Below are 72089 nucleotides of genomic sequence, written 5' to 3' on the forward strand. Positions count from 1 at the left end.
CCCCAATCTCAAGGAAAACAATTCTCCTAATAACCCCTCAACACATACGTACCCTAATCCACAACACTTAGGCAGTGAAGAAAACCTTCCTGGAACCGATAAAAAATCAAAGATATTGAAGGAGACGGAATTTGAAAATTTAAATGGGGAGTTTTTAATTGGTGATATTGAAATGGAATTATCCCCAAATATTTTTGAGGATTCTTCGGGCCACATCAAAATGAGTCTTCGAACCTGGAAACGGTTGTTGAGAAATTCAAATCCCACCTCACCTTCTGTTGATAATGAGAATCCTTTGTTCCAACCCCACATCAAATGGACCAATTTGAACTCTTCCTCAGTTGAATCTCCGATACACAGGAAAACTAGCAATAGAAAGCATCCAAGATTTTTCTAGGGATATTCTCCTCCCATGTCATCCTACATGAAAATACTAAGCCTCAACTGTCGTGGGCTTGGGATCTTAAAGGCAATACAAGAACTCTGCTTGATAAGCGAAGAAGATCTCAAATTTCTCTTTCTCTTTGAAACTAAGCTAGACGAGGATGGTTTTAGGAGATTAAAGAGGAAACTTGATTTTCAGCTTGGCTTTGAAGTACCTAGAGTTGGATTGGGAGGTGGTTTAGCCCTATTATGGCGTGATAATGTGGATATTGATGTTCAAACATCTTCTCCACACCACATTGATGCTCTGATAAACTAGAATAGTGTCGTTTGGCGCTTTACTGGGTTTAATGGACATCCTGAAACCTCAAGGAGAGGGGAGTCTTGGGATTTATTGTGTCAGTTACACGCATCATACTCTCTTCCATGGTTCTTAATTGGAGATTTCAATGAAATTTTTCATAGTGATGAATATTGGGGAAGTGGTTCTTGACCATCCAATCATATAGCAGAATTTACTAGAGTAGTAGATGATTGTTCTTTTCTCGATTTGGGCTTTAGGGGCTTGAAATTCACTTGTTGCAATAGAAGATTTGAGGGGAATTTGGTTTATGCAAGACTAGACCGTGGATTACATAATTTGGAATGGTTACAAGTATTTCCTCAAGCAAAGTTGTCACATGTCTCATTTGGTTTCTTTGACCACATGGCACTGTTGGTGAAACTCCAAACAAATGCAAGAAGCCCTCCCATCAAAAAACACAAAATGTTTAGGTTTGAAGAATTTTGGATGTGTGATCCAAATTGTGAAGATATTATTAGATCTAGCTAGGATTCTTTGCAATGGGATACTCCCATGTTCCGGGTAACACAGAAGATTAAGGCAGTAAGGGTGGCTCTTCTTCAATGGGGGGTGGTAATGTAGGGAGACTCATACATTCTATAAACATAAAGCGGGGTTTACTCACCAGTTTGGAGATGGAGTGTCATTCAGATCCTTCAAATCAGCAACTATCTAATGCAAGAAATTCCATCAAATTGAAACTCAATGAACTAGTGGCCCAGGAAAACACTTATTGGCACCAGCGCTAAAAAAATTCATGGATGAAAGATGGAGACCGTAATTCAAAATTCTTTCATGTAGTGGCTTCCCAAAGGAGGAGGAGTAATGAGATTCTAAAGCTTTAAGATTTCTTTGGTATATGGCATTCTCAACAATCTGATCTAGAGAGGGTTGCAAATGATTATTTCTAGTCAATGTTCACCAGTGCTTCTACCAGTTCTTTCCAATATGTAATTAATCACGTTCGTGAAATTGTTACCTCAAATATGAACGACACTTTATTGGTTGAGTTCACTCATGATGAGGTAAAGAGATCTCTATTCCAAATGCATCCAACAAAAGCACCGGGACCTGACGGTATGAATCTTTTATTTTTCTAAAAATATTGGTATATTGTAAGTACTGATGTTTCTAATGCAGTTCTTGATTGTATAAACTCTGGCAACATCTTGCAAAGCATTAACTTCTCTCATATCACTCTGATCCCAAAAAGAAAGAATCTGGAGATTATGTTTCATTTCCGGCCAATCATCCTTTGCAATGTCATTTTCAAGATTGTTTCCAAAGTCCTAGCTAATAGGCTTAATCAGATTCTAGGGAGCATTATATCTGAATGTCAAAGTGCTTTTGTAGTAAATAGAGCGATCACTGACAATATTCTTATCTCCTTCGAGACTCTACATTATATGAAATCCAAACGTTAAGGGAACATTGCACATATGGCACTAAAGCTTGACATGAGCAAAGCTTATGACCGGGTTGAATGGGATTATCTGAAGGCTTTGATGTTGAAGATGGGGTTTCATCCAAAATGGGTTGATCTGATCATGGCAAGGGTCTTAACTGTATCTTACACGGTGTTGGTAAATGGAGCACCTTTAGGTTTTATCAAACCCTCTAGAGGCATTTGCCATTTTTCCTCCTTCGAAAGATGAAACTTCTTCCACATTTCCTCCAAAGCCACATCTGTGATGGTCACTAGAGAAAAACAGAGACAATGGGAGGGTAGCAAGTAAAAATCAAATCGGAGAGGTTGGAATCTTACGTTATAGAACACAAGTTGGTTTCTTCTACTCACCAAGATTAAGAGAGCCAGGGAGAGAAAAGATTTTAAGAAGAACAATAGTATTTTGTAGTTCAGTTATTAACATATTTGTTAAGAATATATATATATATATATATATATATATATATATATATATATAGAGAGAGAGAGAGAGAGAGAGAGAGAGAGAGAGAGAGAAAAAATAATAGTCTGTATATTGATGTATATTCTGTGTAAATAACACTGTACAATAGAGAGCCTTATATAGGCTAAGTATGTGTGAGGTACAAGTTATATGAGTATACTACAAGTACAATATACTGGGTTAAGCCCAAAGGGCTAGGCTATACTAATCCATATACTAACAATATTGAAAAAACTTGAAAGAGAGATAAAGAGATGGGTAAAGAAAAACGAAAAATTATTAGCCAAGTTATAATATTTTATACCTCAAGTAGCTTTGCAATATTATATTATTAAGTTGCTGGATTGAGCTTGTTTGAAACAAAAAAAAGGGGATTGAATAGCCAAAATTTGGACAACAGGAAATTTATTGTGCACATTGCAAATTCTTTAAGGAATTGCGTTCTACTTCTATTATTCTATATGTTTAGGTTCTTATGACAAGTTTTTGAATTCGATTACAATTTCTGCTCATGTCCTTTTAGACCTTACAAAAATCTTAAATTTAAAATGCTTCTTTTGAGTTCAAACCATCTAAGACAGACCTTTTTCATTGGAGACAGGTGTTGCATCTAACTTGTTCAAACTTGCCATTTATTCATTTCCTCGTTTAAGCTAAATCAATTTTGCTTAAACACTGAAAATTTGAGAGAGAAAGAGAAAGAGAGAGAGAGAGAGAGAGAGAGAGAGAGAGAGAGAGAGAGAGAATTTTGAAGAAACTTGAAAGAGAGATAAAGAGATGGGTGAAGAAAAATGAAGAATTATTAGCAAAGTTATAATATTTTATACCTCCGGTAGCTTTGCAATATTATATTATTAAGTAGCTGGACCGAGCTTGTTTGAAACAAAAAAAGGGGATTGAATAACCAAAATTTGGACAACATGAAATTTATTGTGCGCATTGCAAATTCTTTAAGGAACTGTGTTCTACTTCTATTATTCTATATGCCTAGGTTCTTATGACAAGTTTTTGAATCCGATTACAATTTCTGCTCATGTCCTTTTAGACCTTACAGGAATCTTAAATTTAAATTGCTTCTTTTGAATTCAAACCATCTAAAACGGACCTTTTTCATTGGAGACAGGTGTTGCATCTAATTTGTTCAAACTTGCCATTTATTCATGTCCTTGTTTAGGCTAAATCAATTAATCAATTTTGCTTAAACATCAAAAATTTGAGAGAGAGAGAGAGAGAGAGAGAGAGAGAGAGAATTTCAATGCCTATAAACTTATTGTTACCTAAGGGATGCCTCATGTAATGCACAACTACATGATAAGTTCATATCAAAATATTATAAAAACTTGTTATTGTAGTTCTTGTGTTATAATTCAAAATAGTATTATGTTTGTTTTGTTTAGACCTCTGTATACTCAGATTATTTAACCTAATCAGTTAACCAAGTTGATACTTAGGTTTATTATGAGATCTAGGTTAAACACAAAAAATCATATCATAAAGTTCGGAAATATAAAGAAGACAAGCAATATGATTACTCATGAAAACCAATGAAACCAACAGTTTTAAGGTAAAAAGTCTGAGGAGGATTTAACTTAATTTATCTTAAAGGTAACAAATTCACTATGATAGAATGAAAGTTTTACACTAGATTTTCTCCCTAAAATCTAAAGCAACCTCTTGTAATACTTACTCACAACCACATGCAGCTCTGAATCTACAAACTCTTATATCTGGATTTGTTGAACACAAACACTCATGTTTGTGACTCTGAAATCCACTTAAAAATTTAAATTATCTGCTATGTATGATCTTGTAGTAGCAACTTCAGATTTACTGGTTCTAATAATATGTAGATGGAATTCTGATAGTGACTTTGATAGAATCAGGCACAGTATCTTTTAGATCTTATAAGAGCACCTCCAAAGTCATAACAAAACGTACCTTAGGGTTTTCTTTAAATTTTAGGAGAATTATATCTGAAACCCTTAACACTTAATGGTCTTAATAGCTGATGGGCTTTAATTAAATTCTGTAGAAACGCATCTCGATTGGCTAAGCCTTCGTTTCGATCGGTTGAACCTGGCATGTTTCGAGTTCTTGAACCTGCAGCTTCCTTATTCTTGTATTTTGATTTGCAACATCTTGAGCATTATCTAATTATACCTATAGACTTAGGAATCTATATCTAGACAAATTTGTGTTCACAATTTGCTAACTGTTCTAAACTTTTAGAATCTAACACATTATATTTGAGAATTATTTAAACATTACATGTCATTGAAAAGAGAAAAAATATGAATTATTATGTTGATATAATTCAGTATAAAAACAAATTGTTTAAACGAAATCACAAATACTTAATTATTTTAATTAACTTAACTACAAAATTACGTTCTATATTTTTTAGGCAAAAATGCAAAACTGACCTTCTAAGTTTCACATTTTTTCATTTCAGTCTTCTAACTTTCAATTTTGTCAATTCAGTCCTCTAACTTTCAATTTTTATCAATGCAGGACTCCATTAAAACTCCGTTAGGGCTGCCGTTAATTGGCTCTCTTTTTTTAAATAAATTTCAGAATTAAAAAAAAAAAAAAAAAACCGATTCAGAACTCCATTAGAACTCCATCACCGAACTCCAATGACAGTGCATAATATTAGGGAAAAAAAAAAGAAAAAGACAAAGACAGATCAAGATTTCTTTTAAACAAAAGCACTTATACCAGAAGAAAGCCTTAAACGTTTTTAATTTTCCAACCCACAATATATATCCTTAAATACTCCAACAGAAACCCATCTAAAGGAAGATGTAGAAAACCAAAAACAATATTCAACAGAAGACTGAAAGACAATGATAAATTACAAAAGGCGAAAATGCACTTTTCGTCCTTACATTTTGGGTCAATTCCTATTTTGGTCCCAAAATTGATTTCGTTACGAATTTCATCCCTAAAAAAAGAAAATAATTTTTAAAATGGTCCCTGCCGTCAACCTATTGACGGAAACCTCCTACGTGGCAGACAGAAGGTCCTGCTTGATGACGTGTTGCTGACGTGGCCATTAAAATATTATTAAAAATAATTATTTGGAATTTTTAAATGCCACATCAGCATTTTAATTAATAAAAAATTTTAAATTTTTTTTTAATTCCTCAATTTTAATTTTAATTTAAAAAAAATAAAAAACAAACAAAAATTTTACTTTTTTAGTTTTAAACGATTTTTTTATTTATCTAATTAAATTAATTAGAAAATTCAAAAAGCTTGATGTTTCTCATTTCAGAGAACAACAAGCTTCAATTGTTTTTTTTTATTACAAATCTAAACAATACCAAAAACGTCTTCCTCCTCCCTCTCTCTAATCAACAAGAACGAAGGCCAAAAATCAACTCAAACTTTCCTCCTCTCATCAAGAACACCTGAAGCCAAAAACCAAAAAAGAAAAAGAAAAGAGGAAGATATCGATCTGGGTCAAACAAGACGGACTGGGTGGTGGAGGGAACGAGCCGAAGGAAGATCTGAACGATGGAGGTGACGAGCCTCGGTGGATTTGGGCTGTCGGATTTTCTCTCCGATCTTTTTGGGTCGGGTCTTTTGGCTTTGCGTGGTGGGTCAGATCGACCTTTCTCTCCTCCGCCGACCCCAGCGAGTCCACCTCCACCACCGAAGCAGCGATGCTCTTCTTCAGGTCCACCGAGCTGAAGGAAGATCTGAACGGTGGAGGTGACGAGCTCGGTGGATCTGGGTTGATCTTGCCACGTAGGAGGTTTCCGTCAATGGGTTGACGGCAGGGACTATTTTAAAAACGATTTTATTTTATTAGGGACGAAATTTGTAACGAAATCAATTTTGGGATCAAAATGAGAATTGACCCAAAATGTAGGAACGAAAAGTGCATTTTCGCCATTACAAAAACAAATGTTATTTTTCAGAATCTACAATCATAAAGAAATGAATGTACGAAGCATACTATTCATTTGAATCTTGCTCCAAAGCTCTCTTGCACAGATCAGCCCCCCTCTCTTGCATGGTGGACAGTGGTGGGCGATGGTTTGGGTTTTTGATATCGTTCATCTGGGTTTGCCAACATTTGACCGAGTTCCTTCTCCTCCCACCATAAATTCATATGGGTTTGCCTTAGTTTCTTGATTTTAATTTTTTTTTTGCATTTTGGTTTTGATTTCTTTCTGGGTTTTGTGCTAGATTTTTCTCTGATCTGTTTTGATTTTAGGGAAAGTTTTTTTTTTTTTTTTTCCAGATTTTTTAATTCTGAATTAAAAAAAAAAGCAAAACAACGTCGTTTTAGGAGTCTAACGGCAGTCACTAACGGAGTTGTAACGGAGTCTTGCATTGACAAAAATTAAAAGTTAGAGGTCTGAATTGACAAAACTGAAAGTTAGAGGACTGAAATAAAAAAAATATGAAAGTTAGAGGATCAATTTTGCATTTTTACCTATTTTTTATTTGCACGTATTATTAAATTTTCTTTTGTATGATAATTTCTTTGAAGGGTTGTGATTAACAAAGTACAATAGAAAAGTGTGCTTATTTTATTTTTTAGTAGATATGTTTTTTTGAATACTTCCATTGTCTTAGTCAAACACACACTTTTAAAGTTGCATTAATTTTGAATTTACTATTTCTAACACAATTTTTCTAATATATATTGAAATGTTAGAGATGAAAACTATTTTACGAAAAAATTTACAAACTGCTAATGTGGTAAATGATTATTGATAAATAAAAAAAATAATATTAATGGTGGGCCTAGATGAAAACCAATAAAATGTTAGCCACATTAGCATTTTGTAAAAATGTTGTAAAATAGTTTGTACTGTAGTATTACTCATATATATATATATATATTTTAATTAAATATTTTCTAATATAAAATGGGCATAAATAAAAAGCCATAAATTGAAATGTTAAAAGAGTCAAGAGTATGTGCATCAACAGAAGTGCGAAAAGTAGCTCGCAAAAGTACTAGTGTGCTTACCATGATTGATCCCTAACTAATCTTTGCATAGTTGCATGACTTGGTGTCTTAATTCACTGGGCTCAACAAAATTAAATCTACTTCAATAATTTTAACTTTTTAAGCCTCTAGAGTTTAGATGCGTACACAAGGTGTTTATTGAGGTAGATGTGTTATATAATGTGTTGGGATATATAGTTGGAAAATATAGTTCGTGGTATAATTAATATAAATAGACCGGAAGAAAATAAAAAATAAATAAACCTCCTGGCAGTCTAACCTAACTTTACAGCCACTATTTAAAAAAAAAAAAAAAATATATATATATATATATATATATATATATTAATTCTATGGAGTAAGGCTATTAATTAATCAATAATCTTCCCAATTGTCAAAAAAATCGTCCAACTACCAAGATATGGGCATTTATTTAAGACTTAAGAGCCGTTCGTTTTCCAGTCCCCTGCCCCCCATTCAAAACAGATAATGGAAAATGCTTCTTTTTTTGGTTTCTCTTTTTTGTTTTTCTAGTTGAAAGATAAACATAAAGTCTTCGATCAAATCGTTGTTTTCATTGATGAAACAAATCATAATGTTTAAGACGTTTCCTTTGTCTCACAGGGTTTAAGTTCTATTTTTTATTTTATTTTTACCAATGATATAAAGTTTTTGTATTCCATTGTTGTCCATGTTGACCATGCTTTGCAAGCACAACTCCATGATGATATATAATTTGTTTTTTGAGAAACAACTCCATGATGATATTGAAGGTTAATACTTTTTTTTTTTGAAATAAAAAAAGAAAATATTACCTGTTGTTATCTATTTGGAGCGATTATGATTATATTATAGATTCTTCCTATTGAGAAATCAATAAGAGGCCTAGACAATTAGTAATTATTCAATATTTTGGAAATACAATGACGTGGTATTATGTCCTCTACTATAATGTTAGATTTCACAATTCATGGTGGGATTCACCATTCATTTGAGAAGATAGAACTTTGGTGATGGCTTGAAGGTTCATAATTTTTTTTTGTGTGAAAATAAATAAGGTAATAAGACTATTACTTCTTGTTATCTACTTGGTGTGATTATAGTAGCTTCCTTCTTATTGTGAAATTAATGTCTGAGGGGTTTAGCCAAGGGGTAATTATTTAGCACTTTAAAAATATTGTGATGGGATACTCTCTTTTCTTACATAATATTGGGTTTCATTAATTAAAATCGTGGTGGAATTTAACATTCATGTGAAAAGAGAGAATACTACGCCTTTAAGGACACTAGTGGTTTCAAGTAAGAAAAAACAATAATTCTATTTTTAAAAAAAATAATTGGATAATTACAAGCACAAGAAGGGTGGATTCAAATAGTGGCTCTCCAGTCTACTCTTAAAGGATAATAAGAGGAGAATAAGCAATGCCACTAAGTTTCAAGATTTTGAAAGTAACCGTCCTTAAACCATAACAAATTTACAACGCTATCCTAAATATTTAAATTTAGGAGTTATCACCATTGGCATGGTCTAAATTTGACTTCAGGGGGGGAAAATATAATTTACATATGTATGTCTCCATATACTCGTGGACATATATAATTTTAATTAAACATATTATGACGAGCACAATGCAGACACATTATATACACACACACACACACACACACACACACATATTTTGATACAAGATAGAATTCCTAATCTAGCCTAATCTAAGTGTATATGTATGTGAAGCTCCCTTTTAGAGAATTGAACCCCGACCTTTGCCTCTCACACTTCACAAAAATTTATACTTGTAAAGTGACCATCGTACCAAGGGTGCGCAGTGGTCACACACATTATATATTTAATGACACTAAAAACTAATTTGTACAATAAAATACTACTCACATACATATTAAGTGATAATTTAATGTCAGATTAGCCATAAAAAATGGCATATCCATTCTATTGTATCTATATTATTATTATTATTATTTTTTAAATTTAAATAAGTTGTGTTATAATTTTTTCCCATCAAAATTTTACTTTTAATTCTTATGTAATGATTTTAGAAAAAATAGATAAACCATAAGTACAACTTATATCAATTTTTGTTAAAGTCATAAATCAATTAAACGAAAACAATTTTAAAGCTTACAGTAAGCATTTTATACATCTAAAATTTTAGAGTTTAACTTTGAAAAAAATATCAAATTATGAATTTTATTATATAAGTATTTCCAAATTTTATTATACTTAATTTTATGAAACATAATAAGTTACTACATAAATAATTTAATGTCTTAACACTTTTGAAAGATAACAATATTTTTTGTATTTTTTTTCTCTTGAATTAAAACTTTTCTTTTTTGCTTTTTCTTGTTTTTTATTTTGTAACTTTTGCCCCTAAAAAAATAATATAAAGGGAAATATTTTCTTTATATCATATTATCATATACTATATACTAAAATTTGGGCTTAGGAGCCGTGGTTGCGTCAAACGGCTTCAACCAAATTGCAAAAAGAAAAATTTAGATTAAAAAAAATAGATATAATTAAAATTTTTTTTTGTTCTTATCTTCTTCTCCTATAATTTTTAAGTTGCTAAAAATTTTAATTTGATTACAATCCAAATTCTTCATCTAATCATTTTCTTATTACAATATAAAGTTGATAAAAAAATATTAATTAAAAAAAATCGCAATCATAGTAGATGTAAAAAGTCCATCTAATCCTTATACAAATTATCCTGATTTTTTTTTTATTTACTCGTAAAAGAGGTCCATCTAATCTTTATCCAAATTATCCTGATTTTTTTTATTTACACGTAAAAGAGGTCCCTCTAATCTTTATCCAAATTATCCTTATTTTTTAATTTAAATTATATTACTACACGTAAAAAGAAAACATAAACATGGTACACGTAAAAAAATGTTTATTATAAAATTCTGTTCAACTAACATTAGACTAACATAAGATTTTTTGTTCATATCAACTTCTTTAATATGGATTGTATATATAGATTATTTGTCTAATTATATTAATGGTATTATGTTGCACTAATTAATTCTTTTTTTGTTTTTTAATAATAGAATGAAGACAGTGAAAATATTATTTCAAGTACCATCATATGCATAATTGGAAAAACATACATCTTCCGAGTGAAAATTACTACATACAATTTCTTCGTTCACAAACAAAACTTTACAGTGTCAAGAGTCATTGAAATTGAAGGAAACGAACAATTACAGGTAACAATGCTTCACCTATACTTTATTGATGAAGTTATAATATTATCATTAATACATAATGACATATTGCATCATATTTAGAAAACAACAAAAAGAGGGACTAGGAATGGAGATGAAGTACCCAAAGAAATAATCTGTGCTGAAGTAAAGAAAAGAAAAATTGTGAAGAAGTAAGCACAATTGCACAAATACAAATTATTCAGTTCTTTTTAAAACTTCACACAATATTTTTTTTCCTTAACATGAAAATAACTTCTGTATTTTTTATGTTTTGCATGAAAAAAGAAGAAAAAAGAAGAGAATGTGGAAGCTCAAATAGAAGTGTTAGACTATTAGAGTACATATAAAATATTTTCATTTACTTTTTGTTTCTCAAATAAATCATGTATTATATAAGTTTATGTATAAAATAGTACGGCAAAAATTAAAACAAAGGCTTTATTCCTCAAATAGTTCTCTCTTCTAAAAGTGGTCAATTGATTTGTCTAAAGATTTTAATAAAGAACAATGACAAAGAAGAACGATGATACACTAAAAACATAATATACAAAGATGTATTCAACAATTTTCCAAAGGTAAAAACTACTTCTAGCATTTTTTTAATCATTAATATTATTGTTAACAATATTGCAAATCACCTATATTGCATATTCATTAGATACAAAATTCATATGCACATAGTTTGGTACATGTAACTACAAATGACATTAATTATAGAACAATTGATATGTTAGAAGATAATTTTGTACTGCAGTTTTATCGTTTTATATTTGATGGTTATTATATCAATGCAATTTATTCCTTTCATTATAATAATTACTATTATTTGGTTATAATAATTATCTATACATATATTCTTTAAGTTTTATCATAAAACCGTGCAATGCACGGGCATTTAACTAGTTTTTTCAATAATACTTGATTGAAAAAAAAGTATATGAGGGTATAGGGGGGCAAAAAACACCATGTATATAAACAGAAATTCCCAAAAAAAAAAAAAAAATCATCAAGTAATTAATTTAATAATATTAACATATTTTTACATGACACGAAAAATTTAGGTGACCCTTTCAGGAAAAATATAAAAATTAGGTGACGGAAAATATAAAGTTTTACACTTGTAGAAGTTGTTGTTGCTACTTGCTAATTGTTTACTTTCTTTTGTTTGAATATATGAACAAAAAACAACTAGACTCTTCAATCTAGTTATACCAGGCCACATCAAAGAATTAGGTCAGCTCGAATCCAGCCTGCTGAATGCCTAATCAAAAGGCAAAAGCAATCAAGTATACATGGATTGATCGAGTTTTTCTTTTTAAAAAAGAGGGTATAGACTATAGATTGAGGGTTTTTCAATACAAACCCGAGTTGACTTCAATTGAACTTGCTATTTTGCACATGAATTTGGAACAAAACAAACTTATATGGGTAAAGGATCTTTTGACCTAAGAAAAAGAATCAACCAAAATCCGAACTATTAACGTGCCAAAAGTGCTTTGAACAATAATTAATCACGAAACAACGAAAAACAATTCATGAAACCTTAATTGATTCGACCAAACCCGACTCTTTGATCTGTCTAAACATGATTTAGCAATATGTCTACATGACTTAATTTAGAGGCTATATTGTTTCGTGCAAGGCTTAGGTTGCCAAGCATAATATGTAGGTTTAAATAAGAAAATAATATTAAGAATAGTCACTTCATGAAGAGGCAATCGAATTAGGCTTAATTAGTGAGGTTTAGGTTTGGGAATTAAATCCCTAAAACTTTCACTAATCCAATCTCTATCCTTTCCAAGCATGAAGCATACATAGTCATACATAAAAAAGAATAATCACTTCACCAAAAAGAATTATAATATTCCATAAAAAAAATTCACTTCATAGAAACAATATTAAATAGTGAAACGGTTTGATTTTAGTCCATTTTATTATGATTCAGCACAAGAAAAAAGCACTCTTATTCTGATGTCTCCAGTTTCCTAGCATGGTTAAAGCCTAAAGGCACAAGTTGTCACATTTAATTCAAATATGTAAATGAATTATTTCAAGAAACAAAGTCAAACTTTCAAAAATAAGACATGAGGAAATAAAGTCAAACTCTACATAATTATCATGAATAGCAAACATCAATGTCAGTAAAATACAGTACTTTGGTTTCTCTTACAAATTAAAATACCCTAAAAATACATATTTTTATAATTAAATATATAAAACACATATTAAATATTTTCATATTATATTAGTATAATGAATTTTTAATACTTGTAACTAGAATATAATTATTTTTTTTCTTAAGGCATGTCATTATCTATATACTATATATAAGAGGATTCCCATTTTCCAACTGGACTTTTTTGTGGTTTAAAAATACCCTTATTAATGAAGGGTAAATTCATTTAGAAATAAGGTCATAAATGTCAAATAGCAAATTTTATTTTGAATTCAAATAGGAAATTCTTACGATTTAGGATTCTTTCCCTTCACGTTCAAAAAAGAAATTACAGCTCCTGTTTATCTCTAAAGTTTATAATTTTTTATTTGTTTGGAAAATAAAAAAATATTTCTAAATTATAATAAATGCAAATTATTAACTTTTATCTAAAAAAATAGAAGAGCCTATGAGCATATTTTTCAAAGAGAAATGATATGTCCACAACATTTTTATAACATTTTTACAACAAATCCTAAGTGGCAGGATGTTACTGGTTGTTATTGTTGGGGCAAAAAAGTAATCTTAGTGTTATGTTCAAATTTGAACCAATAACAACTAACCACCTATGATTTGTTGTAAAAATATTGTAAAAATGTTGTGGACGTAGCACCTCTCTTTTTCAAATGGAAATTTCAATATTTGTAGTTCCATATTTTAATATTTATGCTATATATAAACTTTTCTAAAGTTTCATTATAATCTTAAATTTTTATCTACTAAGTTTTTTCTACAATTTGAATGGTTAGATTTTATTACCATATATGATTCTAAAAAGAATAAAAGAGGATTTTATTACCATATATAATTTGAATGATTAGATTTTATTACCATATATAATATGCATGTATGCATATTAGATGTTAAATAAAAATAAAATAATTTTAAATTACAAAAATACGAGACAATAAATAATTTTTGTTGTTTTGTTATTTTACTAAGTAAGTGAATGAAGGAATATAAGAAACATTGTATCCTTCATTAACTTGTATTATTTTTTATAAAAATATAATTAAAAATTTTAAAATATGAATACACTAAATATATTAAATACTTAATTAGTTGATTTTTATGAATATAATAAAATATTATAAGTATGCTACAAATTGAATCTAATAAAAGAAACAACTTAATTTATATTGTTCTTTTTTAGTCCCGAATATTTTGTTAAATTTGTAATATATCCGCATGTACATGTAATTATGTTTTTTTATTTACAATTTTATGCTATATTTTTTTTTAATGTTTTACGTATTTCGTATATATATATTCCATTCGATCCATTTTGAATGTTACTAACACAATCATTTTTATAGGTTTATTATGTGTATGAGTTAATAAATAATTAACAACCTTCAAAAAAAAATCATTGACAACTATTTTTTTATTCTAAAACAATATATATATATATATATATATATATATATATATATATATATATATATATATATATATATATATATATATTGTTTGCATCAAATTCATAAAAAGGTCAAACATTTATTCCGAAGTCAGTTCCTTGATAAAAGGGTTAGTACTTAGAGGTTATATTTTATTATCACAACATAATTCCTTCTTACTTTTGCTAAATTCCAAAATAATAATAAAAAAATAAAAATCAATAGTACAAAATTACAAATATTCTTTTCAAACGTAATATGTTACGGCGAAACAGGAGTTGAAAACCCAAAGATCTTATGTTTAAACAGCTGTAAACTCAAATAGGGAAAAACAACCATCTTTCTTATATAGCTTGTTACTTTCCTTGTACCATTGTCAGCCCCAGCTGTGTAGAGAGAGAATGAAAGAAAGAGAGAGAGTACTTGGCTTTGATTCAATCTGTTGACTGAGAAAAGGGCCGGCATAGGCCGACTATGTATATAGTGCTATTATCATATGCGTGTGTCGTGTGTGTAAATATATGAAAAATATATATATATTTATATATATAATCAGATAATATAAAATGAATGCGCGTTGAACCAATAAACCAATCCAAGCCGTTCTTTCGTGGGAACCAAGTCTAAATACCCTCTCTTTCTCTTTCTTTCTCTCGCTCTCTCTCTATCTCAATTCTCAAATTCCATCTTGTATGGGCTTGGGCTTTTTCTTATCTTTGATTTTTGAAGTTAAATAAGTCTTTGCATATTTGAATGGAAGGGTGTTTTTGATTTTGATTGCTGAATTCTGAATTGGGTCAGTTTGAATTGCAATAAAAGAGCACAAGAAGTTTGAGCTCTCGGTTTTTATGGTAGTCAATTCTTTGAAAAGTTCGTGTTTTTTGATAAGTTTTTTTGTTGTTGTTGTTGTTGATGAATTGGGTATTGGGAGAAGTTTGAATTACTGAATAAAGATCATATTTTTAGTTGGTTGTAGTTCATGGTTGTTCTTGATTGGTATTATGTACTGAACAAAGATCATATTTTTAGTTCTAGGAGAATTGTGTTGGTGAAGGAGTAAGGTATTGTTGTTTGAATGGATTTTAGTGTTTTAGAAAGTTTAGGATTGGTTTTAGGAGGAGAATTGTATTACTGCTGATCAGGAAGGAATTGCTGGTTCATTGAAATTGGGTGCTAAAGCACAACATGGGGTGCGCTTGTGCTAAAGCTTCTTCGGCTGTTCAAGACAGAGACAGCCAAGAGAGCTCAAAAATGAGATTGGCATCTTTGAGTAGACGAACATCGAATTCACGGGTGAATTCTTCAAGAAGACATGAGGGAGTGTTGGGATACCATGGTGGTGAAGTGAAGTCTATGCGCTTTGATAAGAAAACGAATGCTTCTATGCGAGTTTATGATGATCAGATTGAGAAGAGGAGGAGAGAGAAGAGTGAAGCCTCTATTATGGAACACCCCTGCGTGGGAAGGGTACCAAAGGCTACACAGGGAGAGCAGGTTGCAGCAGGCTGGCCGGCTTGGCTTTCTAATGCGGCGGGGGAAGCTATCACGGGTTGGCTACCGCGGAGCGCAACTACTTTTGAGAAGTTAGAAAAGGTATGTTCCATGCTTTAGCCGATGATCAATTTAAATTCATGTTCAAAGTTTGACTATTGATATTGCTTAGTGAATACTCTTGCAATATTTGCAGGAAATTAATATGTCCTAATTAGCTATTATTTTTATCCTTGAATTGGTTTTTTGCTTGAATTAATTTTGTTGATTCGACCTGATGGTGAATTTACATTCGTGTTCTAAAGTTTGACCAGTGGTAGTGGCAGGTGAATACTCTTATAATTGAAATTAATATGTCCAATTTCATTGATGTGAGATTAGTTAAATTACAGCTTTTTGGGGATTTTTGATTGAATATAAAAAAATATAGTTCACTGTTTATTTCACACTGTTTTTTAGAAGTATGTGTAGGTGAGTATAATCAGATTAGGTCAGTCAAGATACTGGGTGAACAACCCGCCAACCCACCCGTGAAAAGGAATGGACTATAACTTGTGTTTGTACTTTTTAGGATGTTGAAAGTTCATGCCATTTACTGAACCTAAAAATTCTTTAAATAGTTTTGGAGGGAGGGTGTGTGTAAATTACTGGTCTCCATGTTGATATTATCATTCCTGCTTTGGTTTAACATGGTGACATCATCTTTTTTCTGCAGATTGGCCAAGGAACTTATAGTAATGTTTACAAGGCTCGAGATGTAACTCATAATAAAATTGTTGCTTTGAAAAAAGTACGATTTGATAATCTTGATTGTGAGAGTGTCAAGTTCATGGCAAGGGAAATCATCATTTTGCGGAGGCTTGATCATCGGAATATAATAAAGCTGGAAGGCTTAATCACATCACAGATGTCTCGCAGTTTATACCTTGTTTTTGAGTATATGGAGCATGATCTTACAGGGCTTGCATCACATCCTGGCATAAAATTCTCAGAACCACAGGTATTTTTTATAATGTTTTTTAGGTTCTACCAGACTTCTGCTTAATTTGGTATCTCATTGTTGAGATTTTTACATACAAAAGGTCATCTCTGGATGCAATGTATACCTTTCTTAGCCTTTTCTGAAATCAATTATCTGGAGGAAATCTTGGTGCAGCATTTTCCTTAATTCTGCCTAATACTATTGTGTTTGCTATGATGCCAAAATTCTAAACTTATACTCATTTTTATGTCAGGTTAAATGTTACATGCAGCAACTTTTAAGTGGACTTGATCATTGTCATAGTCGTGGTATCCTGCATCGTGACATAAAGGGCTCAAATCTTCTTATTGACAATAATGGCATTTTGAAGATTGCGGATTTTGGCTTAGCTAATTCTTATGATCCTCATCACAGTGTTCCACTGACAAGTCGAGTGGTCACTCTTTGGTATCGACCACCAGAACTTTTACTTGGAGCATCCCACTATGGAGTTGAAGTGGATTTATGGAGTACTGGTTGCATTTTGGGGGAATTATATTCTGGCAAGCCCATCTTGCCAGGAAAAACAGAGGTACCATTTCTAGGAATTATTTTTTCACAAAATTCTTGCAATTTATGCCTTTTACTACCCACTGGATCAAATTATTTTTATGGTATGTGAATGCATACTTCTCATAAAATGCAGAAACATGAAAAAAAAAAAAAAAAAGGGAAAAGAAAAGGGAAGAAAAGATCCCATCCTTATGCTGCTAAAAAATTTGACCAAATTCATATGTTGGGGTTGTTTGAAGATTGGATTTACATGTAAATGAACTCATCCCATATGGTCTGTTGCTAGGCAATCCTAGTTCTCAATATGTTCCATTTAAGTCTTGGTCAATTTCTGGATTGTAATAGACGTTGTCAAGTTTCAACCCATCATTTACAAACTATTGTTGTCATTGCTGTTGTTACTAGTGTTATTTGTTGGAGGTCTTCTTTGCCTGAATATGATACAACTTATTTTTTTCCTGGTGCTTCACAATGTTTCCTGTATGACACTTTACGGTTTAATTGAATCTCTCTTTTCTCCTCCTATGATAACTTCAGACATACATATTCTTTTGCAAATGTGTAGAAATGGGTGTTTTCAGTTTTCTCACATTAGCATGTTGGTATCATATATAATTGGTGCCTTACATGTGTATGTTGGTGGTTGAGCTTTTTATATTTATACCTTGTAGGTTGAGCAGTTGCATAAGATTTTTAAGCTCTGTGGCTCACCTTCAGAGGATTATTGGCGAAAATTGAAGTTACCACATTCAACATACTTCAGGCCACCACAGTCTTATAGACGATGTGTTGCTGAAACAATGAAAGATTTTCCAGCTGCTGCAGTGGGGCTTCTTGAGACCTTACTTTCCATTGATCCTGCACATAGAGGAACTGCTGCTTTGGCTCTCAAAAGTGAGGTATGTAGGTTTTATGCCTCTGAGAAATGCAGTAAATAAATAATTTGGTTGACATTGAATCCTTTATGATATGAAACATGTTTCTGCACATCCTTCTTTATAATACACTCAGTGGCAGTCTTTTGGATTGCCGATTTATATGATTCTTCTATATTTTTGCTTCAATTTTTTTTACTTCCTAAAATTTGTACTTTGTTTTTCCTTCTCACTGCCAAAAAAACAGTTTTCTCCTCTCCACCAGTATCTTAAAGACCTGTAATTGATTAAGAGAATAAGATCAAAGCTGGAAGAGAGGTCAGCTTGAAGAATACAGAGAAGGGGAGAAACTGACACTAACATGATAACTACAATAAAAGCAACTTCTGAGGATACAAAATATTAAAAACAGAAAAAAGAAAGCCAGAAAAGATTAAAAAAAAAAAGGAAAAACCTTTCACCATTTCTGACCACCCTACCTACCCCTATCCTAATAAGATTCTAATCCTATCATCTAGAAAAATGAGATTATTTTCTGGGGAGTGTAGACTGCATATGGACCGTTTAGTGTTTATAGATGCTTCTGGGTGGCTGACTATTAGATCCATTTTTGTAATCAATAATTGATGTTTCTCTAAAAACGGTTATTGCTGTTTCTTTTATTCACAATAGTGGTTGTAATATCTCCCTCAAAACACCCAGGAATATTGGGAAAAAAAGTGCTGCTAATCTGATCATCCTAATTGCAGACGGTATATCTGATGTTTTAGAGTGACCTCTTAGTCTGGAGATATCTATATGAGAATCAGTGAATAAGATCCAAATAAATGTTAACCTTTTTTACATCCTCAGAATATAGAAACCTGAGGGGTTCGAAACAATTGATGTCACAACACTGGATCAGCTCTAGAACCTTTGTTAACATAGTCTATTATTGATTGTTGCAAGCAACCACCTTTCCACTGCAGATAGGGAACCACCTTTGGGACCTCATGTCAGTTACTGGCTACAGAGTTCAGATTAACATTACTCAGATACTTTAATGATGAAACTTAGGGGTTTATAAATGATAACTGAAATATCCATTTGATGGTCCAAGTTTTGAAGTTCCAACTAGATAACCAAATATATGGTTTCTTTATTAGTGAAAAGGTAGTTGTGGAATAGAGAAGGGTTTTTCTTTTGAAGGACCACTTGCCCTCAATTTTCATTTATGCTAGCATCTAATTTGATTTAAACTGCTGTCCCTACAAGTGCAATCTAATTATTTTCAATGATTGCCAATACATAATATCTGAGTTAATGTTTTTATGAGCTGCTTGCCGCATTTCTACTAATGTGAGGCCTTTGATATTTATTAGCTTCTTTAATTAGTAATTATTTTACAGTTCTTTACAACAAAACCTCTTGCTTGTGATCCTTCAACTTTGCCCAAATATCCTCCTTGCAAAGAGATCGATGCTAAAGTGCGGGATGAAGCTAGAAGGTACATGTTATAGGTTCATGCTCTTTCATGTGAGAATACAAGATGATAATTTTACTGCTTTATTTTGTGTAAAACTAGAAACTCACTTTGTGTAATGTAATAACTTCAATCCTTAGAAGCTACATGATGTCCCATTTTGCTTATCAGCGTTTTCAAATTTTGGTTTGCCCAAATGATTTGTTGGTCTTATTCCATTCAATTTTCATAAATGTTCATTATGGTTTTTGCATCACTTGATGTCTTGATTTGTGTCAAAGGGAGGCTTATTTGTTATCTAAGAGGTGGTGCTCATAAATTTTAACCTTTTCATTCCTTCATACACAGGGAGCGGAAAGATCTAGAAAGGAGAGGACAAAATGAATCTCGGGCAATTCCTGCATCAAATTCCATCATGCAGTCAGTCATGTCAATGCAGGTAACTAGAAACAGGGTCTAAAACCATTCCTTGGCATTAATTACAGCCCTGGTTGAAATTGAAGTAAAAATTTTGAAGTTCCATTGGAGGACCCATATATGATACTTGAATTTGGTTTGAGTTTATTTTTAGCTACACATGCCTGTGCACACATTTTGGTTTGGGTTTTAAATGTGGGAACTTCTGAAATTTTGATAACTGCCCCATATGCAAACATCTTGCTGATGTGTTATTGCCAAGGCTGAAAATTTTGTTTAAAATTCGTTGTACCAACTGATGTTAGCCAATCAACTTATTGTATTTTGGAATTTACATTTTCTCATTAATGGTGATTTTGATATATACTGATTTACCTTCTTTTTTTTTTTTTTGAGGATAAAAGGCAGAATATATACTGATTTACTTGAGAGTTAACCAAGGCACAGATCACTGATTAGTGTTTTGAGCTTTCTGATTTCATCACCTTCCCATGCTAGTTAAGCGAGTTGATTTCCTAAGTTAGAACAAGAAAATTCTTTGGTATTTGTCTGATGCCAGCATGAAGAAATTAATGTACTTTGCTCTGAGTTATTTTTTGTGTATCAACTAGAAATTGTGGGGGGACCAGGGGGGGGGTGGGGGTTGTGTGTGGGGCGTATAGCTTCCTACATTAGTGGCTTGGGTGTAATTTATGTTCAAGTTTCGATATTCTTTACAAAAAAGAATTGCTTTTGTGAACATTTAGTGAATGTCTACAAATATAAAGTCTGTATCTTTTAGACTACTACTGCTTTTATCTCTTAGTTCTTTCTAATGTCATGTGCTTTCTGATTACAGAGAAGACAAAACCAAACCAGTTTGAAAAGCCAAAGTGAAGTGTTCAACCCTCGTCGTGAGGAAGCTGTTTCTGGTCTCCTAGTTGCTCCACCTAAACAGCCGCGAGCTGTTAAAGAAGTTAGAGCAGACTACTCGGAGCGTCTTCATAAGAGGTTTTCCCAATCAGGGCCACTGGCTGATGGGCCTGAATGGACAAAGTCTGGGAAGAAACTTGATGATCCACAAGCTGTTTCAAAAGCTATTAACTTATCAAAATTATCTGGTTTGGTAGCAACCAGAACTCTGTTATCTGAAGGTCACCAAGAAAAAATTGGTCCTTCACAGTCACAGAAAACAGAACAAATGGGCAGGTTTTCAGGTTCAGTTAAGGAATTGCAGTCCAAAAGAAAGCAGGACCAAAATTGTTACACGCAGATGGTTGGAGATTTCCCTCAGATAGAAGATGGAAAGGCCTCTGCTAAAGAATCATCTCTGGTTAGTCATTTATAATGATTTTTTCTTTTCTTATTTCTGATTACAGGTCACAGTTGCTAAGCAACATTATTGTCAGCGTAGATAACTGATTTTCATTCCATCCAACACAATTTAAATGTTTTCCAAATAATGCTATTGTGTTTTCTTTTCTTTTATTTTGCATCATTTTCTGGAATCCATTCATTCTTTGTTTCGTGGTCTACTACATGCCTTATGGCCTCAAGTGAAGATTGTGGGCATGCCCTTATGTGTTGTCTAATAATTCATATCAATAAGCTTTCATACTTTTCTGGTCAACTTATGATTTTCTTCTGCTTATGTGTTTTCTGTTTTGGTCGTGCTCTAGTTAGTGTTCACTGTTCATGCATTGCAAAGCCAGTATGGTTATTTAACTTGATGCCTTTTCTTTTGTTCTTTCAGCATGGTCATGGGCATAAGGGAAACAAGATCTATGTCTCTGGTCCGTTACTGAACTCATCAAACAATGTGGATCAGATGCTAAAAGATCATGATCGCAAGATCCAGGAATTTTCCCGACGTGCACGACTTGACAAGACAAGAGCTGAGAAAGTTCATGCTCATGGGAAGCAAGTAACTGCTAATTAAAATGTCATTGAATCCTGAGGTGGATAAATCAGCAATGGCATCCAACATTGTCATGGATACACAGCTAAGATCTTTGTAATTATAATACCTCATGCGTAGGGATGTTTTTATAAAAAAAATGATTCTTTAAATTTTATTTTAATTTGACTCTTTTTACCAAAGTAGCACCAGCCATTGTTTCTGAAAGCTTCTCTTTTTAGTGCTACCCGACATAGTCGAGGTGTTTTGGAGGGTGTTGAGGTGATTACGTTGTATTTTGTTTAGTACTATAGAATATGGCCGCCATTTCTTTCCTTCTGTTCTTATTTTTTGTTAGTATGGGATGCTTGGCTCCCCTACCTCTCTTCTTCAAATTTTTTTTTTTGGGTAATAAGATACTCTTCTTTTTATTTGCTTTTCTTTACACAATTACAATTAAACCTTATTTTTTGAGGGGTAGGGGGGGTTCCATCCCATTTTTGTTTATTTGTATGGAAAAATAGGGTTTTTTAGCCAAAACAAGGTAAGAAAGAAAGAAAATAAGAAAAGAAAAAGATGAGGATATCTTAAGATTTGAACAACCAACCATACTTTTGTTTAATGTGTATTACTTTGGTAGTGTACCCTCACAAGAGAAGCTATTTATCCCAACAAGAAAAACTACTAAAAAAAAAAAATGGTTGTGAAAGAGGTTTATCATTTTGCTGTTTTTGCAAAGCAATCTTATGGCAGAATGATCCATGCATAAACCATGCAAATAGACTTTGATCAAATCTTTTTCTTTTTTTTGTTGTTGCTAGAATGGAAAAAATCATTATTGGTCAGGTTTTGCCAGCTGTTCTTATTTCCCAACATGATCATAACAAAGATAAGTCTCTGATTTTTCAGCCCAATAGGGTTAATACTTAATATCAATAGGGTTGTGAAGGAGGAAGACTAAATGAAAATTGTATGCTCTTCTAACTAAATGAGAATTTTTTTTTTTTTTTGAGAAAGAAAGTAAATGAGAAATTGGGTTTAAGAAGAATAAGTAAATGAGAACCGTATGCTCTTCCATTTTCTCCATACAAGCTTTAAAAGGATGAACCATTAGATAGGATTATTGTCTCAAATTTGAATACAATGTCAATGAATCGTGTTAAATTTCATTTTCTAGCGGTTGGTTTGGAATTTTTGGAAAACGTCCTTGTCGCATAATTGTCAAAGTTTGTATACAAGCTAATTGCCAACATTTCATGCAGCTATTATTATTTTTTGGTTGAAAACAAAATTAATTAATGCGCCATCTTCGTCAAGTTTGAATACGGTGCAAGCATATAATTATCTCTTTTTTATCTTGTTTGACAATATCAACACATCGATAAAAACTTTAGAAGAAATAAATAGTCTAATACATGGACAGAAATCTGAAACCCAATATTTTGTGACGAGTGTGGACAGCACTTTGGAACAAACAATGATATATATGTAGAGACACACTAGCCTCATCACACCTGCTTTGCACGTAGGATGAGACTTTTTTTTTTTAGTCTAGTGTCGTAATTTTTTTTTTAATTTAAATTTTTGATAAGTTTGTTTTAAAGATAGATTATTAGGAGAATGTCCTAATTTGATAGTTACCCCTCCTTGAATTGGACTTTTATGTACTTTAGAAATATCCTTAAATCTTACGTAATTTGATAGTTACAATAAGAGAGAGAGGGAGAGTTGAATCCTATACATTTCTGTTAGAAATACTAGAAGGTTTTAGTAAAGTTACAACCAGGAGGTGTTAGTAGAACTACAAAGCTATTGGCGGGAAAAAACAACTAGTTTATTTATGTTATTATTTTCTTTTTTGGGACGAATAAGTAAGATATTATTAAGCATAGGCACAAATACAACACAGTCAAAAGTCATAACTGTTCCAAGGGAGAGCAACTCAACTATCTCTTTACACTATTTAAACTTTGAAACATGAAAGCTCCACAAACTACACAAAACCTTGTTTTGATGGGTACACTTTAAAGTATTTACAACTGCTAATCTTTTAAATAACTTTCCACTTGAACTCTTCAAAAATGCGCACTTCAGTCCTTTTGGTACCATTGAGAATAGTCTAGCATTCCTGAGTCCACAGGTGACAGATTGTAGCAGTCCAGAATAGTCAAGTATTTAGTTTTCCAACCACCCCTTTAAATCTAGGTTTTTTCCTTTTCCTGAAATACAACCTTTCTAGATGACTAAAGAAAATTTTTATTTTATTTTATGCTTCATTTTCCCCTCTTTCTTGGTCAACGCAATGGAGAGACAAGCAGTCTACAAATGAATGCTGCAATAACTAATTCATTTGACCAATATATATAATTGCATGGTTTAAATAACCGTAGGAGACCAACATTCAGAAAGTCAAAGGATGAATATAATTCTACAATTTAGACAAGTTTTGAATTGAATCCAAATATCAAATAATCTATATTACAGTGTCCATTGCTATGTACCTTAAATCCAAAAAAATGTTTAACCCTTTAACACAACTTCATCTTAATAACAGCATGCATCTCAAGATTCTTAATCCAGCATATTTATGTGAACTACTGATAGTAATTAAGCTTTAAAGAGCAATACAGCAGTCCTATTGAAATAATCAGGTTCCTGGAGAGATTAACAGAACTGTTGAATTGAAATTTGTCAGTCATCATGAGAAATCATCAAAATTGTCATCGACCTACTTGGATATCTGAGCTAGATTGTGTAGCAGGCCAAGAAATTTCATCAAATGTAGGATGTCCTATGCCACCAAGGTTCTGATTAAAATTAGACCACATTGCAATTGTTTCAATTCTACCAAGCAAATTCACCTCCATTACATCCCTTTCAGACTCAGTGCCCTCATTTGCTCCCTCCAATACCTTCACAACTTGTGTCATTGTAGGCCTAGCACGAGGGTCTGGATATGCACATAACAAACCCAAATGAAGTACCCTCTCAACTTCCTCAATGCTAAAACCACCATTGGACCTCAACCGCTCATCAAGACCCAAATGCAATTCCCCTCTCTCCATTAGCCTCCATACCCAATCAACCAAGTCTGGCTTCCCTTCTTCAATGGGTCTTTTCCCACACACCACTTCAAGAACCAATATCCCAAAACCAAACACATCAGTTTGAGTCGAGACTCGACCAGTTCGAACCACTTCCGGTGCCATGTACCCCACTGTCCCAACCACTCGAGTTGTATTAGCCAATTGCCCATGATGTTGCATTCGGGCTAATCCAAAATCCCCTAGCCTTGCATTCATATCCTTGTCAAGTAACACATTGCTTGCCTTAATGTCCCTATGCAAGACTTTAGCTTCCCAACCCTCGTGCAAATACAAAATTCCAGAAGCCACATCTTTCAGAACTTTCATCCTTTCCTGCCAATTCAACATTACACTCTCATCACACTCGAAAATCCTCTTATCTAAACTTCCATTTTCCATATAATCATAGACCAAAATCAATGTGCATTTCTCATTTTTGCACCAACCTCTCAATCCCACCAAATTCCTATGCTTTAATCTCCCCAAGCTTGAAACTTCAGCTAGAAACTCACTCATCCCATGTTCACTCTCGAGAGAGATTCTCTTCACTGCAACTTCTACTCCTTGCAAAGTCCCTTTATATACCTTCCCATGCCCTCCAAGCCCAATCACATTTTCCTCAGAAAACCCCTTCGTTGCTGCACAAATCTCTTGGTAACTAATCCTATGTGGCCAATACTCCATTTCCCAATCTTCAAGCCCTACCCTTTCCTCCCCCCTCTTCCTCCTATACAAAATAACATATATCAAAACCCCACACCCCAGTACGAAAAGACAACCAACACTAAACCCTACAATAAACCCTTTTGATCGAAAGACTGACCCTTTTGGAGTCACAAACGAAGGCAAATTTGTTGTCACCAAAGCATCACCAATCGAAAAATTTGAATTACTAAAGCTCCAAGCCAATATCTTATGACTTTCAACCAATTGTCCAGTTGCTGCGCAAAACCCTGTATACATTTCATCCAAAAGAACACTAGAGAGATTAACAAACTCACTTATCAAAGGCCTCCGAGGCCTTTCCATGCCTACAAGAGCCATAGTAACATTAATACGCGAATCCAAAAAGTCAATCCACACTTGATAGTTTTCCCCATTATTAAGCTTCAATACCTCAAACTTCTCATTCTCATTCTCTCCTCTCCAAAACCCTGCTTCATATGAAGTAAAAGACGTAAGCGAGTTCACGTCTACACCAACATGATTGTCATTGATATCATTGAATTCTTGGTTCTTAAACACATCGAACTCAATAGCAAAAACATGATTATCGGATTTACCATCATTGGTTAAGTTGAAAAGACCCAGATGCTGACTTGAGCTTGTACCGTTTATACCTGTAGAGGGTGTAAGGATAAAGGCGAAGCCATGGCCGGGGAGGGAGTTCTTGACATGGGCAATGGAGAAAATGAAGGAGGTTGAGAAGGAGAGGAGAGAGGAAGATTTGGTGGATGTTGTGGGGACTTTGGAAGGGTATAAAGCACGACCTATGGAAAAGGAGGTATCATCAGTAACGCCGAGAATGGAGGATTGGATGGTGGCATTGCCAAAGACAAGGAGATTGGTGGAATTGAAGTTGGTATTGAAGATGAACTCGGTGCCTGAAGTACTTGAGCTGAGGATTACAAGTGTTATGGTGATCAGGACGAGGGGGAGAGTAGGGGAAGACATTACAGAGAGCGAGAGATAAGGCAGTGGTTATGGAGAAGATCTTTATATTGTACCTATTTCCTATCTCGTAAGAACCTTCAAAGAAATCAACGTTCTTGAATCAACATTAAGTTGTCTAATGGATAATAATCCGGTTGAACACGTATATTGAACATTGAAAGAGCAACTTGTTGTTTGCGTGGACCATATCGATATCGTATAAAATTATTGGTGTTTCGGCCGACAAGTGAAGTCCACATAGTTTGACTCTTCTTATCTGTAGCCGAGATTGTTTTGATTCAATCTCATCAGCAACAGTTGTCACTGTTTGTAGCACTTCATTGGTAAATCTTTAGACAAATTTTTACGTATCTAAATTCTTTTCATGGTGTAACTAAACTAAGCATTAAAAAGGAAAAAATTAAAATAAAAAAGAAGAGTGATACTAGCAGATTTAGATTTTGCTTACAACAAAATGTTGCACGGACACGCGAAATTTGGCCAAGTACCCGTGTCGGACACGGGCACTGGTAAGACACGCCCAGAAAAGGTACCCAACGCGTACCAGAGAGAAATTTTTTATTTTTATTTTATTCTGGGTACGGCCCGGACACGGTAGGCCGCGCTGGGTACATCCCAGACACGGCAGAGGGGAAAGAAAAAGAAGAAGAAGCATATTCAGCCTCCCTCTTTCTCTTATCTGAGTTTTCCTTCTCAGCCGCAGATCGTCGTAGATCAGTGACCAACGAGGCCACTCCACTGTTGCCAGTAAGCTCTAATATTTGAATAGATTTTGGGGTTTGAATGGTGGTAGAGAGAGAGAGACAGAGAGAGAGAGAGAGAGAGAGAGAGGGGGGGGGGGGAAGCGAGAGGACCACCGCCTATGGTGGCGGTAGTGAATGAATATGGATGAGCGGCGGCACAGAGCTCTTTGCCTCTTCGGCTGGGTCTATGGCGAGAGAGAGAGTTTGGACTAATTTCAGTTTGGGCTTTAGTATGAATAGGCACCAAAATAGGTTGGCTTGATGGCTCATGTGTATATAGCCCACTTTAAATCCAAAAATAAATCTACCACATAAAAATTACCCAAACCCAAAATCAAAATTTCCTAACTAAGAAAAAACAAATGCCCAGGTGGCAGGTGCACGTAACGTTTTTAGATATGTTTTCAAGCTTTTTTTGTTAATTTTTTTTTTTTAGAAACTTTCAACCTATAACGTTTCTGATGATGCTTTTTATTATCATTAAATCAAGATACTTTACTAGTTTAGCTAAATTCGTTTGAAAGTACAAATTGTCAAATTAAGCATCTAATATTCGTTTGAAAGTGCAATTGTCAAGTGTAAGAAAGGACCTTCCCCAAAATTCAATTGTAAAGTCGACTGTCTGGATTTTGGAATTGCTACACCTATATTTAAGTGTGTCTCAACAGTGTTGGCACGTTTGTGTGCATAAATTGTCTTTGAATTCTCAAATTTAGAGGCTCAAAACTTCGATCAGAACTTTCTATATGTTTCCAAACGATATTGATCAATTTGGCATCTTTTTAGAGTGCTTAAAACTAATCAATTGCCTTTACTGTGAGTAAAAGAATAGCAGCTCTCACTCAAAGAGACTTTTTGAGTTGAAGCAGCTGTATCCTATTTATAATTTGATTCTCGTAAGATTAAAGATATAAAAATATTTTGGTTTGAGCCTTGTCACTTAAGTGACACCCATATAGTAGCACTGCCCTTTAACTTTAAATCTAAAAGATTTTTCTTCACCAATATAAAGGATTTTTCCTCATATACAATATATATAATTAATTACATGAACAAACATAAGATTATATGGTCATCTAGCGGTGCCGCGCTTGGTTGCAATTGGGTGAATTGAAACCATTACTTAAATTATCAGCCCAAGACTTATTCCATGTTCAATACAACCAGCTTTCAATTTTGAACAACATCAATTTTAAAATTTTAGAACATTGACAAGTTTGTTTGTTTGTTTTTGTTTTTGTTTTTGTTGAGAAATTTGACAAGTTTGTTATGATGACTAGAATTAGGGTTGTAAATGAACCAAGCTGTTCATAAACAGTTTGAGTTTGACTCGATAACTAAGTTTATTCATATTTGTTTTTCTATTAGCCTAGGTTTGGTAATAAGCTTAATTTAGGCTTCAAAAAATAAAACCCTAAGGCCTAAGCTTTATAAGTACCTAAACTACATTATTGTACTCATTTTGGGACCCATAATTAGGCCTTCATCTACTACTTCACCTTATTTTTTTTTAATGAATTTACTAAATATATATATATATATATATATATTAAAAAGAAAGAAAAGAGGATGTTATTCCATCTCTCACCTTTGGGGCTAAATCCAAGGTATTAGGGTGGAGATGATTAGAGACTCATCCCAATTACAAAAAGTAGCCAATGGGAAATGGGTCAAATTGTGAGTACAAAATTTACATGTCTAGAAAATATCCCATGGAATGAGAGACTATATATATATATAGAGTAAGGATAAATTCTCGTTAAATTGAACATAAAATGAAAGTGTTTTTGGATAAATTTTCAAGAATAGAGTATACCATTAGTCCATTACACAGAAATTAAACGGTTGTAGAAGGGGATATCTTATTTGAGGATGGACCATGTTGAATAGCTTCTTGTCCTCTAAAACCCTTCAATTGAAGGAGCTAAATTTTGGAATTTTTAAAAAGAAAGAGTGAAAGAGAAGTTTTTCTGTTTATATTTTAGGCTAAATGCAAAATTGACCCTTTAAGTTTTTTCAAATTTCATTTCAGTTCTCTAACTTTACTTTCTTTCATTTAAGTCCTCTAAGTTTAATCAATTAATGCATTTTCATCAACTTTTGTTATATGTTGTGATTATTTTTTCAAATTTTTTAAATTAAAAAAATTTAATTAATGATTGAAAAATATTTTCTAGATTTTATTTTTCAAAAATTTTTAACAAAAGACTTTAATTGAATAAATCTGAAATTTAGAAGACTGAAATGAAAGAAAGCAAAGTTAAAAAACTGAAATAAAATCTAAAAAAATTCAGAGGTTCATTTTTGTATTTTAGTTTATATTTTATTAACCGAGGCCAAGCTTACAATCATTGGTTAGTACACAGTACATTCAATTTAGTATGATTTTAAACACAGAGACACATCACCAAGCACCAGTGGTCTAGTGGTAGAATAGTACCCTGCCACGGTACAGACCCGGGTTCGATTCCCGGCTGGTGCAATTTTCATTTTCATTTTTTTGTTTTCTCAAAAATGTTTTTTATGTTCTCCCTTGCTTGGAATATTAATATTGCCATTAAACTATGATCTAGCAAAGCCTCACAGGGCTGCTGAACATTGCAGACCTTTCTGGAGTTCCCGAACATTTTCATGAAGATTTGGACAATGAATTTAACTAGCTCATTAACATTTTGTGAAGGACTCTTGCTCATAATATCTTGCTCTCAACGTTCTTTCAGGGCTTGTTTAAGACTTTAAGTCATGTATCCTTTATTGAGTGCACATTATGTCATGTTAGCCTTTTATATATTCATAAGAATTTGGAGAAAACAAGTTTGTGACAGCACGAAGGTGGAAGGAGCAGAAGACTATATCAACGCTGAAACACATACTGCTCAAGGAAATCAACTAGCTAGGAAGCCTAGGATGCTTGCTGCTGCTCCAAGTTTTCTCTCTTGAGATGTATAACTGGAAGGTCTTATCTGAAATGACATTTTCTTTTCCACCTAGTGTGGGCTTCAAATCAATCTGTCTGTAAAGGTTAATTATTTTTACATATTTTATTATTATCTCCAAAATATTCTCTCCCTTTTAACTCTTACAACTTTTCTTCATTTCCTTTGTCTTTCATCTTTACCAATTTTTTCTTCTTTAAATAATTTAACAGTTACAATATGAGTGAAGGAATTTGAATCCTATACGTATATCTGTTAAAAACATCAGATGAGAGACAAAACTCTTAACATCTCTACCAAATTAATTCTAAAATCACCTTATTAAGGATGACAAAATACCTATAACCTACCTTGCTTCTGCCTCGAGTGAGTTTTCTAGCCCTAAAGAAGGGATGGCGCTCCCCTAATCTGACCTTGCCTCACCCTGCCAGCCTTGCAGCCATAATTTATTTTAGCTCCTCTCCTTGCTTGTGGAGGGCATATCAAATGTTTAGGCAAGCCAAATAGGTATATAGCCTTTGCAAATTTGGGGGAGATTTAGAGAGGCAACCCACAACTGCAATGAATATGTTGAACAATTGCTTTAAATTCTTATTTACCTTTTTCTTTCTTTGGTGAAGAGGAAAAATTAACTTTTAGCTTTGCAGTTTTTTGGTGTGAATGAAAATATGACTTCTATTTGGGTTTTGAGCGAGATGAAAATTCTGGCTTGAGACTACCACGAGGGATCTTGCTCAATCTAGTATTGAAGTGTTAAGGGTGTGATAACCAAGGCATAACAATGAAATAATCATAGTTTGACGATGACTAAGTTAAAAGTAATTGAATATAGAATCAAGATAAAACAAATCAAGGTAAAATTAAAATCCACAAAGCTAACTCCAGGACCAGGAGAAGGAAAGAAAAAAACACAAACAAACAAACAACAAACAACTTAAGGATATGCAAAAAAAGAAAAGAAAAAGAGGCTACATTAAATTAAATAGGAATAATTACAGAATATTAAAGCATTGGTAGTTTGGTACAGCTACATTTGAGGCTAAATGTACACTAAAAGAGGAAATTACAATGATAGACAAATAGAGTTCAATTAAATTGGTTTTGAAGATCGAAAAAGGTTAAATGGGCTTTTATCTAAGAAGAATTTTTTAGTGGTGAAACACAAAAGATTTGAAATATCCGGAGTAGAGATCCCAATTGAGTTTTTATTAATTCATAAAGAGGTGTCATACTATTGTATTTGTTGTGAACTCATTTTTTGGATAAATTTGATAAGATATTGTATTAATTTTAAATGGATTTATTTGGAGTTGGTTTGTGATTTATCCCTTTAAAGTTGAAAGGGTTTTCCATAGAAACATTTGTATTCTTGTGTGTAGTTGATTTACTTATGGTTTAACAATTTTAGTTAAATAATTTTTGATGATGCCGAAGAAATCACCAGTAAGCTGCGAGTACTCCTCCGATTGAAGCAACACCTGCGAAGAGAAAGTAGATGATCGACAGAGAGCACCGGTGTGGTGCCGGCCAAAGACCCTCTGACGATCAAGTTAGAATCTTTGAAACAACCCTAGAGTGCCAGAGTTGAGGTAATTGTGCGTACCTTTGGGTCATGAGGGTCTTGGGGTATATATAGTGGTATGTGGCCGAAATATGCGCCTTGGTGAAGAAGTACTTTCCTTTTAAAAGAGTAATTCGCGGATCTTTGCCTATTGTATTGAGCCCTTTCCTTATAGGAATCTTCTTGACTAAAGTCGAACGTATAGCGCAAGAACTTTCCTTATATTCACATAAGCAGAAGTCAAGATAGGCTAAAAATGAAAGTTGGATTACTCCTTCAGCTTTCACCTGCCAAGGTCGTCAGCCCACGTGTACCTCCTACACTGTCGTCAGCTTATGTATGCCTCCACAAAGGACGTCAGCCAAGGACCTTACAGCCAAGGTCGTCAGCCCTGTCTCGTCAACGTGATCCGTCAGCTTATCGTTGCTATGTAAGGGACATAGCCCTGAACGCCAAAAAAGGAGGCATCTTAATGAGATTGGCTGACGGGTTGTGTATTCCCGTCAGCCTTCTTAAAAACGTCACTATCAAATTTTTTTTAAAGTCTGGTTAAAATTATTTATTTAAGTTTATTAAATCATGTTAAGACTAGTTTGTAGTTAACACGATACATGTTTCTGTTGAACTACCTGGATGATTATAATTGTGCGTAATGCATTTTATGGCTTAATTATGATGTCATTCTACTTTTGGAATCCTGCATAGCTTGAATTTCATCAACCATAATTATTTAGGCATGGCTTGTGCTGGAACCATAAGTGTGATCATAACTGCAGGGTGGGTTTGGCAAGTCTAGTCAAGTAGCATTATTTTATTGATGCGACTTCATTGTCATCTCTTCATGACAGTAATTACTTAGTGATAGATCGATTTTAAATTTTTCTTTGGGTAGGGAGTGCTTTAACTTTATCTGCATATTGCATTCATTTTTATTTATAAAAATCTATCCTCATAAAAGTCTCAATTTGTTGACTAATCTGTGTAAAAAAAGAAAAAGAAAAAAAGAACAAGTAAATATTACTTTTTTGACACTTTTCATTGAAGATGGATGTAAAAAATATGTATAAACTAATTAAGCATTCACATTCTCTTATATACTTTTGGGTTTATCTTCTGGCGATCTCTTACTTTTGGATGGATGTACTTTTGTTTTAGCCCAACTCTTCCCCATGAGCAGTTGTGCTTTAAATTATGCTTATGTCACTTTCCTGTAAAATTATTTCATGCTAAATATTTTATTGTTGATGATGTATGCTTTCCTTGGTTACTTAATTTAATGGAATAGACTAATATGTAATTCTTACCTTGCTATGGATTCACGAACAATTGACCAATGTCATATTAGTGAAACAGTACATAGAAGCCATGATGCATCCAGAACGCTCAAACAAGAATAAAATTATTTGCAATATAGATACGATCAGAACATATAGATGATTACACTCTTAACACCTCAGACCACCAAATAGTATCGGACCCCCTTTTTACTAGACAGGTCGGAGGTCGGTAGGTCAAGGACAAGGTACTTGCCAAGCCTCAGAGGAAGAATACTGAAAGATATAGAGTTGTCCGAGGAAGCCGATTGAAGCTTCTTGATAAAATAATAGTCATTTCCACATTAATGAGATTCACTTACTTGGCACAATCGCATTTATTGATGAATGACTGGCCTGAATAGTGCTGAAGACCCCAAAAGTTTTTCTTCATCATGAAAGTAGGGAAGTAAGAGTTTGATGGAATAAGGAACCCACCAGCTATGCAGAGATAGCACATTCAAGAGGAGAAGGCAGGGGAGATATAGGAGGAAGCAAGCACATAGAAGGGAAGACACAAAAAAAAATTAGGAAGAGAATTAGAGAGAGAAAAGCACAAACCAGAGAGAGACTTTCAAGAGCATGTTCTTGAGAGATTATTTGTAAATGCGTATTGGATTTTCTTTTACATCAATAACATAAGCCTTTTTTTCTTAATTCAACCAGTGTTCAGTTCTTGTTTAGATCTCCCATTGTAAAACCTTAGTAACTCTCCTCAATCAAATTAATTGTGATGTAAAGAGTCTTAATCCGTTTTTTGACCCACATAGTATTGATTCTAAATGGATTTATTTGGAGTTGGCTTATGATTTTTGTTAGGTTTTAGACCCCTGAACAAACAATATTTAACCAAATTTTAAGGCTAAGTTGTTAATTAGATTAATTATGCAAGCCTTAGATTAAAAATAAATCAAACATTTCATGTAGTGGCAAACTAAATAAGACAAGATATGATGACTCAAGAAAACTAATGAAACAAATTAATCTCAAGATTAAAAACGTAGGGGGGTGGGGTACAATCCCAAGAAGACAATACACTATCAAATAGAAGTTTATAGTCAAGAATATTTGATTTGCAGTAAACTTAACTAGAGTTATCAAACTTAACTTTGAATCCCACCAACTTATTTGATATGGATATGTTCTAACATGAACTTCTAGTTTACGCTTTGATTTTTAGTACACTTGATATCTAAAGAAGTGAATCACATAGACCTCCGGTCTATGACTCCAAGACCACCTTTGAAGGTTTAGATTCAGGCATTCAGCACCTTTGATAACTGGTTTGCAGCAGTTTCAGAGCTATTGGTTCTAATAGTCTGTAGATTGATTTTCAGTTGTAACTATGAAATGAGAAGACACAGAACCTTTTAGATCTCAAAAGAGCAACTCTAAAGTTTTCCTAGGTTTTATTTTTAAAATTTTTTTATATGGTTAGTGAATTAGATTTGAAAAGCTAATCATTTGATGGGCCAATGGACTGTTGGGCCTTAATTTAAATTCGCAGTTCAATCAATTGAAGGATAGTCTTGATCGGTTGAAATTGTTATATTTCGAATTCCTAAACCTGCAGGTTCCTTATTCTTGTATTCTGGCTTGTAACACCTTGAGCATTGTCTAATCAATTCTATAAACTCTATAATTTATACCTAAACAAGTTTGTGTTCACGGTTTGTCAGTTGTTTTGAATTTTTAGAACCTAACAATTTTTCCCTTTAAAGTTGAAAGGGTTTTACACAGAAACATTGGTATTCTTGTGTCTAGTTGATTTACTTATGGTTTAACAATTTTAGTTAAATATTTTTTTGTGCCTGGTTAAAATTATTTATTTAAGTTTTTTAATTCATGTAAGACTAGTTTGTAGCTAACAGGATACATGTTTCTGTTAACTACCTGGATGATTACAATTGTATGTAATGCATTATGGCTTATTTTGATGTCATTCTACGGTTGGAATCCTGAATATTTTGATTTTCTTCAACCATGGTTATTTAGGCATGGCTTGTGCTGGAACCATAAGTGTGATCATAACTGCAGGGTGGGTTTGGCAAGTCTAGTCAAGTAGCATTATTTTATTGTTGGGATTACATTGTCATCTCTTCATGACAGTAATAACTCAGTGTAGATCGTTTTTAAATATTTCTTTAGGTAGGGAGTGCTTTAACTTTATCTTCATATTGCATTGATTTTTATTTATAAAAATCTATCCTCTTAAAAGTCTCAATCTGTTGACAAATCTGATATATATAAAAAAAAAAAAAAACAATTGAAAATTACTTTTTTGACACTTTTCATTGAAGCTGGATGTAAAAAATATGTATAAACTAATAAAGCATTCGCATTCTCTTGTATACTTTTGGGTTTATCTTCCGGTGATCTCTTACTTTTGGATGGATGTACTTTTGTTTTATAAAAGCCCAACTCATCCCCATGAGCAGTTGTGCTTTAAAATTTAAATATTGCTTATATCACTTTTATGTAAAATTATTTCATGCTAAATATTTTATTGTTGATGATGTATGCTAAATTTAATGGGATAGACTGATATGTAATTCATATTTTGCTATGGACTAACCAATAATTTACCAATGTCATATTCATCAAACACTACATATAAGCCTTGATGCATCCAGAAAGCTCAAACAAGAATAAAATTATTTGCAACACAGATATGATCAGAACATATGAAATAGGCTAAGAAGTGTTTTAGAAATTCAGAGAAATTTTTCTATGGACAGAGGTCCTACTAATTAAAAGCGAAATCTTTAATCCTCATGTATTTCCCAATGTAAATATCCTTAGTTATTGCCTTAAAATGAGATTTCTATATCCTTAATCCTTCCTGTATGACATATATCTAGAATATCTCTCTGCTAACTTTTCTATACAGTAAGAGCATTCTTATCAAATATTCTAAAAACTTTAGCATTTACCTTCTCAAAACCTATATTTATAACATAAAACACATCACTTTACAATACAATCTATATCAAAACTTCTAATTTTTTTACAATTTCATTTAAATATTGTTTCTTTATTATTTTTCACTAATTTTTTATTTTTCCTCTTTCTAAAAGTAATATAAAAGTGGGCCCTACGGAATAAAAAAGTAATATAAATTTTTACAATTAATGAATAGTGCCATTTCATATTTAAAATGACACTATTCATCAATTGCGAAAATTTTACAATATGAAAGGTTTGATGGAGCAGACTTAAACATTTCAAATGCTAAAAAAATAAAATTTTTAGCATTTGTTTGATAAGAATGCTCTAACCATTGAAGCTTTTCACGTGCTCTCACTGCTAAGTTCACCATTCATTTGGAGACTTCCACATCAGTAATTTAATGGTCCAATCCAATCCAATCCAAGTTGTCTTGTGATGTAACAGCAGCTCAAAATTATTTCCCATATATATGCTTCTAGAAAAAGCAAGTATATATCTTCAAGTGGATGTCAATTGCTTAGTCATGAATGGCTTCTGATGGTTATCATGTATATCTTAATGTTCAGTCCACATACTATGGCATAATAATGAAAGATGTTTTCAGCCTTTATATTCACATGGAGGATGTCTGCCTCATTTCTAGTATGTGGTATTTCTTCTAAGGAAAATTTGTTTTAATCAGATACACATTGACAAATAGACCCAACATTTTTGCCCATTTTTCAAACCTTGAAAGCTTAATTTGGACATAACAAATCAAATCTAGGGGCATACTTTATAATTAATGTCTAGTTTTGTTGTTAGGTAATGAAGTCCTCAGTACTGCTAAAATTTCTTTTGTATTGGTTTTTCTCTCGTCCTTGTAGCTCCTTAATCCACATCAGTTATTCTCTGAGCTACCATATTATCCAACTTTGCTTTGTACTCATAATGGATATTATTTCTTTTAATCTCTTACTTCATAATTACCTATTGGAAATGATTCTGGAATTGTCATTTTGCTTCACATTTTTTCTCTTGCTCAATTAAGCCAATTTGGGGTCAACGAGAACTGAGCACTACCTGGACCGCATTCACCCCTAGTGATACGTTATGTATTAAGCCATTTGGATGTGATGAGAACAACATAGTCGAGGCCTTCACTATTCCTGTGATCTTTATGCACTGATATTTCACAGATATTTTGCAGATATTTTGATATTTAACGAAGACAATTATTTTGACTGTTTATGTACCTACCTCGTAAAATAATTCTATGGTGGCCAAACATAAGCCAAACATCTACGAACATATCACATGGGCCATAAAATAATTCTCTGATCACTGAAAGAGAAAAGTGGCAAGCTGTCCTCTCAGAAAGCATATATATAATTATATCAAAAGAATTCAACTTCACCATGAGGAGATGTTTCCTAGTACATATCTCATCTAAAACTTAAGCTTGCCACGTCCTTAGTCCTTACCAAGAATTCAGCCATATTCTCACAACGATGCACCCATATATATGTGGACCCCTATACATAGTTTAACTTTAAGTCTCTCTTTTCATCAAAATGAATAAATAAATTTTAAGTCACTCTCATCCATTGCTAATTCACCCAACTATCCTTATTCCTATTTGCCTTCATTTTGTTCTCTAAAACCAAACCTTGTTATTTCTAAGAACAATCATTAGGGTTAGACCAATTAATAGATATACTGATATTCCATTAAAAAAAAAAACACTGATACATATATACATGTCGTAATATACATATAAATGCAGTCCATTATATATATCACATGCATGTATGGTGCTGTGTATACTACTCAGATCAATACGTATAATGCTAAATCAGGCTTTAGGAAACTTAAACTAGGTTTCAAGTTGCAAATGATATCTTCTACAGGATCTTATGTTGTATATGTATGACTAAACACCCCTCTAAAGGGGAAACACCTTAATTAGATTCTCTCTCTCTCTCTCTCTCTCTCTCTCTCAGAGAAAAGTTGTGCCTTTTAATTATCTTAATGTCTAAAGACAGATAATGGGAAAAATGTTTACTAATGTAAAGGTAATGATGTGGGTTCCTTAGGTGTACCACAAACCGATACTTTATAAAAAGCACGTTACTTTATTGTTATTATGTGGGCACGTACGTTTATTTAATGAAACATTGGATGTTAACTTTTACTATTTTTTCTTTTGAAATCTGGATCACACCATCAGCAAGATTTTTGGTCATCCTTATTCTAGGTTTTTTTAATTAGTTAAGATTAGCCTTTTGTTAAGTTTAAGCTAAGGAGATCACATTTACAAAATATTTTAATTTAATTTATTTTTGTATCCACATGCAATATTAATCTGTTGGTTAATTCCTCAGGCACCAGGCAATGCATCTCATATATATTAACTTATATAATGTGTTTGTAATTTAATGTTATAACCTCTATCTCTCTCTCTCTCTCTCTCTCTCTCTCTCTCTATATATATATATATATATATATATATATATATATATATATATATATCAGTGTGTTTGCCTTGTTCTTTTTCCTCTTCTTATCTCCTGTCCCCATTTTCTCCATCCAAAAGTACTTAAAAGTATAAATTCAATATAACTGCTTCGAACTCATTGATTTTCATGAACTACTCCATTATCTAACAACTAGCAACAAATTTAAGGCCAAAATTTACATGAATTTCTTGCTTTTATCTTCTTTATTAATATATATTTACTATACACGTACTCGCCTAGCCCACTAAACTAAGGCTCAATTTACTTTACTTGCTATGCATATCTATTACTTGTACAACACTTTCTTGTGCCTTTATATAAAGGTCCTCTATTATATAGTTACAGATACAAAAATATATACGCCGATTATTTTGTCTACATTCTTTATTAATTTATTTTAACAATGCCACTTGCCGCTTGCCACAATGCTGCCAAACTATGATCCATAAAATAGTTCACTTAGCAACTTTGTAATATTATAAGGGTAGATCATCACTCAGTAATGAGAGAGAATATGAGGTGGCGTGGGGTGGTGAAAACTTTCTTTAAGGCTAGGATGCCGTAAAGGTCTTGATATTATTTTCCTAATCCTTTTTTTAATTATTATTATTATTATTAATTTGTCACTTTTTCATAATATGAAAAGGAATATAGATATATCTGTCGTTTTCATAACAGTGAAAGATTTATTTTATTTTATTTTATTTTTGCCAAGTAGTAGGTGCACAATTATAGAGCACGCTGCTACAGATAGCATGGAAATGGTGGAACTTGACGTTTACCTAGCTATAAAAAAAAACTATGTCTTTCCTCCATATGCTCCAACTAATACTTGTGTTAATGTTAGTCTGGTGAGTCAAATTATTTTATGCCTCATCTACTGTAACAATAATAATATAGAACGAGAATAGTGGTTTGTTTGTAGTGTAAAAGAACGACATATTACTTTTTATCTTTGAAAAGTTATAAAAGAGATGTAAAATTGTTGGGGATTTTGGTGTTTTACTTTATTGTCTATAATTTAATTTCTTTCTTTCCTTCAAGAGAATTACAAGAGTGAAACTTATATATATGGTCTGGAATAATCATTTTTGTAATTTCTCTAAATTTACAATTGAAAGAGATATAAAACTACAGAATGGTCGAGAAAAGTGTCATTTCATCAGAAATTTAAGCAAAATGATTGTCATCATATCAATTTGTCTAAGCATAGCACAAGGAACCATGATAGAAAACTTTGCACTCTGAGACAGTGACTTATTACTAAAATAGTAATTTTCAGCTAATTAAAATAGTATAATTTTTAAATGCAATCTACCTACTACCAGCTAAAGTTGTATTTTTCAAATGATTATGATTTATGAATAGAATGTTGTACATGTACATGCTTCTATTTGAATTGGGATCTATGTTGGTGAAAGGATGTGCGGTAATGCCTAGCTACGCAGAAACCAACGTCTCTAACGCTTTCGATAATAGAGAATAATATCAAGTACATTAAGAATAGAAGATGATGTGAATTATATGATAAGAGCAGAGTATTGAATAAAATTGAGAAGCACATTAAGAATATTGTGTGATTGTAAAAAAAAAAAAAAGGAAAATTTTGTAAGACAATTATAGTACCTTATGTTTTATGATACTGAATGTTGCAAAGGTTAAGAAGCAACATATTCATAAAATGAATATAGCTTAAATGAGATTGTTTAGAGTATGAATAAGTTGAAATAAAAATAAATAAATAAATAAATAAATATATATATATATATATATATATATATATATATATATAGAGGATTCTAAAAGAGGAAATTTACTTCATGATATGAGTGGCCTCCTATTGATGAAAATATGAGGGGGAATAATATGGTTTTTTCATGTTTAAAGAAGAGCGCTTGATGCATGAGCGAGAAAGTGTAAGTTTATTCAAGTTAATTAAGGGAATGAAAAAAAAAAGTTTAAAAAGACCAAAATAACATCAAGAAGTAGTAAAAAAAAAAATTACAAATTAATTAATGAAGCAAAAAAAATATTACTTTGAATAGAATAAAATGATGGAAAATAATTTATATGATTGGCTTTAACTAATCTATTGAGGATCCATAGCTAAGTCCAAAACTTTATGATTACGGCTTGATTGTTGTTATTTTTATATTTAGGAAATCAAGAGTGAATATGATAGTATTTAAGACTCTTGTAAGAGTGATTCATGAATTTAGACCTGTAAATTAAACCAAACTATTCATAAATATTGTAGACTTGGATTACTTAAATTTGTTAATAAATATAAAAGATATCAAATTGTTATATGTAATTAATTGATAATATAAATAGCCAATTTTTTTTTTTGAGGGTGTATAAATAGCCAATTTTGTTAGTTAAAATTGTATATGATTTTTAAAATCAAGGTTAGTTAATATAATTTGTACAATTTCATGGATGAAAATTGTTCAACATAAGTTTAATAATATAAACTCAAAAATAAATTAGTTATTAATTATTAGCATATATTTGTTAAGGAGTGAAAAATTTTAATTGTAATGTAATTTTTGTATAGAGAAAGAAAAATTCAATCAATTAAATTACTCATGAACAAGTTCGAGCTTATTCAACTAAGAAAATAAGTTAAATTTGAACATATAATTTAACTTGGTGATGAACTCAAGCTTGGTTTATGTTTGAAGTTTATGTTTGAAATTAAATTAAACAAACTAGTTTTGAACTTTTTAATAGTTAATTCAACTCAACTCATTATAATTCTATTCATGATAAATCAGAGTACAATCAACTTAGTGCTGGCAGCTATGACGGTAATGGGATGATTTATAATCGAGATATAAGTGCTTGTTGTCATACTGAAGAAGGTGAACAATTAATTTGCATATGATTTTGCACAATAATAAATTCCTCTTTTGGTAGACAGTCAGAAATGTAATGGAATCTGCCAATGCCATTGAAAGAGTTCTTGGATTGAAAACCTCACCTATTGTGAGTGATCTATGCTTTTTTATGATTTCATATCCATGAACAAAAGTTTTTATTAGCATAGGTCAAATCATATAGAGCTGTGCCCTTTCGTGTCTCCTCTATGCTCTATACATATTCAATTAAGAATCATCAAGTGACTGGTTTTCTGCAAAGTTGGTGGAGCTAGGCTTAAAACTTGTAGAGATCTTTTCAAAAAGGAATTTGTTAATGCTTTTTCTAAGGGCACACAATGATTAATTATTTTTAAAAATATTTTTTTAAAAATTAAAAAAGTATTGACAATTTTTTCAATTATCGAAAAAATATTTTTAAAAATAAATTTCTTAATGTGTGCCTTTAGGATACACATTAACCAGACTCTAAAAAAAAAAAAAAAAAAAAAAGAAGTAACTTTTGCGTGGAAAACATGAGAGTGTACGTATAAACACAGTTATCATATAGCGACGTGTTTGATACTTTATTTGCGCTTTAACTATTTGTGAACAATTAATATAAATCGGTTCTTATCCTTATGATCAGTACAGGTTTTATCTAGTTTTTTGGAGCTCATCGTGATTCACACTCAGCATTGTGGATTCACTTATTACTGATTTCAAAGTCGAAGATGCCATGTAGTTTGTGTCATCTATTTGTTGGCTGGTAATCCTCTACACTTCTTGCTAATTTAATATAGGCAAAGGGTGAGGTAATCATGATCTTTCAAATGTATATCTGGAAAAAGGGTAGAAATTGGTATAAAGGGTACAATAAGGGAAAAGACAAGTGAATTCTAATCATTCAACCATATCAGCTTAAGATATGGTGGAAACAGTTTTGTAATTTACTAAGGTTTTCTTCTCATGGGATTCCCTGTCATCAAAATTTTATAACAAATCCCATTCCATGTTTGCACTCTGATTGTATTAGTATATCTTTCTTTCTTTCTTTTTTTATTTTTATTTTTATTTTTTATTTTTTATTTTATTACTTTTATGGAGATCTTTTTTATACTGCTAGTTGTCAAAGTGTCCTCTAGCAAGGCTCAAAAGTCCAGGAAATTTCTTTATTAATATGAAATTTGTACTTTATGCTGTTGAGGTCCAATAATTAAAGAGTTTTATTTCGGCTACCTATAGTCTACCTGCTTAGTTAATTAGAAAAGCTTATTTACAATAATCTTTTTTTTTTATTTTAGAATCATTTACAATAATCTATACTTCAGCTTTTGTAACAGTATTCATAGATTATGTATCTCTCATGTCAATCCTTTTCTTAAAAATAAAGATAGATTAATATGTTTTGTTTCAGTACTGTAACTCTAATACATCATAATAACATTGTGTGTTGCAATGAACGAGGGATTTATTTTATTTCATGTATATCTAGAAAAAGAAAATGGTTATGTCAATTATCAAGTTGTGTTGATCTAGATCAAATATCATTTTCCACAAGGTGGGTGGAAATTATATACACCCACTTTAGGAAACATGAAAGAGGAAGCTGCATTTTGAAATTAATGCAGATAAGTTTTGTATTAAAGAAAATTATTTTTATGGGGTCAATTGGGCTGTACTTCAAGCTACGAGCTTTCAAATGGAGACAACATAAAGAATATAACTTCACAGACCTTTTTATGGTGCAAGAATGTGACATTTTACCAATAAAAAGTTCATAAGCTTTCCCGGGCTATGAATCTAGCTTCATTCATGTATTCTTGCAAATGCTGCATGCCATACTTGAATATCTATCTTTGTAATGCGAATATGCCTTAAGAACAACACAGGAAACCTAACTTCAATCAGAATCACAATCATGGCTTACCTACAATATCTAACGACAGGCAAACGATGGGATAATTATATGTTTACATGTTCATGCAAATGTGTATTTGTTTAGTCTACAATGTGAAGTGTACATGAACATACGGTGAATATAAAAACATGATTTTCCTAAACGAAATATATGGAATATGGCAAATTCAATATAAGCAGCCCTTTTCAACAGCAGTCAAGCATCTATATATTCTCTTTGGGTCTCTCATTTTCTGCGGGAAGGCCATCAACATCAAAACGAGGTGAAGTTGTGGGATCAAAATATTATTAGTGGCACTGATTTTTGAGGGTGGTCAATTCAGGTCTCTACTCCTGCGTAATCTGTAACTGTAGGTGCGTGGTGACGGGACAACTTATTTGCTATCTCTTTATATTTGTCTCATAAACGATGAACTGTTACTATTAGTATTAATAGCGAAGTTGCTGAGTTAGAAATTACTTCATCTACCGAAAAAGAACTGAAAATTTTGATTTTCTGTTTTTAGGGAGGATCAGAGTGAAAATATTAGAGAATTTTTGTGCACATTAACCCAAAAGTGGGTTTAAATAATTGTATGAACAAAAACTCGGACATAGGTACTAATATGGGTATGATACTGCGACATGAACAATTTTTATAAAATTATAACATGATATAGCAAGTAAGACATCGTTATGATACAGAAACGACATGAATACAATACAGATACGGTATTTCAGATGAAGTTTTTGTGCATCCTAAATATTTATATATTCACAAGATTCGAATATAAGATGAGCTCGAAATGTGAGATTTGATGGTTACTATTCAGATGGAATCGTGTTTGTTAAAATAATTGTGAATTTTGTTAAAAGATATTATAGTTCACGAGGTCAAGTGTGATAGGCCAAGAATGTATTGACCCCTTTAGTAACTTAATCAATTAATTTAGCCAAGTGAAATTAATTAGATTCAATTACATGCAATAAGCGTGGTAGCACAAACAAATCACCAACTAAGTTAAATACAGCGAAAAATAAATTTGACACAGGTGATTTGTTTACGAATGGGGAAAACCACCGAATCAAAACTCCACTAGGTAAATTTAAGATCACAACTCTCGAGAATCCACTATTATCAAAACAAGCGGTTATAAGTAAAAGAATCTCAGTACCTTATACCAACCTACAATTGAACCCTTACCCCAATACCCAATTGGACTTGTAATGTAGTGACAATCTCTCATTTCAATGCACGGCTCCTAGTACGTGACTAACCAATCGATGCACAGATCCAAGTACGTGACTAACACACCAACTTGAAAAAAATGTTGGCTACAAAGTTCTTCAGTTCATTCAATGATAAAGATCAGGAAGCTCCTTGGATACAAAACCCTTAGCACAAAGACACCGTAGCTTCTTCAAAGAAAAGATGAACTAGGGCAAATTGTCTTCGGTCACAATATGCATGAATAATCACTTTGCATCACAATTGCAATAACTTGATGGCCCTTAAAATAATCTTTATATATGTCTAGGGTTGTGAAAAAAGAAACCCTACACAAATACACTTGGATATGGGTGAAATCAGATCTGGAAATTTGAATTTCATAATTTTCAATAGATATTGTTTCTGTCCAACAGCTGTCAAGATTCGTCATTAAATCTCGATAGATATGAAATTGTTGAGTTTTAATGAACAACACTTCTTCACTTCTTTCTTGGACAATTTTGCATGGTTTCAATACTAGACTTGAACTCTTGTTCCTTGAAGTACTAAATCCATCCTAAATCTATCCAATTAAAAGTAGAGTGTGTTTTGTCAAAGGATTAGCCAATTTACATAACATATGTTTCTAACAATATCCACATATGTCCTAACAATCTCCTCCTAATCTGTGACAAAACCAAAACAAACAAATGAAGTATGAGAGAAGTCATAAATCACTAAACTCATAATTACTTGTTGAATACAATAAAATCTAATACTGACACAAACTCTTGAAAAATTTTGCAAAAATAGAGTTCATGGCACAATAGATTTTGACAACCTGTTTTTCTGAAATACTTTAAATAAAACTCATCAAGACATCTTAGTGTGAAACAGAAATAAAAGATTGCATAAATAAAGAAACATATGTATAAAGAGAGAAAAGAAACAACACATGGAGAGATAGGTGAAAAAGAAACATACATCATATATATATATATATATATATATATATATATATATATATCAATGAAAGTACAATGTATGTAACTGAAAAGTCACTAGACCAGTATACAAGAGGATAATGTAACCAAAGATAAAAAAAAAAAAAAAAAAAAAAAAAAAGTACATAAAATCCTCACTACGTCCCTAAAAAAAACACTCCCCCTAAAGTCCTATGCTAACTCTCTCTCTAAATACATGACTACTCTCATCCCAAAACTATTCATCCCTTTTGTCACGAATGATAAAGGGTAAGTCATCACTGAGAGGTTCTCTCATTATCACTAGAAAAGCTAGCATCCTCATCCTCATCCTCATCCTCATCATTATCATTATCACTAGTACCATCATTAGCATCCTCATTCGTGGAAGCCTCAGGTGAAGGAGAGGGAGATGTGACGAAGCCACCTATCTAAGCCTGCCGTCGAGCGATACGGCCAACACAGGTGTTCACCTGACACAACTCATCGCTGAGAGTGTCAAGGCGAGCATCCATGCACTTAAGCTGCACCATGATGGCCTCAAGAGTCACACCACCCACTGAAAAAGAAGGAGCGGAGGTGGATGGAGTGGTGGAAGCTAGAGGATCCATCGTCTCTGTCCGTGGCCGCTTCTGTTGAAGCTAGGCCTCGCTTCGTCAAACAGACCCTGCGCTGATGGCTCCCATGATAGGATAGAAGGAAGAATCAGGATGAGGAATAGAAAGATGGCGAAGAATCCGAGTGATAGCCGAAGGAAAAATGAGCTTATCACGGGTCGCCGTATCTCTATAGACATCGATGAGAGAAAAAATGAAGTGAGAAGGAAAGTCTATAGAGCGGTCCTCAAGGAGGGATAGCAAAAATCGAGCACGAGGCTCTGTAATGGAGTTATAGTGAGACAGTGGATGGAGAACAAATGTCATCACCATGTTTAGGAATCTCAGACCTTTTGTAAAGTCCGAGCATAGGGTGTTTCGACGACCACCCAATATGGAAGGTCTCTCACAAAAGTGAGATATGAGCTCGTCTTTGGACATAGTCCTCAGACGCTGATGAGTAGGGTAGTCAGGATGTATTACCCGTGGTATGTGTAGTATCTCGGATATAAGATCCGGAGTGACTACGATACGTGTACCTCTGATATGCGTAGCAAATCGAGGCACAGAGGTATCGATACTATACATATTGGAGTAAAACTCATGAATGATCATGATAGAACAACTCGAGGGTATCTCACACAGAGATTCCCCTCCTTGAGTGTGAATGACACTGGGTAGAGCAGTATCAGAAAAATTCGATAGAATCATGTGGTGCTTCGGATGAATGCCACATTTAGAAAAGTTCTCCAAGAAAGCCTTATGGGTCTTCTCATCACGGAACAGAACGTGAGTAGGAGTAGAATTAGAGTAAGATGTCTAGGAACGAAGAGGGTTCCGAAACGGAGTGGATTTAAGCTTAGGTGCCATGTGTAGACTATTCGAAGAGAGAGAGAGAGAGGAAGAAGAAAAAGAAAAAGAAACACAATCACAACCAAGTACCAACAATAGAAAAGAGAGGGTACGTTATGCATGAAAAATGCATGAACATGTGACATGCTAAAAGAAATTGCATCATGGGTTCAACCCAATCCAAACCTAATAGCACACAATTTTCAACATTCAAGCACACATCTAAATGCATGAAACATTGTGAAAATGCAAATGGAATGCATGATCATATATCATCAAATAAGCAATACCCAACCCAAAAGTTTCACAAGAATCTCAAAATTTTTTGAAACCCCCCTAAAAATTACACAAAACCCCAAAAAACTAGGTCTAATGTGTGAAATGCACGAGAAAAGAGAGATTAGAGAAACATACCAAGTGATTTAAGACTAGATTAGGCCGAAAATCAAGTGGGTAGGAGGTTTTGAGTGACAATAGGGTGTTTGGATGGAGAGAAAAGAAAATCTATCGAGAGAGATATGAAAAAGTGAGATCTGATTTCGCGCTGGAGGTATTTAAACAAAACGCATCTCGATGGATCGAGGATCTGTCAAGCACTAAATCTCGACAAATATGAATCTGTTGAGGTGCTATCGAGAATCCGTTAACGGCAAAATCACCTCGATAGATTGAAAAGCTGTCAAGAAGCTATCGGCTAGACAAAAACTTTCTTGATGGATTGAGAAGCTATCGAGACAAATTCCAGATAGCTCGATAGATAGAATATGCGATAAGATCTGTTGAGAAAATAAGTCCAAGAGGCTTGATAGATAAGAAGTTGTTGAGGATCTGTCGAGAAGCTGTCGAGCTTGATAAAAAGTAGTTTTTTAAAGAGAGGAAAAACACATAGAGATGAATGTAAAAAAGCAAGCTACTTAACCAAAGATCTAATCAACATGTTACGTTTTCAAAAACATCTCTCAATAAGAAAAATGCAAAGCATTCATAGATCCAAAATACACACACACACACACACAAACACACTAAACAAGTTTAATCAATTTTATATTTCAAAAACAAGTCAAGACAGTTTAGTGAGCATACATTAACACATGTATCCCTTGTGATGGCCAAATCACATTGTACCTGCACATGTATCAAAAGTAGTAAAGAATTTGTGTGTTGTGTGTGAAAACCATAGCAAGATTTTACAAGTTTCTCATGTTATGACAATTTGAGATATGAGAAAATCAATTTAATTCACACACAATCATAATTGCTTGATGGGACTATCACCTTTGAGGTATATCCTATAACTCTGACATCTCCTAGAAACATGCTTGCAACCATATTTAAAAGCATTTTGATTCTTTTTTCTTTTGATTTTTCTTTGCATATTTGTTTTGAGCATATCATGCATGTGAATATAAGATAAAAAAAAGAAATATCCAATTATGTTAAGCCAAAACATCAAAAATTTGCTATGCCGATGCATTCAGATATTATTTATGATTGGCAGGCTTTAGTGGTAAGATGGTTATTTATGCCTTTATCTTAGGATTATTTAGTCTTTCCCGTAAAAAAGATATATGAATGTTAAGTATAAGAGATTACTTAATTGTACTCATCACAAACACGAGTTACAAAACTCACTTGCTTAGTTGTGCATTAAAATGTTCATCTAAGTTATAAAAGATACAAAGTTTATAAAAATTTATTTCAATGGCCATCCGAGGTACACAAGTACCAATGTATACAAAACACACAATGTTTTTGTATTTTTTTTCTTCTGATTTTTCAAATTTTTTTAATGAAAACTAAAATAAAGAAAAAACTGAAAACAAACAAAAACATGTTAAACAAAGCAAAGCATAAAACTCGACTGACTCAAAAACAATAAATCAAAACACATAAGTAATGCATAACCATGAGGGGGGAGAGAAAGAATAAGTGACTGAATCACTTAGAGTCTTTTTCCTTCCAAACCTTAGTTTTGGAGGAAGAACCTTTCCTTTGTGCGAACCCTTGAACCAGATGTGAAGGGGAAGAATTAAAACCGTTCAAGTTCGAAAGGAACACGAGGGTCTTGAGAAGATCTCCAAGAGGAGCAAAAGAGGATGAAAACTGATTTTGGTTTTCGGATGAGAGCATACAATTGCTTTGTTGAGTGGCTAACCATTTGTGGCAATTTGGATGAGTATGCCCTAAAGCTCCACAATGATGACAAAGATGCTGCTTCTTCGGTTGAGACTTTTTGTTATTAACCTTCTTAATCTTAGGGTTTCTAGTCTTCTTTTTTTTTCTTTTTTCTTTTTCTATCTTAGGGATTGCTCCTAGAATAGATTTGTCGTTGTCTAAGTTCTCACTAGCTATTTCAAATTTAAGTTCATTGTTCTCAGAATTAAAATTATTAGCAGGTTCTATCAGAAGAGACAATATTAGGAGAAGAGAAATCATACCCCAAACTGGTTCTATCGGAAGCAGATTTCTGGGAACTCAGCATCTCATCGAGCTTTGCACTAGAAGTCCTCTCCAATTGAGCTCGAACTTGGAACAATTCTGCTTCAAGCTTCTTAGCCCTTTCAGCCAGGAAGTTGTTCTCGAACCTTAGTGCTCCAATGGTTTGATTGGCTTCATCAAACTTAGTAGAGGGTTCCTCTCGATTTAGCTCCGCATCACTCAGTTTCTTGGTGGCCAGCCTATAAAGTCTCTCATGCTTTTTAGAAACCTTATACAATTTTGCATAGGCTGTATGGATGTCATCTTCATCATCCATTTTCTCAAACTTAGACTCCACTAAGTCCTCTTATTCATCTACCTCTTCGACAATCCCCTCAATAGGATTCATTGTGGTAGTGAAGGCATTCAAGATTCCTTCGTCATTATTGTCATCTAACTCATTCTTAGGCTCGGTATCACTCAAGGTAGCAACAAGAGCCTTACTTTTCCCAATTGCCTTGAGATATGTTGGACATTCTTGTCTCATGTGTCCAAAACCTTGACATCCAAAGCACTTTGGTCTAGAGGCAACAGTGTACTGACTGCCATCCTTAGCATCCTTCTTTCCTCTATCTTGACTCTTGAATTGAGAGGAACTAAATTGCCTACGGTCCTTGTCGAAGCCTTTCACATTGGCATTCTTCTTGAATTACCTTGTGATGTAGGACTTCATCATGGAATCTTCATCAATCTCATTTCTCATTTCTTTTGACCTTCAATGCCATGCTTTTTCCCTTGCTTCCTTTACCGAGTCTAGTCAAACCCAATTCATAGGTTTGCAAGTTGCCAACCAGCTCCATTAAAGGAATAGAATCAATATCCTTTGATTCTTCAATGTCGGTGATCTTGGCATGGAATCTCTCAGGCAGAGATCTGAGCACCTTTCTTACAACCTTGGGTTCAGGAATAGTTTCCCCAAGATTAAAGGCAGAGTTAACTATGTCCTTCAGCTTGGCATAGAACTCATCAAATGACTTATCCTCCTCCATCTTAATTTCTTCAAAGCTCATAGTAAGTCTTTGAAAATTTGAATCATTGATAGCCTTAGTTCCTTCATAGGTTGTCTGGAGGATGGGTCATGCTTCCTTAGCAGTTTCAGTAGAAGATATCTTTTTGAACTTCTCATTGGTTTAATGCTCTGCTGTTGAAGTTTGCCACTTTAATCTTGGCATCATCCCAATCACTCGACCCTTCCTTTGGCTTAGTCCAACCAATCTCCACAGCATTCCACACATTCTCATCTAAAGACTGCAAGAAAGCTCTCATGCGCATTTTCTAGTATGTGTAGTTAAGGCCATCAAATAAAGGAAGTGTAATTAGAGATTGTTCTCTATTTATGACAAACATGGGTCAATGGATCACATAGCAAAGATTAACCTTAATCAGAATGTGCCTGCTCTGATACCACTAGATAGGTCAAGAATGTATTGACCCTTTTAAGGTCACCACTGGGTGAATTTAAGGTCACAACTTTTGAGAATTCATTATTATCAACGCAAGCGGTTACAAGTAAAGGAATTCCAGTACCTTATACCAACCTACAGTTGAACCCTTACCCCAATATCCAATTAGACTTATAATGTAGTGACAATCTTTCCTTTCAGTGCACGTCTCCCAATACGTGACTAACCAATTGATGCACGGATCCAAGTACGTGATTAACATACCAACTTGAGGAAGATGTTAGTTACAAAGTTCTTTAGTTCATCCAACGATAGAGATCAAGAAACTCCTTGGATACAAAACCCTTGGCGTAAAAACACAGTAGCTTCTTCAAAGAAAAGATGAATTAGGGCAAATTGTCTCTGGTCACAATATGCATGAATAATCACTTTGCATCACAATTGCAACAACTTGATGACCTTTAAAATAATCCTTGTATATGTCTAGGGTTGTGAGAAAAAAAACCCTACACAAATACACTTGGATATGCGTGAAATCATATCTGAAAATCTGAATTTCGTAATTCTCAATAGATACTATTTTTGTTGAGCAGCTGTCGAGACTCGTCATTAAATATCAATAGATAAGAATCTGTCGAGATATCTGTCGAGTTTTAATGAATAACACTTCTTCACTTGTTTCTTGAACAGTTTTGTATGACTTCAATATTAGACTTAAACTCTTATTCCTTGAAGTACTAAACCCATACTAGATCTATCCAATTACAAAATAAAGTGCGTTTTGTCAAATGATTAGCCAATTTACATAACATATGTCTTTAACAATATTTACATATATCCTAACAAAGTGTATTGTAGGTGCATAGTAGTACTTTCTTTTTTTAGATGGGAAATGTTAGTACTTAGTAGAAGAGAAGTTTTTATATGTACCAATTTAGGGTCCATTTAAACAAATAGTTCTAAATATATGAAAATGTAACGAATTTAGGCTTTCTGTAGAAGTGTTAGACCCTTAGACTATCAAGCCATATCACATTAATTCCTTACTTCTACTTTCTCTCCTTCTCCTCTCTCTCTCTCTCTCTCTCTCTCTCTCTCTCTCTCTCTCTCTCTCTCTCTATATATATATATATATATATATATATATATATATCTTTTTTTATTTTCTTATTTATATTTTAACATTGTATGTAAGTCACTTTTTTGTGTGGCCTTCACTAAGGTTATAAAAGTCCATTATCGACCAACACTCGACTCAGTCGCCACAAATCATCATTCGGCTCAGTACTAGTACCAACCATTGTTCGAATTTGTCATTGTCAACCACTGTCTTGACACTTTTTCAGATTTGTTTTCCTCATATTTTAGCCTTTAAAGCCTCTATTTTGTCATCAATCAAAGTTTTTTTTTTTTTTTTTTTGAGTTTTAAGTTATAGAGTACTTTCTAGATGATAGATCTTTATCATTAAATTAAGAGGCCAATCAATTTTTAGTGTAGTCAGAAATTGAACTCCAAATCTCTTATAACCATAAAATTTTTTACCAATTAAACTAACTGAAATCTACAATTTTTTATTTTTTATTTTTAATGTTAAATCACCGCTTATATAACGCTACACACTCCTCCCCCATGCTGCCCAAATTTCTGGCCAGAGGCTCATGGCTTCACACGTGGTTTCATTTCATGTGCCAAGTGGCAAGTAGGACTCTACTCATGTGTTGACACGCATAATACGCGTACACATGCCTAACCTTCACATATGCCACGCTAGCCCTAGTTGTCTGCCACATGTAAACTCTGAAGCATACCACATCAATCTTAGAAGTGTAACATCAACAAGACGTCACTTATTACCACCTCATCCCTAGTATTTCGACACAGGTCATCTCCTCAACTGGCCACCTCTAACCTACTATTACGTCAGCACCACGCCAAACCCTTGCCATCGTTGACTATTGCCAGCTGTCATTGATAGTTACCGATCATTGTTGATCAGCATTGACCTCCCGACCACTGTTGACTTGTGCTTACTACCATTGACGGACCGATATGGCCCTATTTGTCTTTGAGTAAGGCACTTTCCTACTTTATTATTCACATAGATTTAAATTTTGAGATCCATTTTTCTATTATAAGCTCAAAAGTCACACAAATTAGACCATCACTCATTCTTTTAGGGTTCAATCTATGTGAAATCAACCAACTCACTCACTTGTTTCATCGTGACATTGTTGATTGTCCTTCACCAATATTCCTTGTGCCATCAATGTAGTTGTCCTTTGGCCTTGGTAACCACTATTTGGTCACGGGTTCAACCATTCTTAGGACTTTGTAGGCTGTAGCTGAAAAAATCCAGACCATAAAAAAGATTTCATTTTTTGTATAAGATGTTAGTAAGGATGAACATGACGAGGTCTTATTGCATTACTTTTTTTTTTTTTTTTTAAATGAAAATTCAAACATATCTATCTTAATCTTGTGGCAATTTCCTCTTCAAATCACATCAAGTTCGTCATTCTGATCGAGCAACTGCTTGCTTAAGTCCAACGGATGATTTATAAAAAATTTGATCAACACCTGTCTTGTGAATGAGCTCCGAAGTCTTTCATTCATCTCTTCCCATCGTTAGGGTTTTACCTTTCAGATATGGCTATCTGGTCCCAGTATGAAAAGATTCCCGATTTCCTTTATGGAGAGATTGATCCTTTTCCTTAAATGTGCCCGGGTTTTTTCTAGCTATTCAATGGCTCCCCTTAGAAGTAGGGGTAGTTCTTAGCTATATTCTGACATTAATTTATTATCGTTTTCTATTGCCACTAGCATCGTTTTGCACTATTCATTCCACATTGTGCCCGACCCATTATACATTCTATCTAGTTTTTCATGGTTATCGTTAAGGTATCTTCACAAGCGCATATTCCAAACTTAAAATCATCTTTAAAACTTCTATCTTGAGTTTTAAGGAGTACCTAGTGTTAAAAATATTATAGGTTGTGTTGAAGATGTAATGGCCCAATTATATTGCAGACTCATGCGAGCTTTGGGTTAGCTCTTATATTTAGGATCATTGGAACAAAAAGTATATAATTCAAAGATGTAGCAACTTTGGTTTTCTCATATGGATGTAGTTTGTTAGGTCAAACTATGTTAATTCGTTACTTATGTTTACTCTCCTTCTAACTTGTAATTAACGTGAAATGTACAATCTAAATTTTAAATGTCTAACTCTTAAGATAACAGTAGATATACAAATACAAAATAACAATAAGTTTTCAACATATGATGCCTAGGTATTAATAAATGGATATTACAGAAACATGTATACATATTAAAACTCTAGGTATTAATAAATTTTTTTTTGGATAATCTCTAGGTATTAATAATTTGATGTTACAGAAACATGTATGCTTATTATATGCCCCTCTCTCTCTCTCTCATATATTTGAAGATCTTTACAGTTCACACGGGTATGCTTTCATACGTTGATCATATTAAAAAAAAAAAAATGATACTTATCCCGTTATCCATGCCATTTGATAAGCACCAAACGATTATTTGGTACAAATCTCTTAACAATAAATTAAAACAAACACTAAATTAAGGGAAAATTCTTAGGTACTCTTGGAATATAGTGAAATGATGCTCATTCTTCTCACATTTATAGTGGATCCCACCATAAATTTAATGTGTAAACTCCACCATGAATGTGAGAGGAGGGAGCACCATTCTCCGTGCTTCGGAAGAATCTAAGAATTACTCTAAATTAAGATTATAAAACTTGAAATGTTAAAACCCAAAAACGAAAAAAGAAACTTCTAAGTTGGTTCGGTTTGTGCTTATGACTCAGAGAGCGGTGGCCGCTAACAGCTTAACCCCAAAACCATTGGCGAGTATGAATTGGTCAAATCCACGTGAAATATGCTTTAATTAATGGGTGTTTTGGTCCTCATTATGAAATGAAAAAATACCCTTAATTTGGAATATCCCGTACTAATTATCCTTATGCTCACTAATATTATGCTTACAGAACAAGACATTATGAATGGAATATGCTACCAAACCAATTTAATTTGGGCACTTAGTAGGTCCCCCCTCCGTTTGGATAAGCCAAGCCATAGACATTTACAGATAAGACCAAGTGTCCTTCATGCCAATCATTCCAGCTACTTAACAATAATAGAGTAACGTTACTAGAAATATCACATTCACAATAATTTTATAATAATTTCATAATAAATGGTAAGAGGTGAAATATTATTAATCAGTAAAAATGTTCTGTTGATAATAGACTCAAATTAGAACTAGTAACTTTTATTAAGTAGAATATGTTGTGAAATTATTACGCACTTATTATTACCGTATAAAATTAGTAATTACTCAGTTCATTTGAGTTAGTCCCCACCACACTAAGATTAGGATAAGACCTCACCATTTTGTTAATAAGCTAATCATTACTTTTGGGAAATTAAAAATAGAAGGAGAGACTGGAAAAGTGGAAGTAGTAAAAATTGTTATGCATAAAAAATAAAAATAGAATATTCGAGTATTTATCCGAATAGTTTTAAATCTAAAACATCATTGGCCATGCTGACATGGAGCTAGCTGTATCATCTGCACAGTCATCGGAAAACAACCTAATCTTCTTCGAATAGTGACTTGCCACGTAAGCATTAAGCAGACATGTACATTTATGTTCGCGGCATCTCGTATTGTCCAACTAGGACTTGTGGGTCCCAAAATGAGGACCCAGAAAACTCTCACTATAAATTGAGGTGCCATTTTTGGTGAGGACCATCGTTCAACTTAAGCACGTGTTTTTCTCGGACTAGCAGAGTGGTTCTTACATAATATTCCATGGCCTTTGAAATGGCTAGAATGTGGCCCACTCGCTGGAGCTCCGACGAGTTTGTCCAATCTTCCGATGAAGAAGCAAGTTTTGCAGACATGGTTTTTGGGTTTACGGAAGAAGGTCAGAATTTATCAGGAAATTCATCCAACTCTGACAACTATGATGAAGAAGAGGATGAAAATTCTTACAATGTTGAAGAGAATAAGGCTTTCTGGAAAGAACAAGAACAAACCCTCCAGGTAAATTTCATATATGATATGTAGATTGTACCTTTCTATTTATGTAATTCGATGGTCCAGAAGGGAGATTTGAATCTTGGAACTTTGTCTGAAACCTGAAGAAGGGTCTTTTAGCATAGATTGTAGATGTATGTATTGTGAAGTGATAAGATTTGAGGTCATCACATATGGTTGTAATAGTTTATAATGAAAAATCTTTGTGTATTATGCAGGGAACATTGTATAGGACTAGTTCAATTGAGACCAAAATCCGGCAAGCTACAAAGGAGGCACTAAGGGAAGTTAGTGCGGCAGGTAATCAATGTCTGTGTTCAAGACCAGTGGCCAAAGGTTGCCGGAATTGCTTAAGAAGGGAAGTATGTAACCGGCTTATAAATGTTGGCTACAATTGTGCCCTTTGCAAGTCCAAGTGGAAGAGCTCACCAGATATCCCATCAGGTAAACATTAAATGAAATTCATTTATACATTCATTGCTTCTGAATTCTCAAATACTGTTCCAATTGGTCACTAATTATGTTCCCAATGTGGTCCATGAAGCGGGGCCAAAACTATAATGCTTAGATTAGATACAATTACCAATATGCTACTGGGTTATTAATGGGTATTTGGGTTATTAATGGGTATTTTGGAAGTATACTCTTCCTTCTATATAAGTATACTTCTAAATTATCTAATAAATTTTCGGTGCTATATAAGGGAATGGAATTTTGAAATGACATAAACACCCATATCTTTTAAATATCAAATACATGTTTTGTAATGTTATTAGTGTACTATGCTATATAAATAAAGTGACTAAATTTGGTCTTGCAATTTTCCAGGGGAGCACACTTATTTGGAAGTTCTGGACAACTCAATTCCTAAGAAAGGAGTTGTGAGAGTGGTAATTGAGTTAAATTTTCGAGCAGAGTTTGAGATGGCAAGAGCTAGTGAAGAGTACAACCAATTAATTAGCCGGCTACCAGAAGTATTCATAGGGAAATCGGAAAGATTAGGAGCCCTAATTAAGATTTTGTGCTCGGCTGCCAAAAAATGCATGAAGGAGAAGAAAATGCACTTGGGGCCATGGAGGAAGCACAAATACATGCAAGCTAAGTGGCTTGGCACATGTGAGAGAATAAAACCAACAACAATGCCCTTGGCATTTTCATACCGCCAGCCAAAGCCTAAGGCATCAATGCTAACCTTTGATTTGCTAGAGTCTTTGCCTGGCTTGCATTGTAGTACTGCAGTTGAAGTTGTTTGATCAAAAACAAAGTTTTGTACCATGGTTTTTTTTTACTCCCTCGAGTTGTAAAATATATGGCTTTTGTAAATTTAGGAAAAAAAAGTGTGTAGCAGTAAGTAGTAATTAGTACGGTTGAGTTTGTAGTATGGTTATTTTACCTTTTCAAAGGGATGGACAAAGTAACTAAAAAGAAAAATTCGAGATTTTGTAATGCGAAAAATGCAATCATGAGTCTTTTTTCAGCACTATGATTATTAAAATTGAAATTAGTGATGCATAAGAGCAGCTTCGGAGTTTGGATTAGCGTGTGTTCGTTTAAAAAAAAAAAAAAGTTCTGGACTAGGAGTCTAGGACTGGAAATTTTTTAAATTTACCACCAATTACAATTTTCTACCATTAAATATAAAGATTTTTCTGTGTGCACTATAAATTTTAAAATATTGCAATCAATATCCCAATTCGATATCACTTTGCAATGTCCAATCCAACTTCTAAATTAATGGTATAATTAATAGATTTGTATTTTGCCAGCCCTCTTTGGATTTGCACCATTAATCTGTTAAGTGCTACCACCCTATATATGCAGATAAACGAAAAGATGTTGACGTGTCACCATAAATTTCAAAATGTTTCAATCAATATATTAATTCGATACCCTTTTGCAATGTCTAATCCAACTTATAAATTAATGTCAAATTTAATAAAAGGACTATTTTGCCAGCTCTCTTTGAATTTGCACCACTAATTTGCTAAGTGCTGAGAAGATTTAACAAAAAGATTTTGCTATGTGCACTATAAATTTTAAAATGTTGCAATCAATATCTTAATTCGATATCATTTTGCAATGTCTAATCCAATTTTTAAATGTTAAATTAAAATCTAGTGAGTATTTTCAATGAATGGACTATTTGCCAGCCCTTGTTGGATTTGCACCACTAATCTGCTACCATCCTATCCCTCATCCCATCTCTCATCCCCTTTTGATCCAGTCCCAGAAAGTACTAGCCATATATGTCGCACTAAAATTTTGAGAGTATCATGCGTGGGTTCAAGTACTAGTCATTTGATGCCCACACACCTCATCCATGCTTCGATTTGAGTATTGAAAATTTCATTAGCTCTGAGGCTATAGAGTAATGAAGGAATCTCATTGTATATCTTGCTCGGTAAATTATATATGATTATCTCTAAAATTTTTATTTTATTTTGATAGGAAGACTGAAATTTCATTTAGTTATTGGAAAGAAAGTACATCATGGATAAAACCTTTTTTTTTTTTAATTTATAAAATAAGGATTCTCTTCAATCCAAATACAAAAATCATCAATGTCCTTGGCATATTTTGCTAATAGATAGGCTTGTTTATTCCCTTGACGTTGTACATGAGAAAATGTAATATGACAAAATTCTGCACAAGAAGCTTGCATGCCCAAAATTACAGCGTCCACTGCTGCAGGAGGTGATGCCAAATTATTCAAAGCACGCTGCACAATGAGAGAATCACCTTCCAAAATGAGGTCCCGTCCTTTGCAAACTGCATCCCCACTTCAAAATCCTTAGCTTCTACTTCGACAGGTCCTAATGGTGCCTTAATTTTCTTACTCAAGGCAGCCATGACCCTCCCTTCATCATCCCCTGTGGCCACCCCAATATCTACTGCTTTCAATTTTGAAAAATCTGCCCCATCTACATTGGCCTTGTACATAGGACCCTGTGGAGGTAGCCAAGTGACCACTTGAGTACTCAGTGAACTTGCAGTAGACTTAGAACTCGTGGCGGCATAAAATTCCTCCAAATATTGTGCTGCCTAGTGAACTAAATCCTGCATTGATCTCCGCTTTCCACCCAATCGAATTTCATTTCGATTGCCCCACAGTGTCCAAGCACTTGTCACCACTTTTGCAATCGTCTCTAGTGAGCTCTCCATGTCCATAAATAGGCTCCACAACAGATCTTTGTGTTGGGGAAAAATCTTAATCCCCTCTATGTCTATGTGTGAATTAAAATATATAACTACCAAGCAATAACAATATTATGAAAAAAATATTCCAGCAAGCACTACATAAACACAACCACACAAGAGCACCAAATCTTATGTGAATAACCCTTCGGTGTAGAGAGAAAAACCACGGGATAGCTCCGAAAAATATCCACTATGAAATAGAGATTACAACTATCAAGTTTATGCTAAACTTGAGTCCACAATAAATTGGATATATAACAAATAAATCTCAAGGAGTAAATACAATCTTACCACAAAACCAGTAACAAAATCTTCCTCTGAATACTCCAACTCTCCATGGTTGTAGCACTTAAAAACTCCATGAGAACTTCACTAATTTATCTTCCTTGTATGTAACTTGAGTAAAGAAAAATGTCTCATTTTTCTTTTTCACTCTCTCACACTCTCACTATGTTTCTCTCTATCTCTTCACACGGACTGCACCTTTCAAGCTGAAGCTCTCTCTTTCTCTGTGTCTTGCTCTCTTTGGAACTCACACCAAAATGGCCGAATATGGCTCTCTTGCTTTAGCTCTCCTCACTAGGCCGAATGGCCTCAGTTTTCTTTCTTTTCTTCTTTTTTAGTTACAGCGTGTCCCACACGCCTAAGTCACTGCCCCAGGAATGGCATGCCGACTTTAGAAGCTTGAGGAAGCACGCTCATTTAATGAGCATTAACCCATGCATGTGGGCTGGACCCACACGGTGCTTTGCACCCAACAATCTCCCCCTCTAGCCTACTACGGAAGAGATCTTCAACTCAAGCCTTCAATCAGAATTCATGTTGGCCAACCCGACACAAAGCTTTAGCTTCTCTATTGACACAACCTTGGTCAACATGTTAGCTGAATTTTCATCTGTGTGAATCTTCTCTAATTCAAATGACTATTGTTCAACAACTAGTCTCAACTAATGGTATCTCACCTCAATGTGATTTGAGCGTGAATGGTACATAGAATTCTTGCTTAAGTCTATAGCACTCTGACTATCATAATTAACTACATACTTATCTTTCTTCAAACCTAATTCTTGGAGAAACCATTTCAACCAAAGCATCTCTTTACCTGCTTCATTAGCTGCAATATATCAGCCTCAGTTGTAGATAAGGCAACACATTTCTACAATCTTGACTGCCATGATAAACTCCCCCTGCAAAAGTAAATAAATACCTCGATGTAGATTTCCTACCATCAAGGTCACCTGCTCAATCTGCATCTACATAACCCTCCAAAACTAGTTTAGAATCACCAAAAGTCAAGCACAATTTAGAGCTACCTCTCAAATATCTAAAGATCCACTTCACTGCTTCCTAGTGATTTTTGCCAGGATTTACCATGAACCTACTGATAACACCAACAGCATGAGCAATATCTGGTCATGTGCAAACCACAGCATACATCAAACTCCCAACTGTTGAGGAATAAATAGTTGATGCTATGTCTCCCTTCTCTTTCTTTGATGAAGAACAAGATCTTTTTCTTAACTTGAAATAAGAACCAAGAGGTGTGCTGACTGGCTTGACATGCTTCATATTGAACCTTTCAAGAACCCGCTCAATATATTTCTCTTGTGATAACCATAGCTTCTTAGCTTTCCTATCACGTAGAATCTGCATACCCAAAATTTGTCTTGCAGGACCCAAGTCTTTCATATCAAATGACTTGAACAAGTCCTTCTTTAAATTTCCAATCACACCTGCATCTTGTCCTACTATCAACATATCATCTACCTATAGTAGAAGAATAACAAATTTACCATTGAAAAATTTTCTAACATACACACAATGATCTGCATTTGACCTTGTGTACCCATGACCCACTATGAATGAGTCAAACTTCTTGTACCACTGTCTTAGAGCTTGCTTCAAGCCATACAAAATCTTCTTTAACTTCCAAACCATATATTCTTTCCCTTTTACTTTGAATCCCTCTGGTTGATCTATGTAAATTTCTTCTTTCAAATCGCCATGAAGAAAAGCAGTCTTCACATCAAGTTGCTCAAGCTCAAGATCCAAGCTAGCTACTAATCCCAGAACTACCCGAATGGAACTCATCTTGGCTACTGGAGAAAATATCTCATCAAAGTCAATCCCTTGTTTCTAACTAAAACCCTTAACCACCAATCAAGCTTTGTGCTTCACTAACTTGTCACCATCTTTCTTTAGCTTGAACACCCATTTGTTTCTTAGTACCTTTTTGCCTTTAGGAAGTTCCACCAAGTCATAAGTCTTATTCTTATTCAAAGAATTCATCTCTTCATGCATAGCATTTAGTCAGCTCTGCTTATCCTTATGAGACTATACTTCTTGAAAACTTTTTGGCTCCCCCTCTTCAGTAATTATAGTATACTCAGAAGTGAGATATCTAGTCGATGTACGACGCTCTCTAGTAGACTTTCTCACTTGAGGTTCTACCATCTCTATTGGAGGAGGCTGCTACCCTTACTTAACACCATCTGAATCTGTCACATCATCACCATCAACAATTGCTAGCTCATCAGCATCAAATTCTATTGGTTCATCACCATAATTCTCATCTTGTACCTCTTCCCTATTTGTGGCATTATCTGAGGAAGAAGAGGTAGGTGTAAGATTAGGAACACCTTCAACTGTAGCTTTAGGTTTCTCAGTTTTCTCAAAGTCTGCTAAGTTTTCATTCTCATGAAAAATTACATCTCGACTTTTGATCATCTTCTTTTCTTTTGGATCCCATAGCTTGTAGCCAAATTCGGCGTCTCCACATCCAACAAATATACAAGGAGTGGATTTGCTATCAAGCTTTGATCTTTGTTCCTTAGGCACATGAACAAATGCCTTGCACCTGAATACTTTCAAGTGAGAGTAAGAAACATCTTTCCCTATCTATACTCTTTTTGGAATATCAAAATTCAAAGAAACTGATGGAGATCTATTAATTAGGTAGCATGCAATCTCAACAACTTCACTCCAGAATGACTTAGACAAATTAGTCATTCTCAACATACATCTGATCTTCTTAACAATAGTGAGGTTCTTCCTTTCTGCCACACCATTTTGCTGTGAGGTACTAGGAACTGTCTTCTCATGTATAATGTCTTTCTCGGAGCAGTAACTCTTGAATTCATTAGATGTGTTTTCACCTTCGTTATCGCTACGGAGACACTTCAAAGGCTTCCTTTTCTCTCTTTCCACCATGGCATGGAATTTCTTGAAGTGCTCAAATACCTGGTCTTTTGTTTTCAAAACATAAACCCACACCTTTTGTAAAACATCATCAATAAATGTAACAAAATATTTATTACCATCTAAAGTCTCAACATTAATGGGACCACATACATCAGAATAAATAAGATCTAATACATTGGGTTTTGTAGTAAAGGGTATATTAAATGAAACTTTGTATTGTTTACCAAATAAACAAAAGTCACAAGGATTTAGTGACGTACCTTTGGCAAAGGGAATGGGAGACTTATTTGCCAAAATCTGCAACCCTTTTTCACTCATGTGAGCCAGCTGCCTATGCCATAAGTTAGGCGAAAAATCCTCCTAAGTTGCACTAACAACATTCTTGCACAACTTTACTTGTGTCTTGTAAAGTGTCCAACAAATTTTCCCTTTAGCAAACACCAATGATCCTTTGCTAAGCCTCCATTTTCCATCATGAAAATAATTTCCATAACCTTCTTTATTAAGAACATGAATGGAAATCAAATTCAAACGAATATTCAGAACATGTCTCACATCCTTCAAAATCAGAGTGTATCTAGTGTTAACCCTAACACATACATCACCAATTCCCATAATGTCCGTATAACTATCATTGCCCATCTTCACCTAAAGTTTCCTGCTTTGTATGAAGTGAATAACTCTTGGAGTGACATAGCAGGAAGCAGTTGAATCAATCACCCATTCAATATAAGGATCTGAAACTGTACAACAATCATCTTGTCCCGTGGCTAGGACCTCATCTTCCAACACTATAACAGTAGCAGTATTCTCATCATCTGCCTTTTTCAGATTTTTATCCTCTTTCTGTTTGTTCTTCAAAGCCTTGCAATTTCTTTTTATGTGACCTTCTTTATTACAGTAAAAACACTTGAATTTTCCTTTAGACTCTGACCGAAATTTACCTCGCCCCTTAGAATTTCTACTTACCCCTCCCCCTGTTCTCTATGACAAGAGCTTGTGCAATATCCTTGCCCATATCCTTTCTTCTAGTTTCTTCATTAAGCAAACTATCTTTAACCATGGCAAGTTGTAACACACCATTCGGAGCAGAATTACTAAGTGACACTACCAAAGTCTCCCAACTATCAGGTAAGGAACTCAAAAGCAATAAAGCTTGCAACTCATCATCTATTACTAGTTTCATTGTAACCATCTGATTAACCAAGTCTTGGAACTCACTAAGGTGCTCGACAATGGACTTACCCTCCTTAAGCTTCAAATTCACAAGTTTCTAGCAACAAAAGCTTTATTTTGAGTTGTCTTTCTTTCATAAAGACTCCTTAATTTTTCCTAAAGAACCGCTGCATTTGTTTCCTAAGACACATGGTGAAAAACACTAACATCGATGCATTGTCTAATACACCCGATAGTTTTTCTATTTAATTTCTCCCAGTCTCTATTTGACATATCACTAGGCTTGGCACTATCACCCTTAGTAGGGTCATGCAAATCCTTGCACTAAAGGACATCCTCCATCATCAGCCTCCAAATCGAATAATTTGATGTCGAGAGTTTAACCATAGTATTCATAGTCATATCCTCCATTTAATCCAACACAAGACAGTCAAACCCAAGCAACCAAAAGCTCTAATACCACTTGTTGGGGAAAAATCCTAATCCCCTTATGTCTAAGTGTGAATTAAAATATATAACTACCAAGTAATAGCAATATTATGAAAAAAAAATTTCAGCAAGTATCACATAAACACAACCACACAAGAGCACCAAGTCTTACATGGAAAACCCTCCGGTGTAGAGGGAAAAACCACGGAGTAGCTCCGAAAAATATCCACTATGAAATAGAAATTACAATTATCAAGTTTATGCTAAACTTGAGTCCACAATAAATTAAATATACAACAAATAAATCTCAAGGAGTAAATACAATTTCACCACAAAACCAGTAGCAAAATTTTCCTTTGAATACTCTAACTTTCCATGGTTGTAGCACTCAAAAACTCCATGAGAACTCCATCAATTTATCTTTTTTGTGTGTAACTTGAGCAAAGAAAAATGTCCCCTTTTTTTTTCTCACTCTCTCACACTTTCATTGTGTTTCTCTCTATCTCTTCACACAGATTGCACCTCTCAAGCTGAAGCTCTCTCTTTCTTTGTGTCTGGACCTCACACCAAAATGGCCGAATGTGGCTCTCTTGCTTCAGCTCTCCTCACTAGGCCGAATGGCCTCAGTTTTCTTTCTTTTCTTCTTTTTCAGTTACAGCGTGTCCCACACTCCTAAGTCACTGCCCAAGGAATGGCATGCTGACTTTAGAAGCTTGAGGAAGCAAGCTCATTTAATGAGCTTTGACCCATGCATGTGGGCTGAACCCACATGGTGCTTTGCACCCAACACTTTGAAAGAGCAACCTAGTAAGGTTTGAACGGCATCACCAGCTTTGAACATTCCCACATTTTTCGAGCTCGTTTATAAGTCTAGAACAAATGGCTTGAATTTTCTGAGGCCGAGCTACATTCATCACACTGGTCATCCTGCAGCACCTTTCTTCGCACCAGGTTGGCCTTTGTAGGGAGTATATCTCGACATGCCCTTAATGTGAAATGCCTGATTTTGTGTGGGACCTAAATCTTCCAAAGCTTTGCCCAAAACTTCCTACTGCTACCTTCATCTGAGTAGGAACTATGATTCGTAGGCTTTGATAGCTCTCGTGCCACTCAGTAAGCACTACGCATCGTGAACAAGCCAGTAGGACTGCATACCTAGATTTGTTTATCGACGGGGAGGTGAACACTTAGTGGAATTCTTTTAATCTCCTCTACTTCGTGTGGTAAGAACATAGCATCAGTTGCCTCTGTTTTCCAGTAAGCATTCTCTTTATCGATCAAGTTACTCATCATCTTTTCAACTTGTAGAAACATTCTTGGGGAAGGAACTCGGTATGTAGAGGGCGTAGGCAGCCACTTGTCACCCCAGACCTATACTTGTTCACCATTGCCTATTCTCGAATGCGTTCCATGGTTCACTAGAGCCTGTGCAGATATAATGCTACGCCACGTAAAAGACGAATTACTTCCCAAAATGGCTTGAGAAAATTCACAATTTGAGAAATACTTGCATTTGAGCACACGATAGACTAGGGAGTTTTGCCTTTGTTGCGGCCGCCACCCTGTTTGGCTAACATGGCCATATTGAACTCCTTTAAGCTCTTGAAACTAAAAGAATCAATACCGTACCAAAGACTGTCTCAGTTTGATTATTGAAACAAAATATTTCGGTGCCGGTTAGTACCGGTGTACCATTTCAAAATTACCGCTAATAATAATAATAATAATAATTTTCTTAGAGCATATACCTTTTATGTTCTTTAAAACTTATAGAATTTGTTAATACAATTTAAGAATAGATAAATTTCCATTTATGACCCATGTAATTTATTAAGTAGAGTAAATTAAAACTAGATGCCACTAGGAGTTGACACTTGCCCGTCTAAGCAATTGACCAAAAAAAAAGTAATTGAAAATTTGAAAGAGCAAAATAAGCATTTAAAAAAAAGAAAAAAGAAAAGAAAAGAAAAGCACGATAAGCATTAAAGAGAAGAGATAAGAGCATTCAAAGCAGTGGTGACATATTGCTATATTGCTATATTTTAGCTTCTCAATCATAAAAAGTGTGCTCCAGCAGTGGAGCTATAGCAAAATTTTTTTTGCTTCCAGCTACAGTACACATCTAAAGATAGATGTGTACTGTAGCTCAAAGGTAAAAATAAATATATTATTATATTAAATTTCTCTCTCTTCTATCCTTTAAAAAATATTTTTTCTTCTTTCTTTTTTGTTCTCTGGCTTCTCTTCTTTCATCGTTTTTCCTTCTCTTTTTTTTTTTTTCTCTCCCTCATCTACTCTCTGCTTCGCCGCCGATTCTTGTTGAATCGTCGAGCTTTGCCGCCGATTCTTGCTGAATCGTCGAGCTTCGCCGCCGATTCTTGCTAAATCATCGAGCTTCGCCACCGATAAGGTCTAAATCGGCGAGCTTCGCCGCCGATAAGGTCTGGATCGTCGAGCCTCACCGCCGATAAGGTCTGGATCGTCGAGCCTCGCCGCCGATAAGTTCTGGATCGTTGAGCCTCGCCGCCGATAAGTTCTGGATCGTCGACCTTCATCGCCGACCCATCTCGCCCAGTCCTCCATTTCGCCGCCGATCCTCATTCTCATCGCCCACGTCACTGTCCCACGCCGCCGACCCATCTCGCCCAGTCCGTCTCACCGCCGACCTGTTCGTGGGTTTCTTTGAGGCTGTGTTGGTGTGGTGGTTTTTCTCTGTGATTTGTGTGGGTTTGTTGGTGTGGGTTTCTTTGTAATTTGTGTAGTGATTTTTGGCCAATTTGGATTTTTGGCAGTGGTTGTGGGTGGTTGTTGGCTTGTTAGTTTTTGTTGGATGGTTGTGTGCGGTTGATCTTGGTTGGTTGGCAGTGGTGGTGGATCAGTTGTGGTGTTTTTTTTGTTTGGTGAGATGTATTATTTTATTGTAGTAAAATTATTATTTTATTGTGATGTTTATGTTATTTTATTGTGTTGAAAGCTAAAATAGATCCACTGCTGTAGCATGTTTTGTAAAGTGAATAGGTAAAATAAATAAAGTAACTTTTTGTGGAGCTAAATTGCTAAAATTTTAGCTCCACTGCTGTGGATGCTCTAAGGACCAGAGAGTCACTTGGGTTTTGGAAAAAGCAAATAAAATAAAAACCTTTTAAGCTTTTGGTGGAGAAACCAAGAGAAAATGAGTTGAGCAGCCCCACAGCTTCACTAGTACAAGTGTACAACATCAAAGTAAAACATAAACATTCAAAGTCTATGTACTGTGTAGAGAAAGAATACAAGCGGAGTAAACGAAGGGAGATAACAGTGGCTTAAAAGAATATCTAAGTGGCAAAAACGAAGAAGAAGATGATTTTGTTGATGATCTGGCAAGCTAATGCTTCAATGATGGTCACTAGTTGCTGTAAGTATAAATTTTTTTTTTTTAAAAACCCATATAAATTTGTACCAGCTGGAAATGCAAATACTGCCGAAAAGCTTCGAAATCTACCAGAACAGCCGAAACAAGCCGGTACACCCCGGTATTTGGAGTGGTACGATTCAACCTTGTTTCGATACCGGTTAAGGTACTAGATTGGAAAATTTCGGCGGTACTGGCCGGTACGGTATGAAATCGTCTTCCTTGCTTGAAACCCATCTCACCACATGCTTTGGGGGAGAGCAGTTTCTCCCAATTCAGCCACGCTATTTTCTTCTCATCCGGCCTTTGACCCCACCAAAAATTCCTAATCATGCTAGTTAAATCCACACAAAGAGAATTAGGCCATTTAAAACAACTCATTTTTTATTTTGAATAAAATAAAAGGGTTTAACTTCTTTTTTTTCGCTATAGATAAGAATACTTGTATTAAAAGGAAAAATAGAAAATGATCCCAACCCATGCAAAAACCCCACTGAGGAAGGAAATGAGGAGATGAAAATAGGCCCAATTTTTTTTTTTTTTTTTTTTTTTGGAGATAATATTGGCCCAAGTTATATGGGGAAAATTGGCTTTTACCCTTATTTTTAAAAATATCTAGCATAATATCCCTGTTTTGAAACTATGAAGCACCATGTTCCTATTTTGAAGCTAGATTTTATAAAAATCGAGTTACAAGTAGAACTCAACATTAGCAATGTCGAGTTTTAAGCACATTTTTCCATTTAATTTTTTTTAAAAAAAAATTTAAGTGAAACTTGACATTGCTAATGTCGAGTTTCACTTAAAAAATATACATATAACTCGATTTTGAGGATATCGAGTTTTATACAAAACTCGATTTTGTTAAAATTAAGTTTAAAAAACAGGGCCATTCTGCTAAATAGTTTGAAAACAGAGACATTGTGCTAGATATTTAAAAAAAAAGGGCAAAAGCCCATTTTTTCCTAAATAAAAGGGGTTTAATTAAGTTATAATTATCTTTTTGTCCAGATCATAAAGTAAATAGAAAAAGAATTCAAATGTCTGCCAATTCATACTATGCACTTTCTTATAATTGAACAGGTAGAAACCCTCGGTGTTTTACTAACTAAAAAGAGTCCAAAATTGATTGTGATAGGACATTAATGTGTATATCCCACGTTGGAAAATGATTATGAGTTAAAGAGGTTTAAAGTCTATACTGTGTATCTAAGAGTTATGTTCTTTTGGATATACACTACTATCAATTTCTTTAAGATATTCTCTCCTCTTCCAAGGTATGTGTTGAAAAATACTTAGTATTCTAAAAAAAAAAAAATTATTAGTAATGCTAGGTCCCACATGGGCTCATTACCATTTTTTTTTTCATCGCTCACAACTCACCACATGACAACTTTTGGTAAAAGTTGCACAAGAAAACTTGATTCTAGTGATTACTCTTAACTAGTAAGTTGCCCGTACGATGCACGGATAATGTTGTAAAGTTTTTTGAATTTTTTTTTGAAAACTTTTACCCAGTTATTTATTTCTTGAAAGTAAGTACCATACATACATACATATATATGTATGGTACCCACTCCACATTCCATACTTTAAAAACTAATGACTATCTTAAATATTTATAATCCACTTCATAATATAAAATTTACAAAAGAAAAAAAAAATGTGAAAAAAATGTACCAAGTACTTTATTTCTTGAAATTAAAGTACCATACAAAAAGAAAAAGAAAAAAATAAAGATAAATCACTCCACAGTCCACATTCTAAATACTAATTATTATCTTAAATATTTATAATCCACTTAATAATATAAAAATTACGAAAGAAAAAAAAAGTGAAAAAAAAATTTACCCAGTTTTTGATTTCTTCAAAGTAAAGTACCATACAAAAAGAAAAAGAAAAAGATAATTCACTCCATAGTCTTGAAAGTAAAGTACTATACAAAAAGAAAAAGGAAAAAAAAAGATAAAAATAAATCACTTCATAGCCCACACTTTAAATATTAATTACTATTTTAAATATTTAAAATCCATTAAATAATATAAAATTAACAAACAAAAAAAAAGTGAAATTTTTTTTAACCCAATACTTGATTTCTTGAAATTAAAGTACCATACAAAAAGAATAAAAAAAAGATAAAGATAAATTACTCCACTGTCTACACTCTAAATACTAATTACTATCTTAAATATTTATAATCCATTTAATAATATAAAAGTTACAATAGAAAAAAAAATGTGAAAAAAAAATTTACCAGTACTTTATTTTTTGAAAGTAAAGTACCATACAAAAAGAAAAAAAAAAAGATAAATCTCTCCACAGTCTACACTCTAAATACTAGTTACTATCTTAAATATTTATAATCCACTTAATAATACAAAATTTAGCTGCACAAAACTTTAACCTTTTTTGAAGATAAACAGAAAACACAAAGGTTTGACCTTTAATATATACAACTGTGGGGGTGGGTCAGACCTTATAGGTTTTGAGTTACACGTGGGTGAGAGAGTTCAAACTTGGGTCATAAATCATAATGTCTGGGCTTGGACTTTTTGTCTACTTTGAGAAGGTAGTCATTTGTTTTTAAAAAATTACATTTGTTTGGTCTAATTGTCAACCTCAGCCCCATATTAATAACTAATAGTACAAATAAGTTACTATAATTTATTGAATAATAATTTAATTAAAAACTTAATGAAAAAGGTTTAAAAAACTAAATGGAAGCTTAGAGCGTCACATGGCAAGACCTCATGCATTCCCACATGAGGCCTTTGCTTTTATATATACTAGTTTATAACCCGCACAATGTGCGGGATACTTTTATTTATTTATTACAAAAGACATGGTAACTGAAAATATAAACATTTTTTCATTAAGATTGTGGGGAGTGAAAGAACCTAAGTGGGTATTTGGGCCTTGGGCTTTATCAATGGGTGCTAGTTCGTTCTTGACTAAAGGCTTTTAGGGCTGCGAGTTGGCTCACAAGCCGAGGGCCCGAGGATTCATCTGAGGAAGAATCTCTCCTCGAACAGACCCGTGATTACTTGGAGATTCACTAGAAAGATCAAGGCAGAGTTCTGGAAAGACTGTAGGTTAAAAAGGGGATCCAAATCCCCTCTAGACATGGCGGTGTAAGAGAAATATCTCAGAAAAAGGCTGCTGCCTCCACATTAAAGACCCTGCACCTACCTCCATAGCCACATTAATGGGGAAGTGACCCCTGAATAGTAGAATTCAGTCTTCTAGCTAGTATTTAAAGATTTCAAGAAGGTGGTGGAAAGGGATTTTGGGTGACATGTGAATAAAAGGAGAAGGAAATGAAGTATTTAAGGGGAGAAGGGGGTAGAAGAGAGGGGAGGAGGCCTTTTTGAAAAGAACTTGAGAAGGACTAGAAGCTGTAACCTTTAAAAGGAAAAAGAGAAATAATATACAAAGGGTCCTCGGCCTATGACCGAGGAGGTTCATTTTGCCCTATTTGTCCATTATTTATAAATACTGTAATATTCTAGCCCATTCATCAAGTTTCGAGCACCATCGAACTAGATTGCGAACCCACACTCTACAAATTTAATTGTTTAAGGCTCATTGGGCTTGAGCTCACGTATGTTTTTGGGTCCAGGTGCAATTGTGTACTTACAAAGATAATACCAAAAAAATAAAATCAAATAATTACTTGCAAGAAAAAGACGTGAATCCAGATAGTCTTTCACAGAGACTTCCAAATTTAATCTTGAAATTTCGTGGAGGTCAACAAAATTTTAAATAGACCTTTTAGAAATAGATTTAGAAAATTTGTATTCCTTTACCGCCCATGCACTCAAGAAAAAAGAAAGTGTTTTTTTTACTCCAATAATTTATTATTCAAAACATGTTCCATAGGTCCAAAAGATTATCAAAATAAAATTATGTCGGTCCAAGAGAGATTATAGTTGTCTTTGTTTTTTATAGAAGCAAATATAGGTGACTTCAACAAACAATAATTAATAATTACAATATTTTGATACTCAAATCTTGTAGTATTAATCCATGAAATGCATCAAACTACAGTAGTAAATAGACTCACAAAATTCTACACCAAAGGAAAATGTAGAGCAACAAACAAAGAAATACAGGATAAAAAAAAAAAAAATTGAGTTTCGCCTAAATGCAGACCATTAACCCAAGAAATTTAAGAATGTTGTTAGATTTTCTAAGAAAAACTTTCCCTGTAATGTAATAAAGAAACACATTAGAGCACAATTAGTTGTAATTAGGGATCAAAATTAAAAGTAATATTCATGATATATATTCTAAATACAATGAAGTTCTAGCAATAGCATAATACAATTTAATTGAGTGTTGAAATCAACCAACTTCAGACTTTAATTGTATAAACATTATATCATAACAATTTTAAAATATTTTATAAAAAAGTTTAAGAGGTTTATGTCATTTGTATTTTCTAAATGTTGATGGACTTTTT

The 72089-nt window shown here is 33.7% G+C and overlaps 3 protein-coding genes and 1 non-coding gene across 4 annotated transcripts; 3 read left to right on the forward strand and 1 right to left on the reverse strand.

The window, feature by feature from the left end:
• The first annotated feature begins 14794 nt into the window (after positions 1–14794).
• On the forward strand, positions 14795–22445 carry LOC142639246 (putative serine/threonine-protein kinase At1g54610). Its single transcript, XM_075813388.1, has 8 exons — positions 14795–16048; positions 16662–16946; positions 17182–17499; positions 18152–18379; positions 19744–19841; positions 20166–20256; positions 21073–21546; positions 21967–22445. Exons 1-8 carry the CDS (start codon positions 15641–15643, stop codon positions 22150–22152), a joined length of 2088 nt encoding a protein of 695 aa, XP_075669503.1. The 5' UTR covers positions 14795–15640; the 3' UTR covers positions 22153–22445.
• Positions 22446–23976: 1531 nt separating this feature from the next.
• LOC142638340 (putative L-type lectin-domain containing receptor kinase VII.2) lies at positions 23977–27842 on the reverse strand. Its single transcript, XM_075812359.1, has one exon. The coding sequence runs from the start codon at positions 26868–26870 to the stop codon at positions 24831–24833; it is 2040 nt and encodes a 679-aa protein (XP_075668474.1). The 5' UTR covers positions 26871–27842; the 3' UTR covers positions 23977–24830.
• A 2182-nt stretch (positions 27843–30024) lies between these two features.
• TRNAG-GCC (transfer RNA glycine (anticodon GCC)) lies at positions 30025–30095 on the forward strand. The gene has a single exon. It is a non-coding gene; the product is annotated as a tRNA-Gly (tRNA).
• A 25842-nt stretch (positions 30096–55937) lies between these two features.
• LOC142638237 (uncharacterized) lies at positions 55938–57712 on the forward strand. The gene is made up of 3 exons (XM_075812257.1): positions 55938–56238; positions 56451–56676; positions 57061–57712. Exons 1-3 carry the CDS (start codon positions 56005–56007, stop codon positions 57483–57485), a joined length of 885 nt encoding a protein of 294 aa, XP_075668372.1. The 5' UTR covers positions 55938–56004; the 3' UTR covers positions 57486–57712.
• The last annotated feature ends 14377 nt before the right edge of the window (positions 57713–72089 follow it).

This window comes from Castanea sativa, chromosome 6 (assembly GCF_040712315.1).
Source record: "Castanea sativa cultivar Marrone di Chiusa Pesio chromosome 6, ASM4071231v1".
Classification (NCBI taxonomy): Eukaryota; Viridiplantae; Streptophyta; class Magnoliopsida; order Fagales; family Fagaceae; genus Castanea; species Castanea sativa.

Bases quoted from the DNA above. Each gene is read 5' to 3' on its own strand.
- LOC142639246 (XM_075813388.1), top strand. From the start codon at position 15,641: ATGGGGTGCGCTTGTGCTAAAGCTTCTTCGGCTGTTCAAGACAGAGAC. The intron at 16,947-17,181 runs GTATTTTTTATA...TTTTTATGTCAG, and splicing joins TAAAATTCTCAGAACCACAG to GTTAAATGTTACATGCAGCA. The intron at 18,380-19,743 runs GTATGTAGGTTT...ATTATTTTACAG, and splicing joins CTTTGGCTCTCAAAAGTGAG to TTCTTTACAACAAAACCTCT.
- LOC142638340 (XM_075812359.1), bottom strand. From the start codon at position 26,870: ATGTCTTCCCCTACTCTCCCCCTCGTCCTGATCACCATAACACTTGTA.
- LOC142638237 (XM_075812257.1), top strand. From the start codon at position 56,005: ATGGCCTTTGAAATGGCTAGAATGTGGCCCACTCGCTGGAGCTCCGAC. The intron at 56,239-56,450 runs GTAAATTTCATA...TGTATTATGCAG, and splicing joins AACAAGAACAAACCCTCCAG to GGAACATTGTATAGGACTAG. The intron at 56,677-57,060 runs GTAAACATTAAA...GCAATTTTCCAG, and splicing joins CTCACCAGATATCCCATCAG to GGGAGCACACTTATTTGGAA.